The 65,682-nt window shown below is 43.6% G+C and overlaps 1 pseudogene; it reads left to right on the top strand.

Annotated features, from left to right (window-relative positions):
- Window positions 1-33,840: 33,840 nt before the first annotated feature.
- On the top strand, window positions 33,841-59,189 carry LOC118996070 (cytochrome P450 4A11-like; annotated as a pseudogene).
- The last annotated feature ends 6,493 nt before the right edge of the window (window positions 59,190-65,682 follow it).

The raw sequence follows: 65,682 nt of genomic DNA on the forward strand, positions 1-65,682 counted from the left end.
TAGGCTCTTTGTTCTCTTCCCTTGGTCCATGTGCCTGTTTTTATGCCATTACTAGGCTGTTTTGATTCCAGTGGCCTGGTAACACAGTTTAGTATCAGGTATTGTGATTCCTCCTACTTTGCTCTTCTCAAAATCGCAGTCACTGTTTTGGGTTGTTTGTGTTTCCATATAAAATTTTGAAGTATTTGTTCTATGTTTGTGAAATATGTCATTGGTACTTTAATAGGTATTGCACTGAATCTCTAAATTGCTTTGGGTAGTATGGACATTTTGACGATGTTAATTCTTCCTATCCATGAACATGGTATGTGTTTCCATTTGTTTGTGTCTTCCTTGATTTCTTTCTTCAGTGTTGTGTAATTTTCTTCATACAGGTCTTTTACCTTCTTGGTTAGATTTATTCCTAGGTATTTGATTTTTGTTTCTGCTATATCAAGTGGGATCTTTTTCTTGATTTCTGCTTCTGTTGATTCATTGTTGGCATACAAAAACGCCTTTGATTTCTGGATATTGACTTTGTATCCCGCTGTTTTGCCAAATTCATTTATTAGTTCGAGCAGATTTTTTTGTGGAGGCTATAGGATTTTCCATGTACACTATCATGTCATCTGCAAACAATGCCAGTTTTGTTTCCTCCTTTCCGATTTGGATGCCTATTATTTCCTTTTCTTGTCCAATCGCTGTGGCTAGAACTTCTAATACTATATTGAATAGAAGTGGTGAAAGTGGGAAACCTTGTCTTGTTCCTGATCTTAGTGGAAAAGCTTTTAGTTTTTGCCCATTGAGTATGATGTTTGCTGTAGGTCTTTCATATATGGCCTTTATTATATTGAGGAATGCTCTCTGTGTTCTGATTTTTCTGAGTACCTGTATCATAAATGGTTGTTGTACCTTATCAAAAGCTTTTTCCACATCTATTGATATGATCATGTAGTTTTCTCCTTTGCTTTTGTTTATGTGATGTATTATATTACATTTACTGATTTATGAATATTGAAACATCCTTGCATTCCTGGGATGAATCGCACTTGATCATGGCGTATGATCTTTTTGATGCATTGTTGGATGCAATTTGCCAATATTTTGTTAAGGATTTTAGCATCTATGTTCATCGGTGATATTGGCCCGTAGTTTTCTTTCTTTGTTGTGTTTCTGTCTGGCTTTGGAATTAGGATGATGCTGGCTTCATAAAAAGAGTTTGGGAGTTTTCCCTCCTTTTAGATTTTTTGGAATAGTCTGTGAAGAATAGGGGTTAGCTCTTCCTTAAATGTTTTGTAGAATTCTCCTGTGAAACCATCTGGTCTAGGGCTTTTGTGTGATGGGAGTTTTTTTTATTACTTCTTCAATTTCATCCGCTGTCATTGGCCTGTTCAGGTTTTCTGCTTCTTTTTCATTGAATTTTGGAAGATTATATTTTTCTAGAAATTTGTCCATTTCACCTAGGTTTTCAAATTTCTTGGCATAGAGTTCTGCATAGTAATTTCTTACAATCCCTTCTATTTCTGTGGTAATCAGTTGTAATCTCTCCCCTTTCATTTCTGATTGTGTTTATTTGGGTCCTCTCTCTTCTGTTTTTGATGAGCCTACTTAAAGGTTTCTCTATTTTGTTTATCTTTTCAAAAAACCAACTCCTGGATTCAATTCATTGAATTGTGCTTTAATCTCTATGTCATTTAATTCTGCTGTGATCCTGGTTATTTCCTTCCTTCTACTTGCTCTTGGCTGTCTTTGTTGTTGTTCCTCGAGTTCTTGCAGCTGTCTGGTTAGGTTGTTTGTTTGAAATGCTTTTACCTTCTTTAGGTAAGCCTGTATTGCTATGAACTTCCCTCTCAGGACTGCCTTCACTGTGTCCCATAAGTTTTGGGTTGTTGTGAGTTCATTTTCATTTGTTTCCAAAGGTTTTTGATTTCTTCCCTAACTTCAGTCTTGACCCATTCGTTGTTTAATAGCATACCATTCAGTCTCCATGCTTTTGGGTGTTTTGGGTTTTTTTCCTGTGGGTTTGGTTTCCAATTTTAGTCCCTCATGATCAGAGAAAATGCTCGGTATGATTTCTATTTTCTTGAATTTGTTGAGACTTGTTTTGTGTCCTATTATGTGATCTATCTTTGAAAATGTTCCATGTGCATTTGAAAAGAATGTGTATTTAGCTTCTTTTGGATGGAGGGCTCTATAGATATCAATTAGGTCCATTTCATCTAGGGTGTCGTTTAATGCTGCAATATCTTTGTGGATATTTTGTTTGGAAGATCTGTCCATTTTTGACAGTGGGGTGTTAAAATCCCCTACTAAAATTGTGTTCCTGTCAATATCTTTCTTGAGGTCCTCAAGGACTTTATTAATATATTTGGGTGCTCCTATGTTGGGTGCATATATATTTACGATGTTAATGTCTTCTTGGTGGAATCTTCCCTTGAGTATTATGAAGTGACCTTGTGGGTTTCCTGTGGCCCGCACGGGCGACTCTCAGTTCCCCAAATCCACAGCCACAGCCTGACTCCTGGTGTTTCTCAGCCTGCGCCCGGCTGGGTCTGAATGTAGTATGGTATGTTCTTTAGCGTTAAGTTTGTATTATGTTCTTGAGATGAAGTTGGCCCTTTTCTGACCCAGGATGTCTCTTCTGGAGCCAGAACCAAGTCCTTGACACCGCCTCTCAAAAGTAGACTCAAAGCATCATATGCCTGGCATTTGTGGAAGCCTCCCAGTGGCCCTTTTGAAAGGGGAAATGGAAAGTTTAGGCAAAGCTGAGCCTCAGGTTCATTACCTAAAAAATGATATAGTGTGAGTATCTAAGACTGCTTCATTTGGGTTAAATGAGGCTTCAGTGTGTAGAAGCCTCCTGAAACAACAAGGTGCTTATATGAAAAGGCAGTTGTTATGCCAGTGAGTTTACCAAGGAACTAAGGCATGATATTCCTAGTGTGGTTTCTTTGAAGCTTGCTACGTGGTTTCTCTCCAGCTCTTTTGGGACCAGTCAGCAAGGCTGTTCCTGCTGTTTTCTCTGACATTTGGGGCTGCTTTCTCTTCCCTATGAAGCTTCACTCTCTAGAATGCTGCTGCTGGTTTGGCTGGTGGCAGGATCAGGCAAGGTGCCAGCATGTAGAGTATAAATGAACCAGAAAGCAGCAGGAGAAGACTGGGTGGCTGCAACTCCAGCCATAAGGCCTGTATTGTTCTCCAAGATCCTCTCCTGCTTGTGCCTGTGGGCATCTGGATTGATCTTGGTCTTAGGCTTCCTGAAGCTCATTCGTCTGCTGATGTGGAGGCAGTTTCTCATCAGGGCTATGGACAGCTTCCCAGGGCCCCATATACAATGGTTCTTTGGGCATGCCCTTGAGGTACATGAACGGTGTTATTAAGAGAAGGGGGTGGAGGAAGAAAATGGCCTCTTTTTCTTCAGAGAATCCATCCCAGTCTCCTGAGGGCCAGGGCAGGAGACCTTACTAGGGCAGGGAAATGATATCCTGGGAGCCATGGTTTCCATTCAGTTTTGCTACCCAATCTCCCCCTCGATCCATCTTCTGTGTGGTCTTTCCAGGGGGAAATTTAAAGTTGGAGCCCAAGCAGGCCACAGACTTCTTTTCATCATTTTAAGGTCCAAGGTTCAGACAAAGTTCCTGCGAAAACCTTGGCGATAACATCGGGGTAAATTCCTGGACAGTCTGACGAAATTAGGCAATCTTGTTTAACGCCTAATCAATGTCATCTTTGTTCAGTGCAATGTAAAGATTTCCATTTTAAGGCAGACGATTACAGTGAAGGCAGAGACCAGTACTGTCACCCAAAGACCACGAAGTCCATCTAAGCTGCTGGTGCCATTAAAGGTGGTGTTCTCCTGGCCATGCCTAAGGACTCTCTAAGGATTTGTGACATCATCTTGGGTTCATATCATCACATTCTCTGCCCAGTTAATTCAGGTTGGGGAGACCACCTTAATGCCCATTGTCAGGAATAGCTCTTAGCTCCCCACCTTCATGGGGATCTAGACCAGAGGTTTCAGCACACAGGGAAAGGAACACCTGCACTGGAACCAACCAGGAGAGTAAATTCCTTGTCCCAAAGGCCCTGGAGACCATACTTAGCATATTTCAAGTGGAAGCCTGAATTTAAAAACTTTCATGAGAGTATTGCTTTGCAGCAAGTTTTGGGAACTCAGGCGTTGATGCCGGAGATTAAGGCTCAGAAAGAGGCATAATTACTTCTTCTACCTCCTGAGTACCCTCTCTGATTCATTCTGGGGAATTGCTTCTCCTCCATAATTGATGCTGGAAATGAACTTGATTTTCAGATGAGGATTGCCCAGGCTTATTCTTGCTCCCACATAATCTCCTTCCTCAGGAAGTCCAGGTAACCTTGGAGACACCCAAGAAAGGAAAGGGTGCATCAGAAAGGTGAATAAGACCCAGGCTCTACTCTCTAGAAGCTTACTATCTAGAGGGGAAAGCTGAGACCAGAGCCTTCCCTGCCCCAGACTGGGTTGGGTGCCTAACCAGGAGTTTGTATCAGCCAGTGTTCTTGTCTGCATCAGCACTTGTCTCATTGGGGTGTCATTTTCTGCTTATTTGTTCATCTTTCCCAATATTGACATAGAGATCTGGTTTGATTCTGCCCTGTACCTTCAGGGTCTAGCACAAAGCCTTGGGCCCAGTGGGCATCACTGAATGAACAAACAGTGGATGATGAAGTGTAGGGAGGGCTATTGGTAGAGGAGAGAGAGTGATGGAGAAGACAAGTGGAGGATCCAGGAGGGGTTTTGGATAATCTTTGCTAAGTACAAACGGAGGTCATGGAAAGGAGGCAGGGCCCTAATGATGGTATGAGAGGCATTTGGGAGACCTTCAATCCCTATTCTCTCACAACCCCTCCACTTTCTCTTGCCTCCAGTGAAGCTGGATTTTCTAGGATGGGCACCTTGCTCCCCTACCCTCACATCAGGGTTTGCTCTTTTTTACCCCCAAATTCCACCTTCCCACTCTCCTTCCACCTGCTGTGACCCACTTTGAGAGTATGTGGAAGGTCTGGAAGATGGCTTAACTCTGGCTATTGCCTCCAGCACAAGTATGTGAAGGGTCTTGGCATCCAGGAAGGCATAAATGGGTTGATGATCTCTGGCATTACTAAGATTACCTGGGGAACTGTGTCAGGCAAAACAGCTCTGCACTCTCCTAGGCCTTGGAACCTCTGCTCTGGTTGGATACATGCTGAAGTTTGAGATACAGGGAGGAGAGGGTAGGGGCTATTAACCCTAATGTGTACATGTGAAAACTGAGACTCAGAAAGGGCAACAAATTTGTCTATGTTCATGTTGTAGCTGAGGAAGTGAGTTGAGGGTAAACTCAGAACACCTGCCTTTTCATTCAGGATAAAATCAGGCCGTAAAAAGTGACTGCAGCTCTACCTCAGTTGGGTGGAGCATAAGACCACACACCAAAAAGTATTGTAGGTTCTATTCTTGTTTAGGGCACATACCTAGGTTGCAAGTTCAATCCCCAGTCAGGGCATGTATGGGAGGCAGCACACTGATGATTTTGTCTCACATCAATGTTTCTCTCTAGGAATCAGGAAACATATTTTTGTGTGAGGATAAAAAAAGTGATTGCTAGTCCATGTGATAATGGCAGTAGGAAAGGAGGAGAAGGCCTTGTGATGGAAGGAAGAGCTTGGGGTAGTGAGGAACAGTCCATGAGAATTAACTTCTCCCTTCTTGGTCTCAGGGGCAGCCTAGAGATTCAGAAGCATCTGTCATCCTTCTTAATTCTCAGAATGTGTTTCTTTGAGGCTGGTTTATGTCCTGCCCTGTTCTTCTAGGGTTCTGCCCATTCCACTAAGGGGGAAAGTGGGGGTGGGAGGACTTTGCACATAATGGGAGCGAAGTTACATTATTGGCCTGAGGTTTGGGGCCCTGGAATAGATGCACAACTCTGACTTGTGTGTTGGGTTTTGGAGAGGGAATGCCAGTTGCCTGCCCAGGACAGACCATCCCTTGAAACTGCTTGGAGACTTCCTGACCTCGGCCCAGTGGAGAAGGGCATGAAAGTGGCATCTGCCCATGATTTCAAGGCAAAAGCACTGGCAATCAAAGAACTGAGGACAAAGGTCTTACTTCAAAACCTGCCCATTCCAGGGGGAGGATGGTCCCCACAGCATCCCACTAGACCTGTGAGCCCAGGGGTGGGGTACTGTGTGGTAGGGCCACACTGCACTTTTCAAGGAGGTCATAGATGTGCAGAGTGATCAGGCTGCCTGAGGGCAGACCAAAGGGCTGGTGACCAGTTGTGTAACTTAGAAGAGCTGGCCAGGCAGCCATGTGAGCCCAAAGACAGAGGACACCCCAGGGCATTGAATGGGGCTGCAGTTCCAGCAGGGAGGTCAAGTGCTTGCAGTTCCCTTCACTCCTACCAGGCTCTTGGGGCAATCAGGGGCATGTAGGAGAAAGCTGGGCACAGGGAGGCAAGGGCTGGATCAAGCTGTGGACATGGTCAGCATGAGGTCAGGGCCTCCTGTCCTGGGTGGGAATGACACAGAGGGGCAGACTCATGACTGAGGAGGAAGGGATTGGTCTGAGATGAAGCAGGTCAGTCCAGGGCTCCTTCCACCCTTGAGATCCTGTGGGTCTGGCTTCCCTGGGACTTAAGCCTGTCCCTGCCCCTGTCCAATCAGCCTTCCTGGACTTGGGAGGGTTTAAGAGGAGACCAGCAGTCATGGTGATGTGAAGTGAAGTTGTCAAGGAAAACCCAGTAGGTCAGATGGAAAAATAAGAAACACTCAAGATGAAAGGGATACTTCTAGGAACACCAACCAGCAGGGAGGAAGAGAAGGGGTCAAGAACAGCAGAAGTTTCCTCTTACTGGTAAATGGAAATTATATTTATCACTTTGTGTAATAATAAACTTTTTGGCATTGTGTACACCAGGGCAGTAAGACAGGTACATGACCCTGCCTCAGCCCCTGGATTAAACTCAGGATGGTAATTCCAAGGCAGTGAGTGAGAATATCAATGGGGAAATATCACTGGACTGTGCAGAGGGTCTGGGAGGAGAAGAGCCCCGAGAAGGCAAAAGATAGGTGGCTGGAGACCAGTAGGCAGGTTCCATGTCCAGGGTCCTTGGGGAAAGTGTCTTGGGCCAGACATTATCAGATGATCAGTGTCCTTCTTCAAGGCTCTTTCCTGGAAGACACATGGATTTGTTTCATGGATGAGGATCATGCAAGGGGATTTTACTTGAAGGAAAAGCAGGGCCAGTACTTACACAGACGTGAACATGATTGCACATAAATCTAGGGGATTATGCACCCGAACACAGTAGCCCTGAAAAACTTCACTGTGCGGTAGGGAACCTGGGGGCTCTCACCTGAGTTAGAGCAGTACTAACCTACAAGCAATAGGCAAGTCTGTTCATAGCTCTGAGCCTCAGTTTCCTCATCTGTCAAATGGGAGTAATTATCCATTCTGCATGAAGCAACCTATGAATTTATTTCCGTAACACCTGTCGTGTATGAGATACTGAATACATATCTGTTCCCTTCCATTTCATATGTCAAGTGATAGCATGCAACTGTGCCAGTGAGGCCCATTTGTTGGATGTAGTCCTGCAAAGGAAAAGGTCAATAGTTCAATTCCTGGTTGACATAGAAAATGGTGGTGGAGTAGGATGGAGAGACTCCAGTTCTCATACCCCTGGGAGAAAATCCTGGCAGATCTACTGAGAAACAGTGCAATCAATTCCCCAACCAACATTCCCCAGCATTTATGAAAATAAGAGACTAGAGATAGTGACAGACCAGACAGCTACAGGTCAGTGAGGTCTCAGGGACGTGAGTAAGGACAGAGGCAGCTGGGCCCACGTGTAAAGACCTGGGAGCCAAGGCTGCTGCAGAGGTCGGGGCCCAGAGGCTTCTGTCTGCGCCCAGCAACAGGGGTGTCTGCCATGGAGGACTCATGGGGAGCCCGGCACCCTAGAGTAAAGTCAAAAGCAGCAGCAGCGGGACCAGCAGCGGCGGGACCAGCAGCGCTTGGCCGGGGTCTAACGGCCTTGGAGCTGCTGCTGCCACAGCTTTCAGGGCCCAGAGGCTTCCATCTATGGCCAGCGTCGCGTTGGGGAGTCTGTCACAGAGGACTCATCGGGAGCCCAGCACCTGTGAGTAAAGACAAAAGTGGCAGCAGCAGGGCCGGCTGCCCTCAACCAGCCCGTAATACCTCGGAGCTGCCGCTGCCACTGCATTAGGGGTGTAGAGGCTTCCGTCTGCAGCCAGTGCCACAGAAGACTCATTGGGAGCCCAGCACCCAGGGGAGCATTGGGCCGACTGTGGGGTCCTTGGAAGAGAGCTGGCTCCGTCCCTCCCCATCTAGGCGGGGCTGGGTGGCAGAGACCTGTCTGCCTAGGTGTGAAGGGAGGGTGGCAAGGACAGGGGGCCCTGTTCAGTTGTGATCTCTGTGGTCGCCAGCCCACCAGCCTGCCAGCCCAGGAAATTTGAGAGGACCATTGTCTTAACTGGTCGGGTTGGGGATTGGGCTGGGCTAAGAGGCAGGCCTTCTGGAGAAGTTTTTATTGGAAAGTGGACTGAGGTGTTCTCCTGTAAAGGCAGCTTGACTTGCTTCTCACCCAGGCACAGGACTGGGAGGAACCAGTACCAGATCCCATGGTACGCAGGCAGCCTGATGGGTGGGTGGACGCCCACACCCCAGTCTGGTAGCCTGGCTGGTGCGTGGGAGTGGGCCTGGGCCTACAACCCAGCCCTCAGAGAAGTCCTGCCAAAACCAGAAAAACCGGACTGGACACTTTGAAACCAACAGGAGAGGGTTGTTTTTTTTTTTTTTAACTATTTTTTGTACTTTTTTTTAAACTTTTTTTTTCAGTAATCGTATATATTTTTCATTTTATTGTTGCATTATCTTTCAGTACTTTGTTCCTCTCCTTTTTTCCTGTTTTAGTCCTTCTTTCTTTCATTCCAAACTTATTGCTTTTTCCTCACTTCTCCTGCCCTTTTCTTTTGTGTTGGTTTGTTTGTTTGTTTGTTTGTTTGTTGCTTTCCGTGCCACTGTAAATACTTCACAACACATGTCTTGGGTCCTAGCCCACTTTACAGGTTCCTGAATTCTATTACTGTAGTGATTAACTCTACTTGTTCACACGCTATGCCTATTTACTATTCTTTACTCTCACCTTACCTCAAAATCTGACCACCTACAACCTCACTGCTTTCTAGATACAACTCACAAGGCTTCCCTACCCAACAAGAGACTTATCTTTGGTCTATCCTTTCTTAAAAGTCCCAAATTGGGTTGAAGATTACAGTTAACACTATATAGAGCCTAAAGATCTTCTATCTCTTCTCTACAGTCTGTGACTGTAAATATCATCAAGTACTCTCCTACTGTCATAAACCATTTTGCCTCCCCCTCCAACTGATCACACACACACAAAGAAAGCAGTAGGTGGAAGCAGAGAACATCGAGTTACCTGCAGGAGACTGCACCACTGAATTTCACAGGTATTCTACCACAGAAGTTCACACTATAAACCCAGGGAGTCAGAACAGATCAATTTAAGAAGCTGAGGCTAAGAAGAAGAGTCTCATAAACAATGGGAAGACAAAGAAACAATCCCCAAATGAAAGAAAAGGTAGAAGTCTCAGAAATAATGTCAGATGAAAGAGAGGCAAGTCAGCTATCAGATATTGAATTCAAAGCACTAGTTATCAGGAAATTCAAAGAGCTCACAATGAGCTACCAGAAACTAGAGAGGAGCTACCAGAAACTAGAGGGGAGCTACAATGAACTCTCTGCAAACTATATCAACATGAAAAAAGGAAATAGAAACTATCAGCAAAGGCCAAGAGGAAATGAAGGAGGAAACAAAGGATTTTGGTCTGCCCACAGCAGCCTGATCCCTCTGCACATCTGTGCCCTAGTAGAAAAGTGCAGTGTGGCCCAGTCACACAGTACCCCACCCCTGGACCCATGGGTCTAATAGGATGGTGTGGGGACTACCCCCTTCCAGAACAGGCAGGATTTTAAGTAAGGCATGTCCACTTATATTTTGACTGCCTGTGCTTCTCCCCTGAGAGCATGGCCAGATGCCACCCATTCACCTTCGTGCCCTTCTCCCTTGGACTGAGGGAAAGAGAGGCCCAATGTCTCCATGCAGTATCAAGGGATGGCCTTTCCTGAATAAAGAAATGGGATCTCATCAAAATAAAAACCTCTGCATGGCTAAAGAAAACAGTATTAAAATAAAAAGACAACCAACTATATGGGAAAACATATTTGCCAATGACATCTCAGACAAGGGTTTAATCTCCAAAGTATATAAAGAACTTACATGACTCTACTCTAAGAAGACAAGCAACCCAATTAAAAAATGGGAAAAGGAGGTGAACAGACACTTCTAAAAGGAGGACATACAGAGGATCCAGAGGCACATGAAAAGATGCTCAGCATCACTAGCTATCAGAGAGATGCAAATTAAAACCACAGTGAGATACCACTTTACACTGGTCAGAATGGCCATAATAAACTAATCAACAAACAAGTGTTGCACAGGTTGTGGAGAAAAGGGGACTTTAGTGCACTGTTACTGGGATTGCAGACTGGCACAACCACTAGGGAAAACACTATGGAATTTTCTCAGAAAACTAAAATGGATCTGCCTTTTGACCCAGCAATTCCACTGCAAGGATTATATCTTAAGAACCCTGAAACACCTGAAACACCAATCGAAAGAACAAGTGAACCTTAATGATCATAGCAGCACAATTTACAGTAGCCAAGTATTGGAAGCAACCTAGATGTCAGTCAATGAATGAATGTGTCCAAAACTACGGCACATTTACACAGCGGAATTGAATGCAGCAGAAAGAAAGGAGCTCCTACCCTTTGCAACACCATGGATGGAACTGGAAAGCATTGTGGACACATGGACAAAAACAGATGTGGGAACAGGAGGGAAGTGGAGAGCACTGAGTCAGGGGGCTGGGTTGGGAGTAAAAGACAGAAAACTATACATGAACAGCAACTAAAATAAAATAAAATAAAATATTTCCAAAATGAATAAAATGCACCTATAGTTAAAGAGAAAAAATAACAAAAAAAGTAAAAAACTATGGTACATTTATACAAAGAGCTCCTACCCTTTGCAACAGCATGAATGGAACTGGAAAGCATCGTGCTAAGCAAAATAAGCCAGGCAGTGAAAGACAAATACCATATGATCTCACCTTTAACAGGAACCTAAACAACAAAACAAACAAACAAGAAAAATGAAACTAAAGACACTGAAATAGAGAACAAGCTGACAGTCACCAAAGGGGAGAGGGGAGGGAATTTCAGGAAAAAAGGAGAAGGGTTTACAGGAACAAGTATAAAGAATACATGGACAAAAACTAGAGAAGGTGAAAACTGGAGGGAGATGGGGACGGCTGGGGTGTTGGCTGGGATGGGGTAAAAGGCAGAAAAGTGTACTTGAACAACAATTAAATAAAAATAATAATAAATAAAAATTAATTTTAAAAAAGGGATAGCCTTTCCTGAGCAGGTAACTGGCATTCCCTCTCACAGCCCCAAGACGCAGGTCAGATTTGTGGGTTCATTCCAGGGGCCCACACCTCAGGCCAATAATGTAACTCAACTCCCATAATGTGCAATGTCCTCCATGTCCCCCCTGAGTGGGCTGGGTAGAGCCCTGGAAGAATAGGACATAAACCCACCTCAAGGAAAAACATTCAGAGAATTAAGGTTGATGACAGTTAAATGCTTCTGAATCTCTAGGGTGCACCTGAGACCAAGAAGAGAGAAGTTAATTCTGATGGACAGTTCCTTCCTGCCCCAGGCCCTTCCTCCCACAAGTGCTTCTCTTCCTTTTCTTCTGCCATTATCACTTAGCCTAGGAATCACTTTTTTCATTCTCACCCAAGTATACATTTATTGATTTTTAAACAGAGAGAGAAACATTGATGTGAAGAGAAACAGTCATTGGTTGCCTCCTATATGTGCCCTGACCAGGGATTAAAATCTCGAACTTAGGTATGTGCCCTGAGCAAGAATCAAACCTTCAATACTTTTTGGTATATGGTCCTATGCTCTGAACAACTGGGCCAGGGCTGCACTCACATTTGATGGCCCGTTTCTATTCTGAATGAAAAGGCAAGAGTCCTAAGTCTACCCTCAACTCAATTCCTGAGCTACAACGTGAACATAGGCAAATTCCTTGCCCTTTCTGAGCCTCAGTTTTCACAAGTACGTATTAGGGAAAATAACCACTCCTCTCTCCTTCCTATTCCTAAAGCTGCAGCATGGATCCAACCAGAGCAGAGGTGCCAAGCCTAAGGGGAATGCAGAGCTGTTGAGCCTGCCACAGTTCCCCAGGTAACCTTAGTAGTGCCAGAGATCATCAACCTCTCCATGCCCACCCTAGGTGCCAAGACCCTTCACATACTTGTGCTGGAGGCAATAGCCAGAGTTAAGCCATGTTTCAGAACTCCCACATACTCTCAAAGTAGGTTATAGTGGGTGGAAGGAGAGTGGGAAGGTGAAACTTGGGGGAGAAAAAGAGCAAACCCTGATGTGAGGGTAGGGGAGCAAGGTGCCCATCCTAGAAAACCAAGCTTCACTGGAGGCGAGAGAAAGTGGAGGGGTTGTGAGAGAATAGGGATTGAAGGTCTTCCAAATGCCTTTCATACCATCATTAGGGCCCTGCCTCCTTTCCATGACCTCCTTTTGTACTTAGCAAAGACTATCCCAAAGCCTTCCTGGTTCCTCCACTTGTCTTCTCCATCACTTTCTCTCCTCTACCAATAGCCCTCCCTGCTCTTCATCATCCAGTTTATTCATTCAATGATGCCCACTCTGTGCCAGACTTTGTGCTAGGCCCTGAGGGTACAGGGGTGAATCAGACCTGATCTCTATGTTCTAGGGGTCATGGTCAATAATTGGGAAAGATGAACAAATAAGCAGAAAATTACACCCCAATTACACAAGTGCTGATATACAGAGCAAGAGGCTGATACAAATTCCTGGTTAGGCACGCAACCCAGTCTGAAGCAGGGAAGGCTCTGGTCTCAACTCTCCCCTCTACACAGTAAGCATCTTGAGAGCAGTGTCTGGGTCTGATTCACCTTTCTGATGCATCCTTTTCTTTCCTGGCTGCCTACAAGGTTACCTGGACTTCCTGAGGAAGGAGATTATGTGGGAGCAAGAATAAGCCTGGGCAATCCTCATCTGAAAATCAAGTTCATTTCCAGCATCAATCATGCAGAAGAACCAATTTCCTAGACTGCGAATCAGAGAAGGCGCTCATTAGGTAGAAGAAGTAATTATGCCTCTCTCTGAGCCTTAATCTCTGGCATTGACACCTGGGTTCCCAAATCTAGCTGCAGAGCAATACTCTCATGGAAGTTTTTTTAATCAGGCTTCTACTTGCAATATGCTAAGTAGGATCTCCAGGGGCTTTGGGACAAGGAATCTACTCTCCTGGCTGGTTCCTGTGCAGGTGTTTCCTTCCCTGTGTGCACAAACCTCTGGTCTAGATCCCCATGAAGGTGGGGAGCTAAGAGGGGTTCCTGACAATGGGCATTAATGAACCAACCTGAGGTCTCCCCAACCTGAGGTCTTCCCACCCGGAGGTAACTGGGCAGAGCAAGTGAGGATCTGAAACAAAGAATATGTCACAATTCCTGACCCAGTCCTTATGCATTGCCAGGAGAACCCCACCTTCATGGCACCAACACCTTAGATGTCCTGGATGGTCTTTGGGAGACAGTACTCGTTTTTGCCTTCACTTTCATTTTCTGCCTTAAAATTGAAATCTTTACACTGCACAGAACAAGGAGAATGCTGATTAAGCTTTAAACAAGGTTATCTAATTTTTTCAGACAGTCCAGGATTTTTGCCCCAATGCTATCTCCAGGCCCTTAGCAGAGCCTTTGTCTGAACCTTGGACATCAAAACGATGGGATGGAGTCTGTGGCATGCTTGATCTCCAACCAAGCGACCCACCCCAGGCCAGTTCAGAAGGTACATTGTTGGGGAGATTGGGTAGCAAAGCTGAATGGAAACCATGGCTCCCAGGATACCAGTTCCCTGCTCTACTAGGGTCTTCTTCCTTGGCCCCTAGGAGACTGGGCTGAATTCTCTGAAGAAAAACAGGTCATTTTCTTTCTTCACCCCTCCCTACTACTACAAACCTCCATGTACCTCGAGGACACGCCCAAAGAACCAGTGGGTGGTGGCCCAGGGAAGCTGTCCATAGCCCTGGTGAGAAACTGCCTCCGCATCAGCAGACGAATGAGCTTCAGGAAGCCTAAGACCAAGATCAGTCCAGAACCCCACAGGCACAGGTGGGAGAGGCTCAGGAAGAGCAAGACAGGGCCCATGGCTGGATTTGTAGCCTCCCATTCTTCTCCGGCTGCTTTCTGGTTCACTTATACTCTACATGCTGGCACCTTGCCTGATCCTGCCCCCAGAAAAACCACCAGCAGCAATCCAGAGTGGGCAGAGCTTCATAAGGCAAAAAACAGCAGTCCCAAAAGTCACAGACCACAGCAGAGACAACCTGGCACACTCATCTCAACGCAGCTGGAGAGAAACCAGGTGGTGGGCTTCAGATGAATCAAAAAATAGGTATCATCCTTGGTTCCTTGCAGGGGCAAACACAAGGCAATCTTTGGTATAATCACTGGAATAACATCTGTCATTTCATACAAGCACCTTGGTTTTTGGGGAGTCATCAACACACTGAGGCCTCATTTAACCCAAGCGAAGTAGTCATAGATACTCACCCTATACCATGTTTCGGGTAATGAAACTGAGGCTCAGCTTTACCTGAACTTTCCACTTTCCCTTTCAATATGGGCCACTGGGAGGCTTCCATTTATGCCAGGCACGTGATGCTTGAGTCCTATTTTTGACAGGCAGTGTCATGAGCAAAGCTCTAGCCCCAGAAGAGACATCCTGATTTAGAAAATGACTAACTTCACCCCAAGACCATAGTACAAACTTGACGCTAAACAACATACAACACTGCTTTCAGTGTGACGAGGAGGATCATCAAATTCAGTCCCTCCTGGATTGATGGAAGAAGACACTTGGGCCCAGAGAAGGTCAGGGAATTCTCCAAAGCCTCACAATGAGGCAGGTATAGCCCTCAATTGTGCAGCCCAAGGTGTGTTAAAGAAAGCTCGTCCAGGACCGCAAGTCTGTTTCTCCCTCCTGTCATGGATTGTAAAAGTCAGGGTCGCACAGGAAACAGTTCACTGCCAATGTTTCACATGAAAAGTCACAAATGCAAGGCTCTTTCTAGAGAGATAAGAGAACTGAGGAATCAAATGGTGTGGCTTCCAGAAGCTGACAACAGCAGAAAACCCATTCACATTACTAAGCTGAAGGGAAAAAGGGAGAAGATAGCATTCTTGAAGACTGGTAGGGGCAAATATTGCCAGAAAAATTATGCTGGAGAGAGAAGGAGCAGAGAAGAAACGTCCCAGCCCCTTTCCCCTCCCACACTCTAAGTTCCTAGTGGTGTCTCTTGTCATCCAAACCCAAGCACAAGTGAGATAGCAAGGGAGCCTGGGGGAGTCAGCATGCAGCTAGCAGCCTCCCAGCGGGGCAGAGAAGGGCAAAAGTTTGCACCTGGCATGTAGATGGCGGGGGGGGGGGGTGGGGTGGGAACCATAAAACAGGTAGACCTGGAACTCTGATCTCTGAACTCAGATCATAGGTTCTGACTCAGAGAGTGGTATACTGCCAACATGGCCTCCAAATCCTCTGCTGGAAAAACACCTTACCCAGTCCTCTCAGAGACAGAGAAAGCGAGGTGGTAGTACAATAAAAGGAAACCCAAGACAGTTCTGAAATAGAACATTTGTGTTTCTATGCATTTCTGTGCTCCACTTAATGTGCAAGTCATGCAAGGCCCTGACCCCATTCCCCAGGTGGTTAGAGGTCATCAGAATACACCAAGGACTAGGTTTTGAACCCTGGTGAGTGCACATACAAGAGACAACCAATAAATGCATAAATCAGTGGAACAACAAATCATTGGCACTCTTTCTCCCTCAAAAATAATCAAGAAAAAATGCAAGTCATCAAAATCACAGAGTAAATCTGTAGGGACTGCTATGAGTAGACTTCCATAGTTTATGGTGAATTTATTTGTTAGTGTGGACTCAGCATGATGGAATCATGGAGTGTATTGGGTGAGCCTGAGGGAGTTACCACCTGATAAGGGACTACCAGCTCCTGCAAAAAACGATTGAGGATACACTTGAGAGGAGACTAGAGCCAGCCTAGAAAATGGTAAGTGGACATAACTGTCCTGAGATACACACTTAACCCAGGACAAGTTTCTTAAACTCTAAATCTCTGCTGCTAACTTGTGGGACACAGGTTATATTAGTATCTACTTCATAAGGTTTTTCAGAAGATTAAAGAAGTTAACATGTATAAAGCACCCAGCTTCCACATGAGATGTTCAGTACAATTAAACTAAATATTCACATAGCTGTTTTTGGATGAGCAATGATCAATAAGAGAAGAATAGGTGAGATAACCTCTAGCTTGGATTCTGGGGTTTCTTTGACTTCCAGATAACCTGTCTCACTGAGATGCAGTTGCTTCAGGATAATTCCAGTTTCCCTGGCTCGTATTATACCCAAGCCTAGGTAAGTACAGGTGGAGGGAGGAGGCTCTGGCTGTGGAATGTGGGTAGGGCATCGGGGGGCGGATCAGGAGGCCCAGAAATCAAATTGGTTCCATTCAGGCACTACCCAGAAAGGCAAGCCAGACTTCTGACTCAGTGGTGTCCTGAGGGCCTTTAGCTGTGAGGTCAGGATCATGTCCCTGGAACAAACAGTTAGGAGAGGGCAGGTCTTTGATACATTTGACATTTGGTGCATGATATAAGGTGGAGACCGAATTTTTTCTTTTCCATGTGGACAGTCCACAGTCACAGCACCAACTGAGTATTTCATTTCTTCCTAGTGATTTGTAATTCTGCTGTTATCACCTATGACATTTCAATACTGCTAAAACACAAAAAGCAATGCTAGCTATTACAAACACACCATATTTCTAAAAACTATAAAATCTGTATGGGAGCATGCTCATTTCAGCAGCCTAGGCTGTTTTGGAAAGAAGAAAGGAAAAAAGATGACCAGGGTAGAATTTTAGCTGTATCTAACATTTAATTGCTTCTAAAAGAGAAAAGATCATCTGAAACAATTATGGCAAAATATTCACATCCATTAAACAAAACCTGGGAAGTAGGTACATCAGTTCTGTTCTATTATTTTCTATATTTTCAGCTTGTTTGAACCTAGTTATCATAATTTCAAAGCTAAATTTAAAGTGTCACCTTAGCAGGGATGACGTGTGCACTGGCTCTGTAGCAGGCCTGGGACAGTGCAAGAGCAGCCTCAGGTGGGACTCGATGCCCTGACAGGTTCAGAAACAGCAGTGGCGATGGCAGCAGCAGGTGTTCCCTTGAGCTTCTGAGGATAGTTATGGTGTCTTTCTGGCTCCAGGAGGAGCCCATCTGAGCTAAACTCAACCAGAAGTGATTTTATGACCCCAGCCAGCTCCTGAGGATTTCCTGAGATGGTCACAGTAGCAAGAAGCTAATGGTCACAGAGAGCAGCAAAGGGCATTCTCAGAGACTGGGAACTTGGGAAATGCTGCCAGTGACTGAAATGTTCAAGGAGGTATAAAGAAAGTAATGTTACTTCTACTTGGCTGTTTGAGTGGAAATTGCCAGAAGATCCCACTCCCAGTGGTTCAGGGGCCCTGGCTGAAAACCACTTTCTCAGGCTGAGATGACCCAGAGGGGCTCGGGCAGATCTGGGAGTAGAGCTGAGAGTCCTGGCTCCTGGCTCACCCACTGCTGCCAGCTCATCACATACCCAGCAACCCACAGTGGCCAGAAGCAGGGGAGGTTCCAGTTTGTTTTGGGGGAGGGATTGTTAACTAGAGTTGACAGGCCAGCACTAAGGAACAAAAACAGCTCTCTCAGCCATGAAGCCCTGGCAGTGTTATTTGGAATGGGAGAAACCTCCACCAGTGTGCTCTGTCTCTAGTAGCACAGGGAAGAATGGCCTAGCCTGTCTTCCACCATCATAGCTGATGATCACTCTTTCAGTTCCCTTCAACCTGGCCTGCCAGATCTCTGGAATTCTACACGGACAGCCACATTTTTCTCTTCTATGAATGTACCCCATTTTAAAAATATTGGCACCTCATGAAACGGAGCAAAGAGCAAACACTGTGGAAGCTAACCCTGGTATGGGGGTGATTTGCCTTCAAGTTGCCCCATTTGCCACAGAAAAGTAAACACTACCAAGACATGATCCACTTGGGGAGGAGGGTGGCCAGTTTCTCACAGGAAAAAGGTCTCAAGCCCCTTACTCTTGGGGCTTTTATTGGGTTGTAATACACAGGAATACAGGGCAGCAAGGATCAAACAGTAGATAACATTTAAAAGAAATCTGAGGGCTTAGTCTGATTCCATGTCTGTCAGGAAAGGGGATTCAAAGAAAGTTTGGGAGACATTCCCATTTCCTGCTTGTACCCTTAACATATGAATGAAAACACTCCTAACAAAGCAGGTTTCACTGGATTTTTAGGAATTCTTTCTTATGCCAGATCTCTCCCCGATACTGCTCAAGCAAGGAAAGGAGAAGCACCCACTCCCCATCAGGTTTTCAGGCTTAAGTGGATTAGAGCCAGGAAGCGCTTCTCCAAGAGGACATGGGGACTTGGGCTATGTCACATAGCTGGGGGACAAGGGTCCATTGCTTCCTCTTTGTTGCAGCCATCATGGCTTCCCAAGTGATCAAGTCTGGCTTAGGTTGCCCCTCGCTGTGAGGGGCATCGACCATGCTTTGTGGGCAAGGGGAGGAAACTGAGGCAGCATTCGCTACCAGAGACAAGCTTTGTCTCCTGTGGCTCGCATTCCGGAGGTCACTCACTCATCCTTAGCCATGGGGGTTAGTTACAATTCCTCAAACCAGGCAGAGCGGTCCCCAACATCCTAGGATAGATGGTGCTTAGGGTGCCTGGTCCCTGCCATCTCCCTGCCATGTGCTCCTTACCTACACGACTCCATTAAACTTAAATAAACTTTTTAAATATTAAAATATAAGCAATACAAACAGGGAGATATTAGTGAAACGGTCTAACTTATACTTGATCAGAGTTCTACGATAGGAAGAGAGAGAAAGCTCACAGGAGAGACAATTTCAGGAAATTATTTTTTTATTACTAATAAGTGGGAATTTGTAGGGCTGATGAAGGACAGTAAGTTTTTAGGATGAAGAAGGTAATAAACTCTTCATGGGATAAGTGAAAAAAATCCACATCTCAAAACATCATGGTGAGTCTGCAGAACAGCAAATTCAAAGGTGACATCCAAGAAAGGGAGACAATTAAAGACTTTCTTACCTACAGCAACCTTGAAGCCAAAAGATGTAGGTTAATATCTTCAAAGCCTAAGTAGAAATAACTTTCAACCTATATTTGTACACCCTGACAAATGATCTTCCAAAAATGAGGAGGAAATAAAGACATTTTCAGACAAGGTAAAGCTGAGAGTTTCTCACCAGCAGACTACCTGAAGAAAAGTTGAAAAAATATACTTCACAACTAGGAAAGTAAATCCGACAAGGAAAGTCTGAGTAGCCATAGTAGGTAGAAAGCAGCAGACACATAGGTAAATATAAATAAACACTGGCTATATAAAATAATAATCATAAGGTACTGTGAAATATTTTTAAAACAGATATAACTAAACTAATTGATAATATTAATATGTGGGCAGAATGAGGAGAAGGTAAGAGTGTTCAAAGGAATTTGAATTATTCAGAATAGAAATATCTTAATTTTACTTTAACTGTGAACTTTGAAATGTAAAGTATACATATTAAAATGTCTACGGAGCCACTGAAGAACATAATTTAACAAATTTTAAACTCGTAGCTGAGAAATGAGAGGAAATGTTCAATTAATCTAAATGTAAAAGAAATTAATCTAATTTCTAAAAATAGTGTAAAAAACTCAGAAAAAACACCTTTTATAGAAATACAGACTAGAAAGCACTAAACAAAATGGAAGAAAGATGATATGACCCCATGGGGGAGGGTAGTGGACGGGGCAATGTTGCACCCCCTAAAGGGGGAGTGTTGGCACCCTTCAGTGTACACTGAAGATACTTTTGTTGACAGTGCCCAAGAAACAATTACGGCATCTTAGCCCACCCTCAACGCTGAATAGTCTCCAAGAGTCACCCACACACATGTCCTTCAAAAGTACAATTTAAGTGAAAAGCAAAGTACTTGTTAGGTAAGGGCAGAAAACAAGTACTCTGGGTATCCCCACTCAACCCCCAATACATACTACACATTCCAGCCAGTGTACCTGTGAAGATCACATGCTAAGATTTCATTTGCATATGCACAGAAAGAAGGTGCTCCATGAAGCTGAGTGGATCTTTCACTGGGCTTCTCCTGAGTTGTATGGAAGCGGGGAGCCAACTGCAGAGACTCAGCAAAAAGGCATGGTATCAGACCCACTGCAGGGGAAAAAACTCTCCCACATGCAGCCAGCACTGCCTGAAGACAGGGAAGGAACAAGAGAATAGGAACTCACTGTTACAGAGCTCTTACCTTGCCAGGCCCCTTACACAACCAGCCTGCCAGGCAGATACCTCTGAGCCATGAGATGGTGAGCTCCCCATCACAGGAAGTGAGCAAGCAGAGCCAGGGTTCCAGTTGTTGGGGTATAGGAAGAGGGGTTGAATCAATGTCCTCAGTAACTCTTTCCTCCCTAATTCAGGGAACAGAGCTTCACTTCACAAAACATAGGCCCAAGGGTGGCCCCAACTCTAGCAAGGACAACCAGGACACTGGGGCAGGTGCAGGTCAGGGCAAGTGATCAAATGGCCTGGCTCAGGTTACAGTAACTCCATCCTGTGGGTGGGCTCAAGCAATTAGATAGTATTTAGGATTAGGACAGCTTCCAAAACCTTTGAGAGCTCACTCTGTACCTTGGCTCCCTGCTCAGTCGCCTGCCCTACCCTGGGAAGGTTTCCATTTCTAGGGCCAGCAAATACAGAGGGTCCTGGAATGGGGAGCTGAATGGGTTGAGGAAAAGAGACATGCTCAGTCAAAGGTCTTGTGGATTGAGCAGGGATGGGGGGTCAGCAGTACCTTCCTAACCTGGGCCAGAGACATGTCAGGGAAATGACTCAGAGGCCAGACCACAGAACACAGTGGATGGAGGAGGGAGTGGGAGGTGAGGAAAGTAAACAGTGAAGGTCAACAGTAAACCCCTGAGAGTGACTTTTAAGGTTGGGAGACTGAGCGTTTTTAATGCTGAAGGGAAGATGCTCGTAGAGAACAAGGTTAAGGGTGCAGGACAGAGGGGGCATAAAAGGTGTTCCCAGGTGCCAAGCGTGTAGGAGATGAGAACTTCAGTGTAGGGTTGGCCGAAGGAGCATGAAGTGGGGTTGGGATGTGGAGGGGGACAAGAAGGACACTGCTGGATCCTTCTCAGGCAGGAGGAGACATGTTGAAGGTAGATGGGCAACTGTCCCGAAGGAGAGTTGAGTAGGAAATGGTGGCCTTCCAGAGAGGCCTGGGTGCAGTCAGAAAGGACATGGGGAATGGCTGGGATCCAGCGTACTGGGGGAGTTGAAGGAGAGCAGAGCTGGCCAGAGCAGGGAGGGCAGAGTCAGTGAGGACTATGCCAGCTAGGATAGAAAACTAGGTCCTGTGGCCAGTGCTGGTGTGCTGGGAGGACCTGCTCACCTCTAGCAAAGTGAACCCATCCCTTCTGAAACCCACCACAGGCATCTCATCAAAATTGCAATTCCAGCAACAATTCATGGAGTACCAAGTTCTTTAGACATGTTGATTTTATTTTCAATCTGCACCAGAGGATGTGTTTATTTGTTTGAGAGAGAGAGAGAGAGAACGGAATGAGAGAAGACAGAAACATCAATGTGACAGAGAAACATCAACTATTGCATATTATGTGACCTGAACCTTGGGGCAGAAACAGCCTTCAGGGCCTGGGAACACTGTCTACCCCCACTTTCCTGCTCCTCCTGCCAAAGAAATCCACCCCAGGAAATAACTCAGCCACCTTCTTCTAGGCAGACATAGGCTGGCGCTGAGCCCACAGGCCAAGCATTAGGTCGGGATCCCCTCTGAGACACCAGAGAACATATAGACCAGACACACCTGTGGGCAGAAGGCTTGACACAATATGGGGAAGCACCTACAGAGCCAAGGCCTGAAGGATGAATAAGAAATAACCAGACAGAAAGAAGTCAAAGAAAGTTATTTCAAGGGGAGGGAACAGAAAAGCAGAGACCTGGAGGTAGAAGAATAGTGATATTCACAAGTTCAGGGTAAATTCAGGGTAGGTGTAATGAAGGTGCCAGGGGAGAAAGGAAAGGCAGGGTTTGGGAGTTGAGGAGAAAGAAATAGCATGCAGGGACTGAGCCAGACCAGAAACCATCCTTGTACAATGAAAGGAATGGCACTGGCTGCTTCTGAGGGGGTGAGTGGAATGAACAAATAATAGGAGACAGAACACAGAGAAAACTATTTGAATCGCGGCACTGCCTTATCTAACACCTGACAGTGAAACTGCACCTCTTACCCTCAGGATTGAAGCAAAACCATTGGCCACCCAGGCCTGATACAAGCTGATTCCTTCAGGTCACTCTGGTGTTCTCTCCCTGACTGAACACTGTAGGTCCCTCCACGTTTCCTGCTCATCATCCCCAGGACAACCTCTGCAGTGCTTCTGTGTTGTTCTCTCTTCTTGGAATGCTTTTGCCAGATCACATGTCACTTCTTCCATGAAGTCTCCCATGGTGCACACTGCAACCAGTCTCCTTCTATACTCTGCCCTAGATTCCCAGTGATAGCTTCCAACATAGCTCTGGTCACACAGTTTTATAATTATATAACAGAAAATGAAAAAGGGCTATTTTTAAGATGGGTGGCCCCATCTCTAGCAAGGACAACCAGGACACTGGGGCAGGTGCAGGTCAGGGCAAGTGATCAAATGGCCTGGCTCAGGTTACAACAACTCCATCCTGTGGGTGGGCTCAATACTTTGATAGTATTTAGGATTAGGACAGCTTCCAAAACCTTTGAGAGCTCACTCTGTACCTTGGCTCCCTGCTCAGTCTCCTGCCCTACCCTGGGAAAGTTTCCATTTCTAGGGCCAGCAAATACAGCAAATATTTTTAAGAGTTATCTGCAGTCTTGCCTAAGGAAAAAGGTGAAAGAGTTGTCAGGGAAAGAACATATTTAAGATTGGAGAGAGACCATAAAAAGTATACGTTGATGAAATTTTCCTGGATACAGATTAGATGCAAGCTGAGTGGACAAGACACTTTAAATCTTGGTGTAAGATACTACTTCCCAGTACTCTGCTATCTCTGTGCACTGCTCTCCTTTCCCTCCAAGTCTCCTCCCTTCCCAATCCACACTCAGGACATTGGACCTGCAGCTCTTAGCAATCACAGTTGAATTCTTGATTTGGAGATTCAAAAGCCCAGTCACTGATTTGCAAAAAGTTAGGTCTTTTGAACTTCAAAGCCTCAGCCCCGAAGGATTTGGAGCACACACTCTATAACATAAAGCATCATTATGGAGAAACACATGATCAGCCAGAGCGACTCTCCCACAGCTGAGACCAGAACTGAACTGAGTGAGGAACATACTCATGGGGAAGACATGACTCTGATGAGTCCCTGACAAAGGATTTGTTTTACCTGTACTGAGGACTCAGAGAACTGAGAAGGACACGTGTCTCTCTGGGGTCAAGGCCACAGAAACAACGATGCCCATGTGGCTCTGGAAAGGTGGTGAAGAAGGAGCAGCATGATGCTTCTAGGCTGATGGGCCTTGACACCCTCACAGCACAGGAGCAAATGAGTGTTCTGTGCACCCAGGCAGTGTTCAGGCTTGGCTAGGAAGGAGTTGAACCTGGGGAGACCTTATGGTTGGTAATGAGGGAAGATGCGGCAGACAAACCCATGTTCTGACAGTAAGCGTGAAACAGAACCACTAACAGGTTTGGGTGTGGCTGTGAGAACAGATACCCCACGCCCAGCCTCAGTAGCATTACAGTGGCTCATAGACCTTGGTACACACTTGGCAGAGGAAACAAGGAGACCCTAAAGTGACTGAGGTGAGTACGTTTCTGCCTGCTGTATAAGATGAATGTTGGAAAAAGTAAATAACTTTAAATGCAGAAAAATAACATTTCATTTCTTTGCTAGGTGGCTCTTATGAAACCAAGAATTAATATAAATGAAGAGGGAGAGGAGGATGGGGTTGGGGTAGACAGAAAGGCCCCAGAATATGGCAGAAAGCTTCAGGCCAAGGGTGGCCAGGACCAGCAAAAATACCCCATGGTATGGATTACCTGCGAAATTGGCCAAAGTGAGTTCAATATGACTCAAGTTTAAGTTCTCATTTGTCTGGTTTGAAGCAGCTGCCCTCTGCAGCCCCTAATCTTCAACATCACCCACCACACACACTAGCCTTGCATCTGTGATGCTGCATGAGGCTGAAGGAAGAGGCAATGGTGTGTGTCGAACCACTCAGCCTAGAAAGAGAACAGCAATGCCCTTACCTAGAGTGGTGGCAGTCGGGCAGCAGCTGGGGTTTGAGACCCCTCAAGTGCTTCCTCACTCACATGCCATTCATATGACCCATGGACTTCAGTATGGGCTGTTGGCCAGAACATAAGATGTGGCCTCTCTGAGTGGCCTGGGCTTCCTCACAACACAGCAGCTCCCTTCCAAAACCAAGCTTCCAGAGAGAGAGCCTGACAGAAATGCCAAGATGTGGTAGGATCCAGCCTCAGGCACACAGCAGGATCACCTCCACCTCATTCTGTTTACCAGGAATGATTCACTAAGTCCCACCTATAAGTTCAGGGGAGAAGAGTTACACCCCACCTCTTGGTGGGGAGAGTATCACAGAATGTGCAGATATGTTTAGAACCAACATGAAGACCAAGACTATGTGCCTTGACTTCCCCCAAGAAGTTCATTGTGCAGACACTTGTCAGGGCCTGATAAGGTTGATGCACCAATCCTTTGGAACTAGCAGACCTGGTTCAAAGCCCAGGTATACCATTTACTAACTCCATGCCTTCAAGCAGGTGATCAAGTTTCTCTAACTGGAAAATGGGAATCAACGGCCATCACTTCCGTGCATGGCCTTTTTCAACATTAGTAATAATAATAATTGTGACACACATTAGGTGTTCAGTAAAAGCCAGTCATTATACTTACTTGAAACTCTGCTGAACCTCTGATATAAAGTGAGGGTGAAGCCAAGTGAGTTCTGGGCTTTACAAAGTTCTATGTTTAGATGCTTCCTTCTGCTGGCTGAAACAGGTGGAGTCCTTTTGGAAGAGATTCACAGGATGCTAGACCAGACAGAGCTCCCTGTCTCCCCAGCCAGGGCAGGAACCCCACTCCATACCAAACATCAGACAGTGGGAATCCCTCCAGAAGCTGCAGGTACACTGTAGTATGTAGATAGCCACTCACCAGCCACCTGGAGGTTGCATACATCAGCACCTCTCTGAGCCTCTGTTTCCTTATCTATAAAATGGGGTGATGATCTCTGCCATGTTTCGCACTATTGCTGTGAATCCCTAATGAGATCACATGTGTGGAAGTTTTAGAAAACTTGAGCTACATCACAGGTCTTGATGGCCAACCACTAATTAGCTAATGGCCAATGCCCCTTCCTCACCATGTTGGGTGCTGGGGATGTCAGGAAGATACAAGAAGCTGGGCCTGCCCTTCAGGAGCTCCATTCTGGTGGGAGAGACTGTCACGCTTCAGGCAAATGTGGGTGGAATGGGATGGAAACTGTCTGGACGAGTCAAGGAAAGTCCTGCTTCTGCCGTTAGCCTGTTTCAAGGATCCAGCTGTTTGGCCCTGAAAAGGCAGAGTCTAAACCCGGGTCCAGAATGACCTTCAGGCTTTTAATCTTTGCATCTCTTGGCATAATCCTTCTTTCTGCTCCTCACACCCATCTCCCACAAGACAGTGAAGAGGGACGTGGAGAAGGAAGTCACTAAACCTGCTGTCTGACCAGCTGGCAGCTGGTCACTAAACCTACCGCTGCCTCTGAATATGAACCCATCTGGATTCAGGTAAGATTCTCAAGACCTAACTACACTTTTGAATGCCCTCTCACTGGAATTCCTGGACCAACACCTGAGGGGGTTGTGCTCACCTCCAAAGCTTTGATTTGGCTTCACCTTGCTAACCTTGTTCAATCACCATAGGTGGATGCCCACCAGGGATATTTATCCTGGGCCCCAAAACCTACAAAAATTTGGAGAACGTTGATACTGACAAACAGTCATGGGGACAGAGTGGTTCAGACAGATGGTCAGCAACAAGCTGTCAGGGAAAAAGTTATATTTGGTCCATCCTTAGGATTTAACATCAGGAAACAAGGTTTGCCTAACCTAGAAAACTATATAAATGAACATTTTCCAAACTGATCTACCAAAAATGCTGATTTCTTGCAAAATATTAACCATTTTTATATGAAATAGGGTTCCCATGATTGGGAAATTCTGAGTAAAGAGAAATGTGTTGCAAGATTCCTCCGAGCCTTCAATATTTAATGGCTTTAAGAACCTTCAAACACGTTGTGGGGTGTAATAAATGAAGCATTTCTCAGGTGTATTTGACTCAGGAACTGCTCATTGAAGACACTTTCATTAACATCTATGGTCAGGTTTCATGAACTAAAATGCCGATATCCCTCTGGCTGGTGTAGCTCAGTGCATTGAGGTATCCTGATATCTGTACAGGCCCTTTGTGCCTTGGTGTCTAGGGAGCTCAGTGCTAACCACAATGCTTATGGGGACACAGAACTGTCAGCCTTGGTGCTCAAAATTGTTTCAGAAAAGAGGAACCCCAGAAGATCTTTCTACACCATCTGGAGACTGAAGGAGGAACCACCTTCCTTCCTCTCATCCATTCATTTATTAACTTGCTGGGGAAACAGGAAGAATTGTCATTAAGAGAAAAGTCTCAGAAGTTAGGGCTGAGTCCATACCTAAGCTCTGCCTCTTCTTTAGCTATGTGAGCTTTGACAAGTTGCTTAGCCTCCCTGAGACTCTCTTTCCACTTTAAAACAAGGTAGATAATCATTGTACCGATCTTGTAGTATTATTGGAAGGATTAAGTAAAATTATTGATGTAAAATGCATAGCACAGTGCTCAATATATGGTTATTACTATACTTAAAGATTCATCTGAGGCAAGGCTTATTGAGGACCATGGATTTTAAGGCCAATCAGTCTGTGTCCTCAAACAACTCCCTGGCTAATACAGAAGACAAGCAAGAAATCGGACAATGATAATACAGTACCGTTGCTCCCAATGTCTGAGGGAAAAACTCTGGAGCTGAGGGAGCACAAAGGAGAGATTTCAGCCCTAGTAACCAAAGAGGGCATTCAGACAGAAATGATCAGAAAGGAGAGATAAAGCTGTCATTACGTTCAGATGATGTGACTGTCCACATGAAATGAAAAAAGCCACACACAAATTGTTAGAATTATTAGGTGAGTCCACAAGGCAGTTGAATGTAAGGTTAACATACAAAGGTCATTGCATTTCTATACACCAGAAACAAACAATTGCCCTAAAATCACAATATTTTAAAGATCTTATCTATAATAGCATATAAATTACATAGTACTTAGGCATAATTGTACCTAAAGTTGTACAAGGTCTACATGCAAATAATTATGATACTGACTGAGAGACACTTCCTCAAACAAGTTATCAAACCCAATGTCACCAGCACTTCCACAAAGAACATCGTGTGCCCTGAGATGTGACACACTGAGATGTCAGTGTCCATCTCAGTGACATCGTATTCCTGCCCAAAATGTTTATGCTGAATCTAATCATGAGGAAATGGTCACACAATGATTGCTTCTGGAAGTGTACATTGGCACAACAATTTCGAACTAAATTGAAGGACATTTTGCAAAACAACCATCCTGTACATTCAAAAATATCATGAAAGACACAATTCACAAAGGTCAGTGACAGTCTGGAAACTGTTCTAGATAAGGGGAAAGAAGAGGCAAGTCATCTAAATACAGTGTGAAATCTTTGATTTCATCCATCTTTGTAAAAACTCAGCTATGACAGACATTGAGGAACAATTGGAGAATTTTTAATACAGACTGTCAATTACAGCATAACAGTGTACCAGTGCCCAACTTCCTGAACGTGGTCATTATGTTGAGCTCATAGAGAAGACTTAGTATTTCGAAATTATATGTAGAAATATTTAGAGGTGGAATTTCATAATTTGAAAGTAAGTTACTCTCATGTGATTCAGAATAAATGAACGTGTTAAAACAACTATGGAGAGCTGAAACAAATGTGGAGAGGGTAGGCAAACATTGCTTTGTCACTCTTGTAAATATTGTATATGACCCTGACATTGCTCCAAAAATAGCAATTGGGAGAAAACTTTACTGAAAGATATTGGAGACAATATCACTCCCATGTTTCTAAATACAAGTAGTGCTTAATATGGTTAATTTTAGATGTAATGCAAACCCAATCACAATCCTCACAAAGCTTTTTAAAAATTAAACTGAACAAGTTTCTTATAAATTTTTAAATATTTTTTTATTTAATTCTTGTTCAAGTACAGCTTTCTGTCTTATATTCCCAACTCTGCCCACCCACTGTCCCGTGCTCCCCGCCTCCCTCCCATTTCTGCCCCCCACCCTTAGTTGTTGTCCATGTGTCCTTTATGCTTGTTCATGTGAGTCCATCCCCTTATCACCTATGATTATGGAATCACAAAAGGACAAGGATATCTTAGATAATTCTGAAGAAGAAGAGGGAAGAAGGAATTGCCCTGACACTGATCAGAATGTATTATGAAATCATGGTAATTAAAACAATGAGATGGTACAATTGGCCAATATGAATTAAAATAGCCATTCTCAAAAAAGACTTATCATATAATACGAGAGAAATGAAAACCTTAAAATTGGAACCATATTTTCCCACACACACACATTAGTACATTCAAGATGGACCAGGATCCAAAATAAATAATATGAAACCTTAAATACATTTAGTATGTTTATATGATGTATCAAATTTACTGATTTGTGAATGTTGAACCATCCTTGCATTCCCTGGGATGAATCCCACTTGGTCATTGTGTATGATCTTTTTAATGTATTGTTGAATGCGGTTTGCCAATATGTTGTTGAGGATTTTAGTGTCTATGTTCATCAGCAATATTGGCCTGAAGTTTTCTTTCTTTGTTATGTCTTTATCTGGTTTTGGGATTAAGATGATGCTGGCTTCATAAAAAGAGTTTGGGAATCTTCTATCATTTTGTATTTTTTTTTAATACTCTGTAAAGGATAGGGTAGGATAGCTCTTCCTTAAATGCTTTGTAGATTTCTCCTGTGAAAACACATAGTCCAGGGCTTTTGTGTGTCAGGAGTTTTTGGATTACTGCTTCAATTTCATCTGCAGTTATTGCGTTAGAGAAAACAACTCAGCCACCTTCGGGTGTATGGAGTGGAACTTTATTTTCCCACGTGGACCCAGAGGAGGCAGTCTCCAAATTCTGGGCCCTGAGCTCAGGCAGGGGCTTGTTTATATAGTGTGGCATGAGGAAGTGATTTAACTAAGCCTACGTGGCAGAAGCAGGTTTACAGAAGCAAGAAAGCAGGGCTGCTGATAGGGTCATCCAATGTTCTTTTGTTCTTACTTCTTAGTTACTTAGTTGCTCACCCTTCCTTTTCTTAATGGCTCAGTCAAGGGACCGTGTCCTCCTGATTGTCTGGGCTTGTCTAGGCAGGTTTCATGCTACAATTGGTCTGTTCAGGCTTTCGGCTTCTGCTTCACCGAGTTTTGGAAAATTATATTTTTCTATTAATTTGTCCATTTCACGTAGCTTTTCAAATTTCTTGGCATACAGTTCTTCATAGTACTTTCTTACAATTCTTTGTATTTCTGTGGTGTCAGTTGTAATCTCTCCTGTTTTATTTCTGATTGTGTTTATTTGGGTCCTCTCTCTTTTTCTCTTGATGACCCTGCTTAAAAGCTTGCTGATTTTGTTTATCTGTTCAAAAACCAGCTCCTGGATCCATTGATCCTTAGAATTGTGCTTTTAGTTTCTATGTTGTTTAATTCTGCTCTGATCTTGGTTATTGTCTTCCTTCTACTTGCTCTGGGCAGTGTCTATTGTTGTTCCTCAAGCACTTGTACATGTAGGGTTAGGTGGTTTAATAGCAATGTTTCTATATTTTTAGGTACTACTGTATTGGTATGAATTTCCCTCTCAGGAATGCCTTCGCTTTGTCCCATAAGTTTTGCGTTCTCATGAGTTCATTTTCATTTGTTTCCAGAGACTTTTTGATCTCTTCCCTAATTTCATTCTTGACCCATTCATTGTTTAATAGCTTGCTATTCTATGTCCATGATTCTAAGTGTTTTGGGTTCATTCCCTTGCGGTTGTTTTCTAGTTTGAGTTCCTTGTGGTTGGAGAAAATGCTTGGTATGATTTCAGTTTTCTTGATTTCTTCAGGCTTGTTTTGTGTCCTATGGTGTGGTCTATCTTTGAAAATGTTCCATGTGCATTTGAAAAGAATGTGTATTTAGCTCCTTTGGGATAAAGGGCTCTGTATATATCAGTTAAGTCCATTTTATCTATGGTGCTGTTCAATGCCACAATATATTTGTTGATATTTTATTTAGAAGAGATGTCCATTTTCTTCAGTGGGATATTACAATCCCCTACTATAATAGTGTTGATGTCAAGATCTTTCTTGAAAGTCCTCTAAGGTTTTCTTTATATATTTGGGAGCTCCTATGTTGGGTGCATATATATTTACAATGTTTATGTCTTCTAGGTGAATTCTTCCCTTGAGTATAATGAAGTCACCTTCTGGGTCTCTCCTTATGGCCCTTTTTTGAAGTCCATTTTGTCTGATATGAGTATTGCTACCCCGGCTTCTCTTCCTTCTGTTTGCTTAGAAAATTTGTTTCCTGCCCCTCACGTTCAGTCTGTGTAGGTCTTTTGTCCTGAGGTGGGTCTCTTGTAGGCAGTATATGTGTGCATCATGCTTTCTTATCCATTCAGATATTCTGTATCTTTTAATTGGAGCATTTAATCCATTTACATTTAAGGTTATTATTGATTGGTACTTATTCATTGCCCCTTTTTGTACTGTGTTCCTCTCTGTCTCCCTCTTTTCCTTCCTTTCCTTAAAGCAGTCCCCTTTAGCATCTCTTGCAGAGCTGGTTTGGTGGAGGTGTATTTTTTTAGACTTCTTCTGTCCTGGAAGCTCTTTATTTGGCCTTCTATCTTGATTGAGAGCCTTGCTGGGTAGAGTAGCCTTGGTTGCTGTGTTCTGGTTTTTATTACTTGGATAAAGTGCCTCTTAGATAAGGTCAAGTTGAAGCAGTTCATCCTCACCAAGTCCTTATTATATAAAGTGTTAAAGAGACTTACCTAAGAAAAAGAAGATAAAAATATCAACAGTAAAAAGACAGCAAAGTCACAGCTATTAACAACCACATCTAAAACAAAAGCAAACTAAGCAAACAATTAGAACAGGAACAGAACCACACAAATGGAGATCACATGGAGGATTAGCAACAGAGGAGTCGAAGGAGAAGAGGGGTGAACAGTACAGAAATTAGTAGCATAGACAGTAGGTAGAAAATAGACAGGGGCAAGGCAAGAATAGTATGGGAAATATAGAAGCTAAAGAACTTGTGACCAATGGATACAAAGTAAAGGGGGGAAATGTGGGTGGGAGGGGATGTGCATGATGGAAGGAAATAAAGAAGGGAGATGGGACAATGGTAATAGCATATTCAATAAAATATTTTCTTTTAATTCTCCATGAACACCATTTTGATGATTGCTGCAGATTTGCCCAACATTTTCCCACAAAAGCTGTCCTGGATAGTAAGGCTGGCATTCCCACCAATATGTGGAGTTCATAAAACACTCACCCGGTACTCAGAAACACTGGATAAAGCACATCAATTGGACATGCATCCAGGGAAGCATCTGGACCTCCAAGTGTGGTCTCCATTCTCAACCCCCAAATCATCTCTTTACATTAATGGTTGAAAACAAATCTCTGAAGCCAGGCTGCCTGGCTGTGAATCCTATCTCTACCCCGTACAAATTGGTGACCTTGGGCAGGCAGCTGAACTCTCTGAGCCCTTGTTTGCTCACCTAGAGCTGTGGGATTTAAAAAATATTTTATGGAATTGTTATAGGAGAAAACAAATCCTTTGCTCAGTGCCAAGAACATAGTAAGTGCTCAGTAAATGTCAGCTATCACCAAGCATTATGAGCCCACCTACATAGAAGAAACAGAGGACTGAGGCTGAGAAAGATAGAGTTACAACCAAAATTTACATCGGGACTTTCTCACCCTAAAGTCCACTACTGTCTCTCATGCTGATGGTGAAAAGCTGATGCTAAGCCAAGTAAAGGAGAGTCAGGGTCCAAGGGTGCCTGGGGCTAGAGACAGAAAGGTGGAAAATGACCACAGAACTGGGTGTAGGTTGGGAGGAATGAGTGTCAAAGGTGACATGGTCTGGTTTCGGTCTGGACAGGAGCCAAGAATGTAGGGGAGAAAGTGAACAACTCGTGTTGTGTGAGGGATCACCTGTGTCGAAGTAGGGCAGGGAAGGAGGGTTTTGGAGAGTAAGAGTGTAGACAGGTGAAGGAGCAGGTCAGGAGGAAATGGGGCACCTTGGAAGGCTGGCTGCCAAGGAATTTTTCCAAATGTATTTTGTTTTACCACCCAGATTATGGGCCTTGGATTTGATGTTGCGGGAGGGAATTGTAAGACAAGTGAGGGAAACACATTAACTTCCCCACACCTTTCTCTTGTGTAGATGATCTCCATGACGGTTTCAGTGCCCATCTTGCTCTCCTGTGCTCTCCACATCACGAACTCCTATTCATTCCTGAAGACTCCATTCTCTTCCTTTACTTTTCTCCTCCTCTGGGTAGACCTACCCTACTGTTCATTCCTCCAGAAAATGCCTTATCATGTTTTATTGTACTGTTTTCTGATCTTAGGTACTAGATGCATACTCTAAGAAATATCTATCAAGTGACTGACTGCATGAATGAATGAATGAATGAGCATTCCTATGACATTCTTGGGGAAAAGATTATTTTTCCACCTACAAAAGGAGAAACTGAGTCTGAGTGAGAATCAGTTGCTGACTTCATATGGAGTGGGACAGACCTGGGGATGAACCTGCTGAGGAGAAGACTAATCAGCACATTCACATTGCATCATAACTGAAAGGTGGACTAAACAAGTATGGGGAAAACTACTGATGTAGGTAGGCAGGCAGTTTTGGAGACAACTGAGAAGGATCCTAACCCCAACCCAAACTCTCAATGACCACTTTCCTCATCTGTAACTACTTTGTATCTCTGGAATAAAAATAATAATGAAATAACCACACCTAGAACATTTGGTGAACCAACTGTAATTTCTCTAAGTAAAGATTCATGTGTGTTTTGCCCACAGCTGTGTCATGACCCCCAGCTGGCTGGCACATGATAGGTGCTCATTGCACATTTTTTAGGAAAGTGATGAGTGGAAAGTTGAAATGTATGAAATTATTGTCACTGTCAGCAAAAAAAGCTTTTCTTCCTATTCCCCAAGGTGAAGGCAAAACATTTAGTCCACTCTTGTGCCTCTAAGCTCTGCCGTCACCCTTCACCCTCCACCTCCCCACAGGTGGCAGGGACAATACTTCCAGACTGGCCTGATGTGCTCAGAGACAGTCAGCCATCCAGAAGCCACGGCACCATGAGTGTGTCTGTGCTGAGCCTCACCAGAGACCTGGGCAGCATTTCTGGGCTCCTTCAGGTGGCCTCCTTACTCGGTCTGTTTCTGCTGCTGCTCAAGGAAGCCCAGCCCTACCTGCGCAGTCAGTGGCTACTCAAAGCCCTCCAGGAGTTCCCGTACCCTCCTTCCCACTGGCTGTTTGGGCACCAGCAGGAGGTAAAAGCAAGCGGGACAGGGGAGTGGGAAGGCAAGAAGGGCAGGGGATTGCCAAGCACAGTAATGGTCAGCAAGTCTGTGGGACAAGTCTGCCCTCTTCTTCTTATATGAGGAACATGTGGTCATGGGGGCAAAACCCAGTTTACCCCTCAGGTAATGACTCCTCATCCCATGTGCTGCTGTGCTCAGTCTGTCAAATCCCTCTTCCTTAGATAGAACCTCAGGCTATTTTGGCAGGGCAGCACTTTGAGGACAATGACTGTTCCTTAGTCTCTCTGCTACAGCATCACAGAACAGAACTTCCAGGTGCTTCCCTGCCTGTGTCCACTCATTTCCATCCCCTCTGTCAGGCCCTAAGCTTCCTGGGACATAAACATGAGTCTCATGGATCCCTGCCTGTGGGGGATCACAGTCTGTGGAGACAATTGACAGGAATTTAAAGAAGCTGTCAGGTTACAGGAAGAGAGGTTCACCCACAGGGAGGCTGTGGGTAAGATCAGGAGTAGGAGACCCACCAGCTTGTTTGGCCTGCGACTCTGAGATTTCTCAGACTGGTAATGGCAGTGCTAAAACCCTGATAAGTTACTGGCACATATGAGCAGGAAGGCTTCCAGAATGGTCCAAGGTAAGGAGTACTGGCATGTGAGTTGCACCAGTAAGAAGAATCTTTTTCCCTCTCAGCTCTCATTCCCCAAACCCCTGCCCTGTGAGTTCCTTTTGGATAAGGACATCATACCTCTTTATGAACCCTCAGACCCAGCACAGTGCCTGACACAAAGGGATGCTTGACTCAGGGACTAACAGGAAAGAAGCAGCTTGCAGGTTGGGTGACAGACATGGCTACCCAGCCAGCTCTCTTTGCCCTAGTCCCTGGGGGAAGTGTGCAGAGCAATGTGAGGGGCCAGCATGGTGGGACACTAACCTAGGGTTTGTGGATTGAACAAGCATGACAAGAAAAAGAGGACAAGTGATTATCAGCAGAGCGAAGCCAAAAATCGGAACTCTCCATGTCAACCACAGAGAGATAGCCAAAGCCCAGTTTGTTCTTGCAAATAAGGTACTAAACACTTCCAGATTGTTTGTTGATTTGGAGAAATTGTTACGTGTGTGGATGCAGTTCTCACCTTTCTGTGGTAGGATTTAATAGAGGGCACCACTCCACTTCCCTCCTGTGACAGTCCCGTGACAATGAGGGTCTTAAATGACATATAGATACAGAAACAGAGTATTTATATATTTATATAACAAATGCATTTCATGCAGCCACATTTTCCTTGCTTTTATAATACTGCCTGAGATTTTCATATATTCAACACCTCTGTAATTGGCTAAGTCATGAATAGAGTGCCAGATGTTCCATCCACACTGAAGCTAATCTTTCACACTAGATGATGTCTGACAAGGTGGGAAGTTAACATATGGGCCCTGTTGCCGAGACACCTAGATTCATATTCCAGCTCTACCACATACTTCAAATGCCTCCTCTACCACTCCTAATCTGTAACTTGTGGATGATAATGATACTTATAGCACACAAACGAGTTATTAAAATGTTGGTAGTATGCATGGCACAGATCAAGGGCCTCAATTACACACTCTCTATTTGTATGAATTTAAAATAATTTTAATGCCTAAGAAGGAAAACCATGTTGAAGGTACAAACCTGTGCTTTAAATAGAATCTAATAGGGACCATAGAAAAGAAAATTAATGTCTCTGGGAATCAAACAACCCAAACTGCCCCGTTTCTTTCCGTGTCCTCCCACCAACACATGCATACCTGCCATGCCAGCAGAGCCCACATCTCACTATTGCTTGTGTGGCCAAACCATAACCTGTCCATCTACACTCTTTGTATATCCCTTTGGAAAAGCTGATTAGTGGCTGTAGCTCCTAACATGAGCCAGATAAGGACAACTAAAGGGCAGCACCACCTGTGCGAAGTGGCTGAAATGTGGGGGCCAGAAGGACACTGGGTATTTGCCTACAGGTTTCAGTGAAACAGGAGAATGTACTAATCTGCCCACACTCACGGGTATGCCCTGATCATCACGCAATCATCCCTTAACAAATAGGGTGGTGAAAGAGCAAAATTGAGTGTCTTACAGTTCTGGAGACTAGAAGTTCAAAATCAAGATGTTTGTAAGGTTGGCACCTTCTCAAGACTGTGAAGGAACCATGTGCTCAAGGGCTCTCTCTTTGGCTAGTAAACCACAATCTTCTCCACATGTCTCTTCATATCATCTTTTCTCTGTGAGTGACAGTTCCCCTCTCTGTGCTTCCCCTTCTTCATAAACACATTTATAGTGGATCAGGGTTCACTCTAATGACCTCACTTTAACTTAATTACTACTAAAAAGTCGTATCTTGAAAGAAAGTCACATTCTGAGGTACTAGGAATTAATCCTTTCAAATATGAATTTGAAAGGGACAAAATTCAACAAGTAACACAAACATAAGTCTGGAGAGAGGCATGTGCACCATTCAGTCCGTAACTGAATGTTTATCAAACACGTGCTGTGTGTAAGTGTCTAAAGGCAGTTCTGAGTGAGGGCTGAATCAGAAGCCAGAATCTGGACTGAAGAAGATGGCAGCGAAGTAGGACAAAGGATTTCGCTTTCCTCCACTCCCTGTAGAAAAAACGGGCTAATCGACAGAGGAGTGCAGCGGATACTAAACAGGGACCCAGCATATAGGAAGTGAGGACTCCAGAAAGTGTAATGGACATTGAATGACCTGAGGTTGAGGACAGCAGTGAACATCAGATCAAAAAGGTATGAGGGAGTAGCGCAAAGGCTACAGGTCCTTCACGGGGACACGGCAGGGCCCTGGCCGGGTCGCCCCGGTCTTTGAGAGCCAAGTGGGGGCAACAACAACCCTGGGAGAGAACTAGTCACCGGCACCCTCCCTAACCAGCAGGGCACAGATTGGAAAACACCAGGAGAGATCAGTTTGTCTGTAGTGGCAGAAAGAGAAGTGGGCATTGGGAAGCAAACCAGAGAGCTCTGATAACCTGTGGAGTCAGGGTATTGTTGCCTGCTTGGGAAACTGAGAGTCACCATGCATTCCTGGTAGCTCAGGACTTGAGCCAGTGCTCTCACAGTCTCAGGGAGCTTCGGGCTACTGACAGGGCCCCTGGAAGAATGCCAGTCGCCAGCTCCCTCCCTACCCAGCTGGGCACAGACTAAGAGACACTGGGAGTCAGGCTGTGGCTGCCAGCTTAGAAGAATTGTGAGTTTCCCTGTGTGTTCAGCCACAGCACTGGGAAAAGTCAAAGCCCAAGCCTGCAAGACCAGGAAAGCCTGGCTGGGACCTCGCGCACTCACACCAGGCCAAGGCTGGGAAGCCTGCGGAAAAACCTGGTCTCAATGCGGCATGGGAGAGCGGCACCAGTCTGGATCTTGGGAGGGCACTGGCGAGACCAGCTGAGTTCATCGAGATGAGAGAAAGGCCACACTAATAGCCCCTCAGGCTGCTGCAGCTAGTGAGACCAGAAGAAAAGGTTTGACCAGCTGTAAACCAACAAGAGGAATAGGCAGAAGCAGAGAACACCAAGATACCTGTAGGAGACTGCACCACTGAATTTCACAGGCATCCTACCATAGAAGTTCACACCATAAACCCAGCGAACCAGAACAGATCTATTTGGGAAGCTGAGGCCAACAAGAAGAGCAACACAAACAATGAGAAGACAAATAAGCAATCCCCAAATGAAAGAAAAGGGGGAAGTCTCAGAAAGAATGTTAGATGAAATAGAGGCAAGGCAACTATCAGATATTGAATTCAAAGCACTGGTTATCAGGAAATTCAAAGAGCTTACAACGAGCTACCAGAAACTACGGGGGAGCTACAATGAACTCTCCGCAAACTATACCAGCATAAAAAAGGAAATAGAAAGCATCAGCAAAGGCCAAGGGGAAATGAAGACTACCATTTCTGAACTGAAGAACACACTAGAAGGTACGAAGAGTAGGGTCAATGAGGCGGAAGAGCACATAAGCGAGCTTGAAGACAGGGTAGAAAGAATCTCCCAGATGGACCAAATAATGGAAAAGAGAATCAGAAAACATGAGGAGAATTTAAGAGAAATGCAAGACAATATGAAACGTAATAATATCCAAACAATAGGAATACCAGAAGGAGAAGAAGAACAACAAGGGATAGAAAACCTACTTGAAAAAGTAATAACAGAAAATTTTCGTAATTTGAAGAGAGATAATGTCAAACGAACTGAGGAATTGCAGAGAGTCCCAAGCAGGTGGAACCCAAAGAGGCCTACTGCAAGACATGTCATTATTAAAATAGCAAAACTCCAAGACAAAGAGAGAATCCTAAAGGCAGCAAGGGAGAAAAAGGAAGTAACATACAAGGGGGTCACAATAAGGCAGGCTACTGACTTCTCAATGGAAATATTCTAAGTAAGAAGAGAGTGGCAAGAAATATTCCAAGTAATGAAAAACAGAGGTCTACAGCCAAGGCTACTTTACCCAGCAAGGCTCTCAATCAAGACGGAAGGCCAAATAAAGAGATTCCAAGACAAAAGAAGTCTAAAAGAAAATGCTTCCACCAAACCAGCTGTACAGGAATTACTAAAAGGGCTGCTTTAAGGAAAGGAAGGAAAAGAGAGAGACAGAGAGGAACGCAGGTACACAAATGGCAATGAATAAGTACCAATAAATAATAACCTTAAACATAAACGGATTAATTGCACCAATTAAAAGACACAGAATATCTGAATGGATAAGAAAGCATGACCCACACATATGCTGCCTACAAGAGACCCACCTCAGGACAAAAGTCCACCACAGACTAACAGTGAAAGGATGAAAACAAATTTTCCAAGCAAATGAAGAAGTGAAAAATGCCAGGGTAGCAACTCTCATATCAGACAAAATAAGCTTCAAAAAAAGGGCCATAAAGAGAGACCCAGAAGTTCACTTCATAACACTCAAGGGAAGAATCCACCAAGAAGACATTAACATCGTAAATATATATGCACCCAACATAGGAGCTCCCAAATGTATAAAGAAAATCCTAGAGGTCCTCAAGAAAGATATTGACAGCAACACAATTATAATAGGGGATTATAACACCCCACTGTCAAAAATGGACAAATCTTCCAAACGAAATATCAACAAGGATATTGCAGCATTAAATGACACCCTAGATGAAATGGACCTAATTGATATATATAGAGCCCTCCATCCCAAAGAAGCTAAATACACATTCTTTTCAAATGCACATGGAACATTTTCAAAGATAGACCACATGATAGGGCAGAAAAAGAGTCTCAACAAATTCAGGAAAATAGAAATCATACCAAACATTTTCTCTGATCAAAAGGGACTGAAATTGGAAACCAACCCCACAGGAAAAAAAAAAGAAAACACACAAAAGCATGGAGACGGAATGGTATGACATTAAACAACGAATGGGTCAAGACTGACATTAGGGGAGAAATAAAAAAGCTTTTGGAAACAAATGGAAATGAACTCACAACAACTCAAAACTTATGGGACACGATGAAGGCAGTCCTGACAGGGAAGTTCATAGCAATACAGGCTTACCTAAAGAACATAGAAACATTTCAAACAAACAACCTAACCCGACAGCTGCAAGTACTCGAGGAACAACAACAAAGACAGCCCAGAGCAAGTAGAAGGAAGGAAATAAGCAAGACCAGAGTAGAATTAAATGACATAGAGACTAAAAGCACAATTATAAGGATCAATGAATCCAGGGGTTGGTTTTTTTGAAAAGATAAACAAAATAGACAAACCTTTAAATGGGCTCATCAAGACGAGAAAGGACCAAAATAAACACAATCAGAAATAAAAAAGGAGAGATTTTTTCAACTGATACTACAGAAATACAAAGGATTGTAAGAAATTACTATGCAGAACTGTATGCCAAGAAATTTGAAAACCTAGGTGAAATGGACATATTTCTAGAAAAACATAATCTTCGAAAATTCAATGAAAAAGAAGCAGAAAACCTGAACAGGTCAATAACAGCAAATAAAATTGAAGAAGTAATCAAAAAACTCCCATCACACAAAACCCCTGGACCAGATGGTATCACAGGAGAATCCTACAAAGCTTTTAACAAAGAGCTAACCCCTATTCTTCACAGACTATTCCAAAAAATCCAAAAGGTTTGAAAACTTGGCAACTCTTTTTATGAAGCCAGCATCATCCTAATTCCAAAGCCAGATAGAGAGACAACAAAGAATGAAAACTTCAGGCCAATATCGCTGATGAACATAGACACTAAAATCCTCAATAAAATATTGGCAAATTGCATCCAACAATACATCAAAAAGATCATACACCACGACCAAGTGGGATTCATCCCAGGGATGCAAGCATGGTTAAATATTCGCACATCAATAAATGTAATACACCACATACACAAAAGTAAAGACAAAAACCACATGATCATATCAATAGATGCAGAAAAAGCCTTTGATAAGGTAGAACACCCATTTATGATAAAGGTACTCAGAAAAATGGGAATAGAGGGAACATTCCTCAATATAATTAAGGCCCTATATGGAAGACCTACAGCCAATATCATACTCAATGGGCAAAAACTAAAAGGTTTTCCACTAAGATCAGGAACAAGACAAGGTTGTCCACTTTCACCACTTCTATTCAATATAGTATTAGAAGTTGGAGCCACAGCAATCAGACAAGAAAAGGAAATAAAAGGCATCCAAATCGGAAAGGAGGAAACAAAACTGTCATTGTTTGCAGATGACATGATAGTGTACATGGAAAATCCTATGGTCTCTACCAAAAAACTGCTCAAAGTAATAAATGAATTTGGCAAAACAGCAGGATACAAAGTCAATATCCAGAAATCAAAGACAATTTTGTATACCAACAATGAAGCAGCAGAAGCAGAAATCCAGAAAAAAATCCCATTTGATATAGTAAAAACAAAAATAAAATATCTAGGAATAAACCTAACCAAGGAGGTAAAAGACCTGTATGCAGAAAACTACACAATACTGAAGAAAGAAATCAAGGAAGACACAAGTAAATGGAAACATATGCCGTGATAATGGATTGGAAGAATTGACATCATTAAAATGCCTATGCTACCCAAAGCAATTTACAGATTCAATGCAATACCTATTAAAGTATCAATGGCATATTTCCCAGACATAGAACAAACACTTCAATAATTTATATGGAACGATAAAATATTCCGAATAGCAGCACAATATTGAGAAAGAAGCACAAAGTAGGAGGCATCACCATGCCTGATATCAAACTGTAGTACAAGGCCACTGTAGTTAAAACAGCCTGGTACTGGCATAAAAACAGGCAAATAGACCACGGGAATAGAACAGAGAGCCCAGAAATAAACCCAACTCTCTACAATCAATTAATATTCAACAAAGGGGGCAATAACATAAAGTGGAGTAAAGACAGCCTTTTCAACAAATGGTGTTGGGATAACTGGACAGCTACAAGCAAAAAAATGAAACTCCAGCACCAATTTACACCATACACCAAAATAAACTCAAGGTGGATAAGAGACTTAAATATACGCCGTGAAATCATTAAAGCCCTAGAGGAGAACACTGGCAGGAAAATCTCAGATATTCCACGCAGCAAGATTTTTACTGATATGTCCCCTAGAGCAAGGGACATAAAGGAAAGAATAAACAAATGGGATCTCATCAAAATTAAAAGCTTCTGCATGGCTAAGGAAAACAGTAACAAAATAAAAAGAGAAGCAACAGCTTGGGAAAACATATTTGACAATGATACCTCAGATAAAGGTTTAATCTCCAAAATATACAAAGAACTCACTCGACTCCACTCAAAGAAGACAAGCAACCCAATTAAAAAATGGGGAAAGGACTTGAACAGACATTTCTCCAAGGAGGACATACAGAGGATCCAGAGACACATGAAAAGGTGCTCAATATCGCTTTCTATCAGAGAGATGCAAATTAAAATCACAATGAGATACCACTTTACACCAATCAGAATGGCTATCATAAACAAAGTAACAAACAAGTGCTGGAGAGGTTGCGGGGAAAAGGGGACCCTAGTTCACTCTTGGTGGGATTGCAGACTGGTACAATCACTATGGAAAACAGTATGGAATTTTCTAAAAAATCTAAAAATGAATGTGCCTTTTGACCGAGCAATTCAACTATTAGAAATATATCCTAGGAACCCTGAAACACCAATCCAAAAGAATCTATGCACCCCGATTTTCATAGCAGCACAATTCATGATAGCCAAGTGTTGGAAGCAACCTAGATGGCCATCGGTAAATGACTGGATCAAAAAGCTATGGTACATTTACACAATGGAATTCTATGCTGCAGAAAGGAAGAAGGAACTCCTACCCTTTGCAACATCATGGATGGAACTGGAAAGCATTATGCTGAGCGAATTAAGCCAGGCGGTGAAAGACAAATACCATATGATATCACTGTTAACAGGAATCTAAACAACAAAACAAACAAGCAAGCAAAATATGACCAATGACACTCAAATATGGAACAGGCAGAAAAGGTCCAGAGGGGAGAGGGAAGAGAATCATAGGGGAAAAGGGGATGGACTCACATGAACAAGTATAAAGGACACATGGACAGTAACTTAGGGTCGGGGGCAGAAAGGATAGGGAGGTGGGGAGCACTGGGCAGGCGGCAGGCAGGGCTGGAAATATAAGACAGAAAACTATACTTGAACAAGAATTAAATTTAAAAAAATGAAAAAAATATAAAGAAAAAAATCCCGAATCTGACCTTAGATCAATTCTTGAAAAAGAGCAAGAATCCACATCACAGCCTGGTTCATTAGAGCCAGTTCCAAGCTCTTAATCACAGCAAATAGATTCAGAATTTTGTCCCTCTAGCTGTTTTACCCTTCACCACCACTCCAAGCACTAGACCTAAAGAGAAATGTTTTGTTGACTTGTCTTTCCCTTGCTTATAGTTCCAGAATGACCAGGAGTTACCACAGATTCTAAAAAGGGTAGAGACATTTCTATGTTCCTGTCCTCGCTGGATGTGGGGAAGCCAGGTCACATTCCTGGTTTATGACCCTGACTACATGAAGGTGATCCTAGGAAGATCAGGTGAGAGTGAAACCTGAATTGTGCCTGGAGCAGCTCTTCCCTCTGTCTTGTGAAATTCCACTGGAGAGTTCAGTTCTGCCAGAATTCTCTGAAACCTCTACCAACCACTCTCCCAGACCACAAGCGAGCTTAAGGTCAACCATATCTGCTCTAACTGAATGCTTAAACAGCATGCTGGGCCAATGTCCCTTCTATGTTCTATATTTTTGTTGTTGTTGTTTCCTTCTGTCCTTTCTTCCTTTCTTAATTCTATACTTTTCCCCTTCTGTTTCTTTCTTTCTCCTTTAATCAGATTGCGATGATCGGGTATATAAATTTTCAAGATCTGAAGGAAAATTTCTATCAACACTGACTTTGCTTTCACACTTCTAATTGTTGCCTGTCCTGGAGATGTGAAGCTCCCAGAAACTGCAGGAAGATGATAGACTGCTGTGATTTCTGTGGCACTGAATATAGTGCCCATGTTTCTGGCTGAGTGACCATCCTAATCCTGTGAACATTCTGCTGCTGGAACACTGAGCAGGCCTTCCTGAGCTCACAGCAACTACTAGGACAGAGAGATATGGAGATGGAAGGCATGGAGATGGGTAGACAAACCTGAGGCAAAATGCCAGCTGATAATCTCACGAAGAGAAGACAGCCCATGGTGTGGACCACAGCTGCCTTCTGAGGGTTCTATGCCTTGTTTGAACCCCTCCAGTTTCCTCTAATGCCTTTTTATTACCTTTCAGACCTGAAGGATCATGATGTGTACAGATTCCTGGCTCCGTGGATTGGTAAGTATGTCTAAGCATTACTGTTGGGTCCACCTGCCTTACCAAGAGATATCTCTTTGACTCAGAGAACAACAGGTACCCAGCAGCAGATCACTACCCTCATCTCTGAATCAAGCCTTATTTCTCTTCTAATAAAACCTCACTGCTTCCAGGTCATGGAGAGAGGCCCTGTGAAATTTAGCTTTTTCTTATCACTTCTCAGTGCTTTCCAATGTTTTCACAGTGACATTTACTTACAAACTTCTATTACCAGCTCCCCTACTCTATCTCACCCTTTAACTCACAGCTATCATAGAAATATCCCATGTACCTTCCACTTTGGGAAATACACAGTCCTGAAGTACACTGGCCTTTCCTTCCTTTGACTATGATGTACCTTTTTCTGACATCTCTGGTTCCTTCCACAATGTCCCCAGTCATCCTTCTGATTCCATCTCCCCACACCTACACACTATCTGTGGCCAGGGTATGGTTTGCTCCTGTTGAATGGACAAACCTGATTCCAGCACTGGCGGATGCTGACCCCAGGCTTCCACTATGACATCCTGAAGCCCTACCTGGGGATCATGGCCTACTGTGTCCGAGTGATGCTGGTAAGTCCATCCCTCTCTCATCTGCACACACTCACTCATGACACAACTGTACTGGTCCAATCTAGGATATATGGAGCCTTGGGATATCCATCAGATAGAGCCAACCAGAATAACTCAGCCAGTCAGAACTTACCATGTGACAGAGCTTCCCAAAGTGGATGGGACAGGAGGCACCAGCTTGAATCCACATGAATTTGGCCATTGCCAAGGGAAAGGAGGGCCATGGAAGGAACAGGCCGACTCACCTATCACCTCGACCTCTTCAGCACAGTGGGCTAGAGGAACAGTCCTTCCTCTTCACAATAAGACAAACCGCCACTAGCACACCTGAGCAGTGACAGCTTCAGTGACAGGAAGGCCATCCCAGGAGGACCTTCAGATGGATGCTAGCTCGGAGCACAGGCTGCAATGTGAAATTGAGTCACTGTGTGGAAGGGAATGGAGATTATATCCTCACTCACAGAGCCAGGTCTTGCCATCGCATCACCTGTTACCTGGTCTCTGATCTCAACAGTTATGCTCATTTGATGAATGAAAGAATTAAAGTTCCCAGTGTCCCTTCCTTAGGAGTGCTAGTACTGGTCACTTAGATGTCCTCTTGCATTGACATATTTGCTACTTAGAAATAAAGGCCACCAGGTGTCCCTTGGTTCTAGCTTACCTCCACACAAAATTCCCTCTTTGTCCCCTGAGAAACAATGTTCTCTGGTCTGCTTAAAGGTGATTATCATAACTTATTTCTACATTCCAAAAATATTTCAAGCCATTATGCAAAAATGTCTTTAATCATATAATCAAAGGTTGTGAGAATATAGCTCGAACTTTATCATCATTTGCTTTAGAGTCTAAATGTGCTATAATGCCTCTGTTCTGGAAAGTGAGGGATACCAAAGAGGTGTCTAGAGAGACAGAGACAAACTAGCTTTGTCGTCTGAGGCCCTCTGGAGCAGTAGACTTGGGTCAATGTCCCCCTCACACTACAGGACAAATGGGAGGAGCTCATCAGCCAATACTCCCATTTGGAGATCTTTGAACACGTCTCCTTGATGACCCTGGACACCATCATGAAGTGCCCCTTCAGACAGCAAGGCAGCATCCAGACAGACAGGTCTGTGATGATCCTGCAGCTGCAGGGTTTTTGTTTCTATCAACTAATATGGACTCAGTGTAGAGCCAGTTTAGGCAAGAACGAGGCTCACCAACTCAACAAGCAAGAATCTGTCAGGAGCTACTGACCATGGACAAATTACAGTCCAGACCAAAGCTTGACTCACCCACAGACCCCTGATACCTGGCACAGTATCATTCCTGTTGGTTCATATCACTTCTTTGTTTTTTTATTATATTATTGTCATTCAATTACAATTGTCTGCATTTTTCCCCCACCACTCCCCATCACCCCGTCCAAATCCAACTAACTCCCTCCCTTGCTTCCACCCTCCCCTTTGGTTTTGTCTGTGTGTCCTTTATACTAGTTCCTGAAACCGTTTCCCCCACTAGCCCCTCCCCCTCCCCTTTCAATACTGTCATATGGCTCTTAATTTAAATGTCTCTGGTTATATTTTGCTTGTTTTACTCTTTTGTTGATAATGTTCCCATTAAAGTTGAGATCATATAGTCTTTATCCCTCACCGCCTGGCTTATTTCACTTAGCATAATGCTCTCCAGTTCTTTCATGCTGCTGCAAATGGTAAGAGCTCCATATTTCTTTCTGCTGAATAATATTCTATTGTGTAAATATACCATGGTTTTTCGATCCATTCATTTACTGATAAGCACTTATGTTGCTTCTAGCACTTGGCTATTGTAAATTGTGCTGCTATGAATTTTTAGGGTGCATAGGTTCTTTTGGATTGGTGTTTGAGCATTCTTCAGCTATAAACCCAGCAGTTGAATTGCTGAGTCAAAAGACAGTTCTGTTTTTAGTTTTCTGAAGAAATTCCATACTGGTTTTCACAGTAGTTGAAAAACAGATTGTACCAGTCTGCATTCCCATCCGGAGTGCACTAGGATTCCCTTTTCCCCTCATCATCTCCAGAACTTGTCTGTTGATTTGTTGATGATGGCCACTCTGACCTGTGTGAAGTGGTATCTCATTATGGTTTTAATTTGCATCTCTCTGATGGCTAGTAATGCTGAGCATCTTTTTATATGTCTCTGGGCCCTCTGTATGTCCATCTTGGAGAAGTGTCTGTTCAAGTCTTTTGCCCATTTTTAATTGGGTTTTTTGCCTTCCTGAAGGGAGTCGTGTGAGTTCTTTATATATTTTGGAGATCAAACCCTTGTTTGTTTTCCCATGTAGTTGGTTCTCTTTTAATATTTTCTAGCCCTACAGAAGCTTTTTAATTTGATGAGGTCCCATTTGTTTATTCTTTTCTTCATGTTCCTTGCTTTAAGGGACATATCAGTGAAGATGTTGCTGCATCAAATGTCTGAGATTTTCCTGCCAAGGTTTTCGTCTTTTATCCACCTTGAATTTATTTTTGCATATGGTGTGAATTGGTGATTGTTTTTTATTTTTCTGCAGGTATCTGTCCAGATCTCCCAACACCATTTGTTGAAGAGGATATTTTTACTCCATTTTATGCTTCTTCCCCCTTGTCAAATATCAATTGACCATAGAGACTTGGGTTCATTTCTGGGCTCTCTGTTCTGTTCCATTGGTCTATGTGTCTGTTCTTATGCCAGTACCTGGCTGTTTTGATGACAGTGGCCTTGGACTATACTTTGGTGCCAGGTATTGTGATCCCTCCTACTTTGCTCTTCTTTCTCAAAATTGTTGCAGCCATTCAAGGAAATTTGTGGTTCCATATAAATTTCTGAAATGTTTGTTCTATATCTGTGAAACATGTCATTGGCAATTTAATAGGAATTGCATTGAATCCATAAATCACTTTGGTTACTATGGACATTTTGATGATGTTAATTTTTCTAGTCCATGAGCATGGTACATGCCTCCATTTCTTTGTGTCTTCCTAAATTTTGTTCTTCAGTGTTGTATAGTTTTCTGAGTACAGGTCTTTTACCTCCTTGGTTAGGTTTATTTTCAGGTAATTTATTTTTGTCGCTGCTCTATCAAATGGGATGTTTTTCCTGGTTGCTGTTTCTGATATTGAATTGTTGGTGTACAGAAACACCTTTGATTTCTGAATATTGACTTTGTATCCCGCTATTATGCCATATTCACTCATTAGGTTGAGTAGGTTCTTGGGTGGAGTCTATAAGATTTTCTATGTACATTATGATGTCTTTTGCAAACAAGGAGAGTTTCCCTTCCTCTTTTCCAATTCGGATGCCTTTCATTTCTCTTTGTTGTTAGATTGCTCTGGCTAGGACTTCCAACACTTTGTTGAATAAAAGTGGTGAAAGTGGGCATCCTTTTCTTCCTGGTCTTAGTGGGGAAGCTCTAAGTTTTTGCCCATTGAGTTTGATGTTGCCTGTAGGTCTCTCATATAAGGTCTTTATTATACTGAGGAATGCTCTCTCTATTCCCACTTTGCTAAGTACTTTTAACATAAATACGTAGGTGCTGTAATTTGTCAAGTACTTTTCCACATCTATTGATATGATCATGTGATTTTTGCCTTTCATTTCGTTTGTGTGATGTATTACATTTATTGGTTTGCGAATATTGAGCCATCCTTGCATCCCTGGGATGCATCTCACTGGATCATGGCATATGGTCCTTATAACATATTCCTGGATGCAGTTTGCCAATATGTTGTTGAGGTTTTTAGTGTCTATGTTCACAAGAATATTTACCTGAAGTTTTCTTTCTTTGTTGTGACTTTCTCTGGTTTGGGGATTAGGATGATGCTGGCTTCATAAAAAGAGTTTGAAAGTGTTCCATCTTCCTGAATTTTTTGGAATAATCTGTGAAGGATAGGGGTTACTTCTTTCCTAAATGCTTTGTAAATTTCTCCTGTGAAACCGTCCTGTCCAGGACTTTTCTGTGTTGGAAGCTTTTTGATTACTGCTTTAATTTCATCAACTGTGATTGTCCTGTCCAGGCCTTCTTCTTCTTCTTCATTCAGTTTTGGAAGACTTCATTTTTCCAGAAATTTGTCCATTTCAACTAGGTTTTAAATTTCTTGTCATATAGTTCTTCATATTAATTTCTTACAATCGAAAGTATTTCTGTGGTATCAGTTGTAAACTTTCCTCTTTCATTTCTAAGTATGTTTATTTGGGTCCTCCTTTTTTTTTCTTGATGAGTGTGTTTAATGGCTTGTCAATTTTGTTTATCTTCTAAAAAAACAACTCCTGAATTCATTGATCCTTAGAATTGTGCTTTTACTCTGTGATTTAATTTTGCTCCAATCTTGTTTATTTCCCTCCGTCTTCTTGCTCTGGCCTGGCTTTGTTGTTGCTCCTTGAATTCTTGTATGCATTGTGTTAAGTCGTTTGTTTGAACTGTTTCAGTGTTTTTTGGGTAGGGCTGTATTGCTATGAACTTTTCTCTCAGGCCTGCCTTCACTGTTTCCCATAAGGTTTGGGTTGTCATTAGTTCATTTTCATTTGATTCCAGAAACTTTTTGATTTCTTCCTGAATCTCATCCTTGACCCATTCATTGTTTAAAGGCATGCTATTCTATGTCCATGAGTTTGAGTGTTTTGGGTTTTTCCCCTTGAGGTTGGCTTCTAGTTTCATTCCCTTGTGTTTAGAGAAAATCCTTGATATGATTTCAATTTTCTTGAATTTGTGGAGGCTTGTTTTGTGTCCTATCATGTTGTCTATCTTAGAAAATAATCCATGAGCATTTGAAAAGAATGTGTATTCGGCTTCCTTGGGAGGAAAAGCTCTCTCTATATACCTATCAGTTAGGTCCATTTCATCTAGGGCATTGTTCAGTGAAACAATATCTTTGTTGATATTTGGTTGGAATATCTGTCCATTTTTGAAAGTGGGGTGTTAAAATCTCCTACTATAATTGTGTTGCTGTCAATATCTTTCTTGAAGTCCTCTAAGATTTTCTTCATATATTTGGGTGCTCCTATGTTGGGTGCATACATATTTACAATGTTTATGTCTTCTTGGTGGATTGTTCCCCTGAGTATTATGAAGTGATCTTCAGGGTCTTTTTATAGCTCTATTTTGAAGTCTATTTTGCCTGATATGAGTATTGTTACCCCAGCTTTTTTTCTCTATCTTTTTGCTTGGAATATTTGTTTCCAGCCCTTCACGTCAGTCTATGCATGTCCTATGTTCTGAGGTGGGTCTCTTGTGGAAAGCATATGTGTGGGGTCATAATTACTTATCCATTCAGCTATGCCATGTCTTTTGATTGGGGCATTTAATCTATTTTGTTTAAGGTTGTTATTGATGCGTACTTACTCATTGCCATTTTTCATAGCTGTGTTCCTCTTTCTGTCACTGTTTTTCTCCCTGGTCTTCAAGCAGACTTTGTAGCATCTCTTGCAGATATGGTTTGGAGGAGGTATAGTCGTTGAGGCTTCTTTTTTTTGGGAAACTCCTTATTTGTCCTTCCATTTTAATTGAGAGCCTTGCTGGAAAGAGTAGTCTCGGTTGCAGGCCCTTAGTTTTCATTACTTTGAATATTTCTTGCCATTTTTCTTCTGACTTGGAGGTTTCTATTGAGAAGTCAGTTGCTAGTCTTATTGTGGCTCCTTTGTATGTTCCTTCCTGTTTCTCCCTTGCTGCTGTTAAGATTCTCTCTTTGTCTTGAGATTTTGCCATTTGAATTATGATGTGTCTTGAACTGGGCCCTTTTGGTTTCATCTTGACTGGGAATCTCTGTGTTTCCTGGGTTTGTGGGACTTTTTCTCTCAACAAATCAGGGAAGTTTTCCAGCATTATTTTTTCAAACAGGTTTTCTATCCTTTGCTTTTCTTCTTCTCCTTCTGGTATCCCTATGATACGGATATTATTATTTTTCATGTTCTCTTACATTTCCCTTAACCTCTCCTCATTCTTTCTGAGAAACCATCTTTTCCTTTTCTTGCTTTTTCTGGGTGCTTTTTTTCTACCTTATCCTCCAGCTCACTGATGCAATCCTCTGCCTCACTGAGCCTGCTTTAGATTTTTTCTACTGTTTTCTTCAGTTTAGAAATTGTATTCTTCATTTCTTCTTGGTCCTTGTTGATATTATCTATTCTCTTTTTCATGTTGCCATGGTTTTCAGTGAGTTCATTGTAGTTTGCCTATAGTTTTTGATAATTCTCTGTGAGCCTCTTGAGNTGGAGATCAAACCCTTGTTTGTTTTCCCATGTAGTTGGTTCTCTTTTAATATTTTCTAGCCATACAGAAGCTTTTTAATTTGATAAGGTCCCATTTGTTTATTCTTTTCTTCATGTTCCTTGCTTTCAGGGACATATCAGTGAAGATGTTGCTGCATCAAATGTCTGAGATTTTCCTGCCAAGGTTTTCGTCTTTTATTCACCTTGAATTTATTTTTGCATATGGTGTGAATTGGTGATTGAGTTTTATTTTTGTGCAGGTATCTCTCCAGATCTCCCAACACCATTTGCTGAGGAGGATATTTTGACTCTATTTTATCCCTCTTCCCCCATGTGAAATATCAATTGACCATAGAGACTTGGGTTCATTTTTGGGCTCTCTGTTCTGTTCCATTGGTCTATGTGTCTGTTCTTATGCCAGTACCTGGCTGTTTTGATGACAGTGGCCTTGGACTATACTTTGGTGCCAAGTATTGTGATCCCTCCTACTTTGCTCTTCTTTCTCAAAATTGCTGCAGCCATTCAAGGTCATTTGTGGTTCCATATAAATTTCTGAAATGTTTGTTCTATATCTGTGAAATATGACATTGGCAATTTAATAGGAATTGCATTGAATCCATAAATCACTTTGGTTACTATGGGCATTTTGATGATGTTAATTCTTCTAGTCCATGAGCATGGTACATGCCTCCATTTCTTTGTGTCTTCCTAAATTTTGTTCTTCAGTGTTGTATAGTTTTCTGAGTACAGGTCTTTTACCTCCTTGGTTAGGTTTATTCTTAGGTACTTTATTTTTGATGTTTCTATATCAAATGGGATTTTTTTCCCCGGTTGCTGTTTCTGATATTGCATTGTTGGTGTACAGAAACACCTTTGATTTCTGAATATTGACTTTGTATCCCGCTATTATGCCATATTCACTCATTAGGTTGAGTAGGTTCTTGGGTGGAGTCTATAAGATTTTCTATGTACATTATGATGTCTTTTGCAAACAAGGAGAGTTTCCCTTCCTCTTTTCCAATTCGGATGCCTTTCATTTCTCTTTGTTGTTAGATTGCTCTGGCTAGGACCTCCAATACTATGTTGAATAAAATTGGTGAAAGCGGGCATCCTTGTCTTCTTCCTGATCTTAGCGGAGAAGCTCTAAGTTTTTGCCCATTGAGTTTGATGTTGGGTGTAGGTCTCTCATATAAGGCCTTTATTATACTGAGGAATGCTCTCTCTATTCCCACTTTGCTAAGTACTTTTAACATAAATAGGTAGGTGCTGTAATTTGTCAAGTACTTTTCCACATCTATTGATATGATCATGTGATTTTTGCCTTTCATTTCGTTTGTGTGATGTATTACATTTATTGGTTTGCGAATATTGAGCCATCCTTGCATCCCTGGGATGCATCTCACTTGATCATGGCATATGGTCCTTATAACATATTCCTGGATGCAGTTTGACAATATGTTGTTGAGGTTTTTAGTGTCTATGTTCACAAGAATATTTACCTGAAGTTTTCTTTCTTTGTTGTGTCTTTCTCTGGTTTGGGGATTAGGATGATGCTGGCTTCATAAAAAGAGTTTGAAAGTGTTCCATCTTCCTGAATTTTTTGGAATAATCTGTGAAGGATAGGGATTACTTCTTTCCTAAATGCTTTGTAAATTTCTCCTGTGAACCCGTCCTGTCCAGGACTTTTCTGTGTTGGAAGCTGTTTGATTACTGCTTTAATTTCATCAACTGTGATTGTCCTGTCCAGGCTTTCTGCTTCTTCTTCATTCGGTTTTGGAAGACTTTATTTTTCCAGAAAATTGTCCATTTCACCTAGGTTTTAAATTTCTTGGCATGTAGTTCTTCATATTAATTTCTTACAATCGAAACTATTTCTGTGGTATCAGTTGTAAACTTTCCTCTTTCATTTCTAAGTATGTTTATTTGGGTCCTCCCTTTTTTTCTTGATGAGTGTGTTTAATGGCTTGTTAAATTTGTTTATCTTCCAAAAAAACCAACTCCTGGATTTATTGATCCTTAGAATTGTGCTTTTACTCTCTATGTGATTTAATTTTGCTCCAATCTTGGTTATTTCCCTCCTTCTTCCTGCTCTGGCCTGTCTTTGTTGTTGCTCCTTGAGTTCTTGTATGCATTGTGTTAGGTCGTTTGTTTGAAATGCTTCAGTCCTTTTTGGGTAGGGCTGTATTGCTATGAACTTTTCTCTCAGGCCTGCCTTCACTGTTTCCCATAAGGTTTGGGTTGTCATGAGTTCATTTTCATTTGATTCCAGAAATTTTTGATTTCTTCCTGAATCTCATCCTTCACCCATTCATTGTTTCAAAGCATGCTATTATATGTCCATGAGTTTGAGTGTTTTGGGTTTTTCCCCTTGAGGTTGGCTTCTAGTTTCATTCCCTTATGTTTGGAGAATATCCTTGATATGATTTCAATCTTCTTGAATTTATGGAGACTTGTTTTGTGTCCTATCCTGTGTCTATCTTAGAAAATAATCCATGAGTATTTGAAAAGAATGTGTATTTAGCTTCTTTGGTAGGAAGACTCTCTCTATATACCTATCAGTTAGGTCCATTTCATCTAGGGCATTGTTCAGTGAAACAATATCTTTGTTGATATTTGGTTGGAATATCTGTCCATTTTTGAAAGTGGGGTGTTAAAATCTCCTACTGTAATTGTGTTGCTGTCAATATCTTTCTTGAAGTCCTCTAAGATTTTCTTCATATATTTGGGTGCTACTATGCTGGGTGCATACATATTTACAATGTTTATGTCTTCTTGGTGGATTGTTCCCCTGAGTATTATGAAGTGATCTTCAGGGTCTTTTTATAGCTCTATTTTGAAGTCTATTTTGTCTGATATGAGTATTGCTACCCCAGCTTTTTTTCTCTATCTTTTTGCTTGGAATATTTGTTTCCAGCCCTTCACGTCAGTCTATGCATGTCCTATGTTCTGAGGTGGGTCTCTTGTAGAAAGCATATGTGTGGGGTCATAATTACTTATCCATTCAGCTATGCCATGTCTTTTGATTGGGGCATTTAATCTATTTTGTTTAAGGTTGTTATTGATGCGTACTTACTCATTGCCATTTTTCATAGCTGTGTTCCTCTTTCTGTCACTGTTTTTCTCCCTGGTCTTCAAGCAGACTTTGTAGCATCTCTTGCAGAGCTGGTTTGGAGGAGGTATAGTCGTTGAGGCTTCTTTTTTTTGGGAAACTCCTTATTTGTCCTTCCATTTTAATTGAGAGCCTTGCTGGAAAGAGTAGCCTCGGTTGCAGGCCCTTAGTTTTTATCACTTGGAATATTTCTTGCCATTTTTCTTCTGACTTGGAGGTTTCTATTGAGAAGTCAGTTGCTAGTCTTATTGTGGCTCCTTTGTATGTTCCTTCCTGTTTCTCCCTTGCTGCTGTTAAGATTCTCTCTTTGTCTTGAGATTTTGCCATTTGAATTATGATGTGTCTTGAATTGGGTGTGTTTGGGTTCATCTGGACTGGGATCTGTGTGTTTCCTGGATTTGTGTGACTTTTTCTCTCAACAAATCAGGGAAGTTTTCCAGCATTACTTTTTCAAACAGGTTTTCTACCCTTTGCTTTTCTTCTTCTTTTTCTGGTATCCCTATGATAGGGATATTGTTATTTTTCATGTTCTCTTACATTTCCCTACACCCCTTCTCATTCTTTCTGCCTCTCTTTTCCTTTTCTTGCTTTTTCTGGGTGCTTTTTTTCTTTCTACCTTTTCCTCCAACTCACTGATGCAATCCTCTGCTCACTGAACATGCTTTAGATTCCTTCTACTGTGTTCTTCAGTTTAGAAATTGTATTCTTCATTTCCTCTTGGTCCTTGTTGATAGTTTCTATTTCCTTTTTCATGTTGCTATAGTTTTCAATGAGCTTATTGTAGTTTCCCTGTGGTTTTGGATAATTCTCTGTGAGCTTCTTGAGCTTCCAGATAACAATAAATTTGAGGTCAATATCTGATAGTTGAGTTGCCTCTATTTCATTTCACATTCTTTCCGAGGCTTCCTCCTTTCCTTTTATTTGGGGATTGTTTGTCTTCCCATTGCTTGTGGGACTCTTCTTTTAGCCTCTCCTTCTTAAATTGATATGCTCTGAGTCCTTAGGTTTGTGGTGTGAACTTCTCTGGTAGAAGAACTGTGAGTTTCAGTGGTGCAGTCTCCTTGATCTGCTCAGCTTGCTGGTCTTGAGCTGTTGTTTATCTTGGCTTTCTGTATATCTTTGCATATTGATTGTTGTTGGTGGGTCCTTCCCTCCAAGTGGTGAACTGAGGATCACTCCATCCACCACATCTTGTATTCTGTTGTGCAGGTGTGGACAGGTTGTGTTGAAACTGGTTCTTCTGTGTGTATGAGGTTTTGAGGCCTCTCTCTTGCTCTTGTTCAGTTGTTTGTTTTGGGGAATTTCTCCCCCATTTAGTTGTACTTCCAGAGAGATCCTGGGTTGAGGTCAGTGTGTCTTCTCCTCCCTCCTTCACTTTCTTTCATTGTTATCTGTTGGCAGTTCCTTTGTTGGTGTGTTTCCTCTTCCAGCAGGTACCCTGGTGTTCAAATCTCCAACCTACTCTTTTTTGTGATCACTTGGACAGGGAAAGCAAAACGGTTTAAGACAGTAGGAGTGTATTCTACGGTATTGAAAGTCCCAACGTATAGAGAAGAGATAGGAGATGCTTTGTATATGTATAGTGTTAATCATGAAATTTCCCCCAATTAGCCACGTTTTAGAAGGGATACAAAAAGATAAGACTCTTGTTAGTGGGTGAGGGGAGATTTGTGAGTTGGATTTAGAATTCATTGAGCTTGTGGGAGGTCAGATTATGAGGTAAAGGGAGAGTAAAGATAGAAAACAGGTGTAGTGTGTGAGAGAATAGAGTTAACCACTACAGTAATAGAGTTCAGGAAACTGTGAAGTGGGCTAAGATCCAGGAGGGGTGTTGTGTAGTATCTAGAATTGAATGGAACAGCAGTTATTTAAAATAGTAATGGAGCAACAACCATATGACAGAATCTATGTGATCTGAATAGCAAAAATAGGAAGTACAAGACCTAGATTAGTGTACTATTGGAACACAAGCAAAGCAAAATACAGAAAATTAAAAATACACTATGAAAGAGTGAACAAGGCAGACCAGTCAAACCATGAAATTAAAAAGACCAAGTGCAGAAAACTAAATAGAAAAAAGAGATATTAAAAAATAGTAATAAAATAAAAGATGTACATATAAGAAAAAATAATAAGACAAATATACAATCAACTTCTTGTAACTTCTCTGAGTAGCAAAGTCAAATTTGTCTCACTGTCTCAGGCGTTCAGATGTCCCCTCTTTCAGTCTAACTCTGGTTCTTTCACTGCTCCAGGTTTTATTGTCTCACTTGTCAGAATAAAAAAAAAGAAAGGAAAGAAGGAAGGAGGAAGGAAGGAAGGAAGGAAGGAAGGAAGGAAGGAAGGAAGGAAGGATTTTGAAAAAGAAAGAAAAAAAAAAGGAAGAATGAACTTTTTTTAAAGCCTCCTGCTGGCTCTAAACAAGCCAAGCCAGTTCTGCTTGTCTTCCTGACTGCATCAGGCTGAAGGGGTATTGGTTTCCCTTTTCTCTCTTTCTGTGGTTTTGCAAGGATGGGGGCCTGGCCTGAGCTACACTCTTTCCAATTCTCCACCCTAAAGCCCAGTTCCTCACTTCACTACCGGGGCCCCCAGTTCCCCCTCTGAGCCTGCCTTCAGTCCACCAATTGTGCTGTCCTTGAAGTGCACCAGTTAGGGGCAACTCACACACCACCTTCTCACTCTTTGCTGTCTAAGTGCTAGGGGCTCTCAGAAACTCTTCAGGGTACTTCAGCCCCCACACTGGGTTAAGTCTCTCTGGGAATAGCTGACTCCTTGAGCCCTGCTGCTCCCCTCTACAGAGGTGTCTCCATCTTCCTCGTACAGCCAGTTGGTTCTGCAGGGTGGAGGCTGTGGCCATGGCTGCCATTGAGGATGCTGGTACAGGGGATGGGGTGGGGCACAAGGTGCCTCTGGGCAGCAAGGTCAGACTCGCTCATTCCTGCAATGCGAGAGTGAGGTTCTGGCCTCTGCTGCTCCAGCGGGAACAGTCACCTGATGGTGATGTTGGGTGCAAGCCAGCCTCCACTGCTAAGGTGGCAACTGCAAGAGTGTGGGGGGTGGCTGGTTTACTGGTGCACCACTGGGTTCACAGGCACAATTGGGTGCCCTTCGCCACTGCAGCTGGGGAGTAGGAACATAGTCCGAATCCAGACAGCAGAGGTGGGGGCCACGGGCGAGGCTGCAGAGGCCACAGGGTTACAGCCAGGGGATGTGGGGGAGACTGCTTTGAGACAATTCCCCAAGCAGCCACTGACTACCTCTTCTTTTCTTTTTCTTTTGGAAAAATTTCTTCTATTCACCTCTGCCCCTCTAAACAGACAACTGGCCTCCCACTCAGTCCAATTCTCCAACCAAACTGGGGACTATCTGGGTCAGGGGCCATCACAGACCATCTCTCCCCTGCCGCCATGCACAGTTTCAGTGGGTGCACACTGCTCTTGTGTGCTTGCCATTTCGACCCTATTCCCCCTAGTGACTTCAAGCATCCAGGTCTATCCTGGTGCTGCTCAAACTTTGTTTGGCAGGGGAGGGAGCCATTGACTGGAGCTGCTCCACACCAGGCCTGGAGCTTCATTTGCCTTGTTCCCCGTGCTGGTACCAGAAACCTTATTTCCCAAAGCACTCTCTTTAGAATCTGGTTTTTGAATGTCCTCTACACATCAGCCTCCGATCTTCCTTTCTGCTAGGATACCATTGGCTGTTCAGTTTGTTCCTCAGAAGATCAGCTAGGTTTTCCATCTGTGCACAGGGGGAAGTGGACTCTGCTCCCACCTAACTCTCCACTATCTTCTCTCCTTGTTCACATCACTTGTAGAGGACCTAGCGTCCCAAGGGCCAGAAGACAGAAGCAGAGAATGCCTAAGTGCTACATGTCCCCATTGTTTGCAGAAACTCCCACCTAGATCCCCAAGGACACAGGCCTCTCAATACCCTAGTCTTTTCTGTATCATCTCCCTTAGGAACTGCCTGTCCTACCTCCAGACCATTGGGGATTGAAAAACCTCTTTTTTCCTCGTGTGAGGACTTTCTTCTAACAGAATGACATCATCTATGGGCTGACTCCTGAGGGCCGCTGCAACCACAGGGCCTGCCAGCTTGCCCATCAGCACACAGGTTGGATCCACCTCCTGGGCTGCTCCTGTCCCTCATCAGGCACATGCCAAAGGGACTGGCCCTGACCCTCAGAAAGAACCCACTGGTGCTCTTCAGGAGATGTAACACACCCACACCGGGTACTCTCCTGGTTCATGGCTTGGGAACCAAAGTGTTAGGGTGCCAGGGCTTGTGCTGGGATTGACCTTGTCACCATCCTGGTAATGTCACCCCCTGCAAGTGGCATTCAAGCAGACCCTACTCCATGGGTGTCCTGTTGAGCAGAGGTCTGACTTCCAATCTGGTGGTGATGGAGCTCTCCCTCCTGATGTGTACCTCGCTCCCACAGTCATTCTGATTCATGGGACCCCGAATGGAACAAGGCTGGGGGCAGGCGGGTCTTGTGTTAGCTGCTCTTTCTGCACACTCAAAGCCCTGAACTGAGCTTTACCTGGGGCCCACTGTTCTGGGATAGAGCAAGTGATCAACTTGAGGGTGGAATATCTGCAAGAGGAGGGAGAGATGGAGGTGGTCTGGAGACAGAAGCACTTGGACTTCCTGGACATCCTCCTCTTTGTCAGGGTGAGTGTGTGTGGGAGGGGCCAGAGACTTCAACCAGAGAAGCAGAAGAAGAAACTAACCCTGCACTCTCACTGTGCCTTTCCCAGATGGAGAATGGGAGCTGCTTGCCTGATAAGGACCTCCGTGCCGAGGTGGACACATTCATGTTCGAGGGCCATGACACCACAGCCAGTGCCATCTCCTAGATCCTCTATTCTCTGGCTGTACACCCTGAGCATCAGAACAGGTGCCGCAAGGTGATTCAGAGCCTCCTGGGAGATGGCATCTCCATCACCAGGTGAGCACTCAGGAGATGGGAGAGCCCTACTCACTCACCTAGACAAGATGCGCAGGTGTGCCTGGGTCCTGCCTGCCCTCAGAGTGGGCTGCCTTCATTTCAGGGATCAGCTGGATCAGATGCCCTATACCACCATGTGCATCAAGGAGGCACTGCGACTCTATCCGCCTGTACCAGTTATTGCAAGAGAGCTCAGCAAGCCAGTCACCTTCCCTGATGGACGCTCCTTACCCAGAGGTCTGAACTTCCCCACACTCACTAACCTGGGTACCCTGCAAAAACACTCGCAAATGAGGTCCAGATGTCCTAGGGTAGTCCTGACCTCTCTGGTCTTGTTTCTTCATTACTAAGTGTAAACTTACTTTGTAGTTTATACTAGGAATATAAAATGCCTGTCACACAGTTGGACCCCAACACCAGTCCTCCTTTCTTAATCATAGAGAGTGAATCACATCAGTACATTTACCTCAATGGGGTCCATCTCAATTCTGACATCTCACATGAATGGAATCCCAAGCTGATATCATTCTCCAGTCTAGCATCCTATCGCATTTAGAATCCATGGTTTGATGATGCTACAGCAATTGTGTTTGAGGCCACTCATCTTCTATGTTTCTAACGCCCATTCTCCAGTCCCAGCTCCAAGTTGTAACACTCTGGGGGCAATTTTCTCTGCATTCTCACACCTAGTTGAAAATACTCTGTATTCGATGTAATGTGTGCATAATTCCTCTGTGACAAATGCAAATCACTCTAGACATACCAGATTACATAAGCATGACTCAGTCCATGACATGTGCTTTACAAGGAAATGTTGGACTCTGGATACAGCTTCCAGAATTTCACTCGAACATGAGTGTTGTAACATGAGATTTGCCTCAACATGAGATTTGCCTCAACATGAGATTTGCCTCAACAATCAGACATGGGGAAGGAGTGCGTGTGGTTTCCTTCCTCTGGGGTCTGGGCAGAGGAGGAAGACCAGCAAATTCGCCGCCATGAGTCAGATGGTCCAGTCTCCCAGCCGCCCTTAGGTTGATGGCAGAGAACAGATGTTGATCAGATCTGAGATCCTGTCATGGTGGAGGCCACCTCATGGTTCACCTTTGGTCTGAATCCCAACCCTGCCACATCCTACCTATGATCATAGGCAATGTGCTCAGCCTCTCTGAATCTTAGGTGCCTTATCTGAGCAACGGGAACATGGATGCCTTTCTTGGAGGGCTGTTGTGAAGACTGAATGAGTTCATGGATAACCCCCAAAGGCCCATTAAGGGCACCTAATAAATGGGACATTTATCTTGAGTTGCTCCAGAAAGTAAGCCTTCGGTTCTGTCTTGCTTCCCAGTCGTGGGACATGGTTATCTACTCTTAGTGTGTGAACGTGTGCTTTGCCAAGTTCACCCTCTGATATTGCAATAGGATCATTTCACTCTGACACTCACTACAACTCCCAAGTTTTGGGGAACTCACCGGCCCCCTGCTGCCATGTGTATGATCAGTCTTCTTTGTTCTCCCTACCCTACAGGAATCAGTCTCCCTTTCTTTGTATGGTCTTCACCACAATCCAAAGTTGTGGCCCAACCTAGAGGTAGGATGGCTGTGGGAGGGAGGATGGACTGATTTCTCTAGGCCAACACCTCCTCTTGTTTCCAGCCCCAGGAGTCCTGTGTACTCTTGCATTGGAAGGAGGGGCTTGACCCTACCTGTCCTTATCCTGGTGCTCTTTCTGCAGGTGTTTGACCCTTCCCATTTTACACCAGGTTCTGATGTACACAACCATGCTTTCCTGCCCTTCTCAAGAGGATCAAGGAGAAGCATCCTGTACCTGGGAAGGGCCCACCACCAAATGCGAACCCTGATATTTGTGACCTCCTAGTTTCATGTGTTGTGCCTGTACATGTGCCTTTGTATGCTGGTGTGTTGTGAAGGAGACACTTGTCTATATGTACAAAATAACCATGACATATCAGGCCACCACGCAGAGAGTTTACCCACTGACTTTCTCCCAAGCAATTGATTGTCCTTAATGTTATGATTTTGGCCACTATTGGACTATGTAGACAGTGGAAGTATGGTATATAAACCCCACTTCATACAAAGAAGCTTTCCAACTGAACCAAGCTGTCATGGTTTTGTGAGTATTAATATGCTGTCAAACCTTTGCTGGGATAGACGGCAAAAACAGAGAGGCTTACATTGGTCTAAAACTCTTAAAAACTGACTTCTGCGAAGATGGAGGCATAGGTGGAAACACTGTGCCTTCTCCCACAACCAAGTTTGAATACAACAGATATTTGGAGAACAAAAACACAGCCAAAGAACAGAAAATTTAATTATACGGAAGTCCGATGACCAGAAACCGTTCAACCGGGATGGTAAGAGGGGTGGAGCCAGCAGCGGAGCAGGGTCAGGCAGGAAAGATCCCCAGACCTGGGGGCGCAGGCGGCCCAGACCCAGTCAGGGTGTGGGGCAGACTGACAGTGGTCGCACATTCAAGCACAGTGAGTCGGACCACATAGACCCCAGCGGGCGAACCCAATGGTGGGGGGCTGACGTCAGTGGCACACTCGCATGCAGTGGGACTAAACGCGAGGGCCCTGGTGACGGAGGCAGCTGCAACACCTGTGGCGGCGGCGGTTGGAGGTGGCAGAGAGGCCGCCATTGCTCCTCTTTGACCCCGCCCCCACATACTGAGTCAAAACCCACGAACTGAGTTGCCCTGCTCTGGTGAACACCTAGGGCTCGAATCCTGATACCTAACAGGCATGAACAGTCTAAAAGATGGCTCAAGAACTCAAAGCCCCTGAGCCCATAAATCTAAGCTAAGAGATTGCCAGCCTCTCAGATGCACAGTTTAAAACACTGGTCATCAGGATGCTCACAGAACTGGTTGATTATAGTCACAAATTAGAGGAAAACATGAAGGCTAAACTAATTGAAACGAAGGGAAATGCGCAGAAAACCAATAGAGTTGGAAAGGAATCTGGGACTCAAATCAATGGAGTGGACCAGAAGGAAGAAGAAAACATCCAACCAGAAAAGAATGAAGAAACAAGAATTCAAAAAAATGAGGAGAGGCTTAGGAACTTCCAGGATATCTTTAAACGTTCCAACATCCGAATGATAGGGGTACCAGAAGAGGAAGAGGAACAGCAACAAGTGGAAAACTTAGTTGACCAAATAATAAAGGAGAAATTCCCCAGTCTGGCAAAGGAAATAGACTTCTAGGAAATCCAGAAAGCTCAGAGAGTCCCAAAGAAGTTGGACCCAAGAAGGAACACACCAAAGCACATCATAATTACATTAGCCAAGACTAAAATGAAGGAGAGAATCCTAGAAGCAGCAAGAGATAAGGGGACAGTCCCCTACAAAGGAGTACCCATCAGACTGTCAGCAGATTTCTCAAAAGAGACTTTACAGACAAGAAGGGACTGGAGAGAAGTATTCCAAGTCATGAAATCCAAAGACCTACAGCCAAGATTGCTTTATCCAGCAAAGCTTTCATTTAGAATGGAAGGACAGATAGAGTGCTTCTTAGATAAGGTCAAGTTCAAGGAGTTCATCATCACCAAGCCCTTATTACATGAAATGGTAAAGAGACTTATATATGAAAAAGAAGATGAAAAATATTAACAGTGAAAGGACAGCAAACTCACAGTTATTAACAACCACGCCTAAAACAAAAGCAAACCAAGAGGACAGTTAGATCAGGAGTGGAACCATAGAAATGAAGAACACATGGAGGGTTAGCAACAGAGGAGAAAGAGGAAGAAAAGCGGGGAGAAGGTACACAAAATAGCATAGACAGTAGGTAGAAAATAGATAGAAGGGGAGTGCAAGAATACTAGGGGAAATATAGAATCTAAAGAACTTGAGACACGTGGTTATAAACTAAGAGGGGGAGAATGGTGGAGGAGGGAGTGTTTGGGTGGAGGGGAATGAAGGGGGGGAATAGAACAACTGTAATGGTCTAATCAATAAAATATATATATGAAATAAAAATAAAACTCTTAAAACAGTTTCTTTCCCTATTTGCCACCCACAATTCAGTGTCAGTTGTTCTTCTAAACTTCAGTTATTCTGGTATCTTTCTCACTTCAAGAATACGACTTCTCAAAGGTAGAATTTTTTATACAAATGAAACTTCCACCAGCTTTTCTCCACTACCAGTACCATTAAAAAGAGACTTTTTCCTCTCTTCTCACAGGGCAGGGCAGTCAATGGCCTGCCCTGTGTACATTGACATACTCTAACCATAGCATTCCCTGGCAGGGAGAAGGGCCAGGGAGTTTCAACACTGGCTTCAGGCAATGGGAAAAACGAAGGGTGAGTCCAGGCTCACATGCACAAATGCCTGACGCTTACATAGAGGCGCTCCTGGGCAGTTACTCATGTATGTGCCCTTGCACACTGTAATGAGGTAAATGGCGAAACCAAGACCCCATCCCCAGAAATAGAGGAGAAGCCAAGTTCCAGACCCTTGTTTTCTTCTGGCAATTAGAGAGTTACATGCAGGTGTTTGCAGAAGATTCATTTTATAAAGGGAGGGGGGCGATCAGCCTCCTTCTTTGATCTCCCCTCCTTCTTGGACAGGGAGAAAGTCTTGGGCCTGAACCTTAGGGACTGTAGGAGGGGAGGGGCCGAGGTTCCACCTGTTAGGAGCAGAACCCTGGACTCTCAGCTTCAACATTTAAAGCTCATTACAACACAGCACAGTACTCTCAGGGGGAGACCCCCAGCCTCCCACACCAGCTCACCACCCTTCCTCATCAAAGGCTTCAGGCCCAACACCAGTCCTGTGCTGGGGGAGGTGGGTGGGGAGCTGACCAGTGTCTGGCAAGGGTTGCCAGTACAAGCCCTTTCAGTGGCGGCAGAAAGAGGACAGGTGCACCAGGAGTAGGAGACCTGGAGGCACACAGTGCACAAGATGCCTGAAGCTAAACAGGGACTAGACACCAGCTAACCCACCTACATTTATTTTGCTTTTGGATGGGGGAAGAAACTCCTGGCACAACCAAAAACTGAGCTGGCAGTGGGTGATAGAAAGATTTTTCTTAGTGTGTCTTAGACCATAGTTAGTATGCCTCCTTTAGTCATACAGATTCTTTTTCTTGAGTTATTTTCAGTTCTTGAAATCATATGGTAGTTGCCATGACAAATACTTAAATAGTCTTTCTTAATTGTTAAATAAACGATTTCTTTCTTTCCAACCAAACTCTGTAGTTTTGCCTCACAAGCAGCGAGCAGAAGGACCCACCCACTGGTTGGGTAACAACACCACACTGTACCACACACACGCACCAGAGCTCAGGACACAGCAGGGAGTGCTAGAGAGCTGGAAGCATGAGGTGGACTCATCTCTGGTGCTCTCAGGTCCCCAGCCTCTGTCCTTCACTCCCACGTGGAGCCTCCCCTCTCCCTCAGGTTCCAGAGCTGTCAGCTCTGTTTCTCACCAACACGAGCCCTCAGACAGAGTCAGTACCACTTATGGAGCCTTGGTCAAAAGGGCCCAGAATCAGGAGTTCGCTCAGGCTCCTCCCTGATGAGCATCTTGGCAGGTTCCTTCCCTTAATATGGACGAGAGACCACTGGGCTCAGTTAGTTAGGACCACTGGACTCAGTTCCCAGCTCTGAGTTGTTGAACGAATTTCTTCAGTTGTGTAGACAGAGGTCTGTCCAAGACCAGGACATAGGGGAATGTTGGTGGCATGGTGAACGCTCGGACTAAGATTTCTGAATCCCAGACTTAGGTGCACAGTGAGTTGTAGGTCTTAACAGGGCTTTGCAGGAGTGAGCAGGAGCTCAGGGCCAAGCTTCCAGGGCCGTGGAATCAATAGGAAGAAGGACATGTCTGCAGGTGGTTCCTCCTCAGAGCAACATAGCAATGTCCCCATGTCCCAGGCCTGAATTTTCCTCTCTTGTCCCTCCCCTGGTGTCAGGTGCCCTCCCTCCATACCTGTCTCATTCCCGGATTGCAGCTCACAAATGGCCTTAGACGTTTTTGGGGGACCACTCTGTGTGGTTTCCAAGACTGCACACATGTGAGAGAAAGTCCCGAAAGGGGCTAGTAAGTCTCCCTGGAAAACCAGGTAAAAATGCAGGTGGCACACATGGCACAACTCTGACACCGAAGGTCCCCATGGGTTGAGGCCTGATAAATACATTGTATCCTTTAAAGCTTGATTTGTTTTGTATGGCCCTGTAGATTCAAACCAGATGTTTAAGTTCAAGGCATGAGCAGTAAACTCCTTATCTCATGAAACACATTTTCAAGACCCTCTGGGTGTGGTGAGCTGGCAGGGGGAAGGCAGAAAACTATATTTGAACAATTAAAATAAAAATCGTTAAGTACTCAATTAATTAATTCTTAAAAGACCCTCTGTTGTCAGCATGACTAAGAGACCCTGACCTAGGACACATCTCTGGTTCTTCAATCTTTACCTATAGAAAATACCCATTTTTTCTGGCTATAGCCTTTGACATTGATTTATGAGCTATCCATATATTCTTTATAACATTCCCAATAAAAGGCATTTGGGAGAAGGGCTAAGAGCATTCCCCACTAGAAGGAATTGCCACCCCCTTTCCCACGGGAACAGCAAGATTGTGTCCAGGACAACTTATTCACCATCCGTGGTGCATGGGAGAATTCTGCAGGCCTCAGTTGGTACCAACGCTATTGGTACATATACCTGTCAAAGAGATGCTCTGGAGGCGACCAGAAAAAAAACCCTGATTCATCATGTGGGCCTAAACTGAAGTTCACCCCAAAACTCCTTCTTTGCACCTCATGCCACACCCTACCTCAAGGCCTGATTCAGGCACCACCCTTCCCTAAAGCTCACCTCTAGTGTC

This window comes from Sturnira hondurensis, unplaced genomic scaffold (genome assembly GCF_014824575.4).
Source record: "Sturnira hondurensis isolate 20B ecotype Veracruz unplaced genomic scaffold, ASM1482457v3 Scaffold0010768, whole genome shotgun sequence".
Lineage (NCBI taxonomy): Eukaryota > Metazoa > Chordata > Mammalia > Chiroptera > Phyllostomidae > Sturnira > Sturnira hondurensis.